The sequence below is a fragment of the Phocoena phocoena genome, chromosome 2 (genome assembly GCF_963924675.1).
Source record: "Phocoena phocoena chromosome 2, mPhoPho1.1, whole genome shotgun sequence".
NCBI lineage: Eukaryota > Metazoa > Chordata > Mammalia > Artiodactyla > Phocoenidae > Phocoena > Phocoena phocoena.
In genome coordinates, this window is record NC_089220.1 from 101,346,399 (window position 1) to 101,418,487 (window position 72,089).

Sequence of the window (72,089 nt, forward strand, 5' to 3'; positions counted from 1 at the left end):
ATGGGTGTCTACAGTAGTTGGGGCTATAAGCTTCCTTGTTCATGTCCAGGGGATGACAGAGAACTGGGTTCTTACAGCTTTCAGAGAGTTGAGGAATTCCTTTCTAAAGCCTCTGAAAGTTTCTTGTCAAATTTCATTGGCCCAGATTAAACCACATTGTTATTTCTGAACCAGGCATTGTTTCAAGGTGGAAAAATGGTTCTCATAGGTTAGACTAATCTGTTTTTACCCTTAAACCTTAAACCTGTATTTACCCTTACTCAGTGTTCCACTCAAAGCCTATAGTTGCCTAGAAAAAAAGGTGGATGTCCAAATAAAAATCTGGTCCTATTAGAAAGGGGGCTTAAGAGATTCCAAGCAGGCAACTAATGCTGCTCACTACAATGTCAACTAGAAACCTATTTAAAACTATAAGGAAGTTCATTAGAATGGGCAGATAAAAGATATACATGCAGAAATTTGCTTATAATTAATGGTCAGTCAGAAAACAGAATTAAAACAGGGATCTCATCCTAACTCCAAAAATAAAGACAACTAAATATCAAATGCCTAGAAATAAATTTAAGAATTTGCAAGACACAGTGGAGAAAACAAGAAACCTTACTTGAGAACATAAAAAAGGCTTGAATAAATGGAGAGATGAGAATTATATTTTTGAAGGGAAAATTCAATATTATAAGTTTATCCATAAAGTTAATGCTTTTTCATTAATTAGACTTGGGAGGATATGAAAATTTAAAAATGATTTTAAAGTTCACCTACATAATAAATATTTGAAAACAGTAATTAGCAAGTATAGCAAGACTAGAGTAATTAAAACAGCTGAAAACAGCAAGTATAGCAAGACTAGCGTAATTAAAATTACAGAGGAGGAGCTTCAAGATGGCAGAAGAGTAAAACGCAGACATCACCTTCCTCTCCACAAATACATCAGAAATACATCTACATGTGGAACAGCTCCTACAGAACACCTACTGAACGCTGACAGAAGACCTCAAACCTCCCAAAAGGCAAGAAACTCCCCACATACCTGGGTAGGGCAAAAGAAAAAAAAAACAGAGACAAAAGAATAGGGATGGGACCTGCACCAGTGGGAGGGAGCTGTGAAGGAGGAAAGGTTTCCACACACTAGGAAGCCCCTTCGCAGGCAGACACTGCAGGTGATGGAGAGGGGGAAGCTTTGGAGCCAAGGAGGAGAGCACAGCAACAGGGGTGCGGGGGGCAAAGCGGAGAGACTCCCGCACAGAGGATCAGCACCGACCAGCACTCACCAGCCCAAGGGGCTTCTCTGCTCACCCGCCAGGGTGGGCAGGCGGGGGCTGGGAGCTGAGGCTCGGGCTTTGGTCAGATCCCAGGGAGAGGACTGGCGGTGTGAACACAGCCTGAAGGGGCTAGTGCACCACAGCCAGCCAGGAGGGAGTCCGGGAAAAAGTCTGGAGCTGCCGAAGAGGCAAGAGACTTTTCCTTGCCTCTTTGTTTCCTGGTGCGCGAGGAGAGATTAATAGCACTGCTTAAAGGAGCTCCAGAGACGGGCGCGAGCCGCGGCTATCAGTGCGGACCCCAGAGACGGGCGTGGGACGCTAAGGCTGCTGCTGCAGCTGCCAAGAAGCCTGTGTGCAAGCACAGGTCACTATCCACACCTCCCCTCCCGGGAGCCTGTGCAGCCTACCACTGCCAGGGTCCCATGGTCCAGAGACAACCTCCCCAGGAGAACGCACGGCGCGCCTCAGGCTGTTGCATGTCATGTCGGCCTCTGCCGCCACAGGCTCGCTCCACACTCCGTACCCTCCCTGCCCCCAGCCTGAATGAGCCAGAGCCCCTGAATCAGCTGCTCCTTTCACCCCATCCTGTCTGAGCAAAGAAGAGACGCCCTCAGGTGACCTACACACAGAGGTGCAGCAACAAATCCAATGTGGAACCCCAGGAGCTGTGTGAACAAAGAAAAGAAAGGGAAATTTTTCCCAGCAGCCTCAGGAGCAGTGGATTAAATCTCCACAATCAACTTTATGTACCCTGCATCTGTGGAATACCTGAATAGACAACAAATCATCCCAAATTGAGGCGGTGGGCTTTGGGAGCAAAGATATATATATATATATTGTTTTTCCCTTTTTCTCTTTGTGTCAGTGTGTACATGCATACTTCTGTGTGTGATTTTGTCTGTATAGGTTTGCTTTTACCATCTGTCCTAGAGTTCTGTCTGTGGTATTTTTTTTTTTTTTTTACTTAAAAAATTTTTTTCTTAATAATTAGTTTTTATTTTAATAACTTTATTTTATTTTATCTTTTCTCTCTGTCTCTCTGTCTCTCTGTCTCTCTCTCTCTCTCCCCCTCCCTCCCTCTCTCCCTCTCTCTCTCTTTTCTCCCTTTTATTCTGAGCCATGTGGATGAAAGGCGCTTGGTGCTCCAGCCAGGCATCAGGGCTGTGTCTCTGAGGTGGCAAAGCCAAATTCAGGACACTGCTCCACAAGAGACCTCCCAGCTCCACATAATATCAAATGGCGAAAATCTCCCAGAGATCTCCATCTCAACGCCAAGACCCAGCTTCACTCAACGACCAGCAAGCTGGACACCCTATGCCAAACAACAAGCAAGACAGGAACACAACCCCATCGATTAGCAGAGAGGCTGCCTAAAATCATAATAAGGCCACAGACACCCCAAAACACACCACCAGACATGGACCTGCCCAGCAGAAACACAAGATCCAGCTTCACCCACCAGAACACAGGCACTAGTCCCCTCCATCAGGAAGCCTACACAACCCACTGAACTAACCTTAGCCACTGGGGACAGACACCAAAAACAACGGGAACTACAAACCTGCAGGCTGCGAAATGGAGACCCCAAACACAGTAAGTTAAGCAAAATGAGAAGACAGAAAACACAAAGCAGATGAAGGAGCAAGGCAAACCCCACCAGACCTAACAAATGAAGAGGAAATAGGCAGTCTACCTGAAAAAGAATTCAGAATAATGATAGTAAAGATGATCCAAAATCTTGGAAATAGAATAGAGAAAATGCAAAAAACATTTAACAAGGACCTAGAAGAACTAAAGATGAAACAAACAACGATGAACAACACAATAAATGAAATTAAAAATACTCTAGATGGGATCAATAGCAGAATAACTTAGGCAGAAGAACAGATAAGTGACCTGGAAGATAAAATATTGGAAACAACTAGGGCAGAGCAGAATAAAAAAAAAAGAGTGAAAAGAATAGAGGACAGTCTCAGAGACCTCTGCAACAACATTAAATGCACCAACATTCGAATTATAGGGGTTCCAGAAGAAGAAGAGAAAAAGAAAGGGTCTGAGAAAATATTTGAAGAGATTATAGTTGAAAACTTCCCTAACATGGGAAAGGAAATAGTCAATCAAGTTCAGGAAGCGCAGCAAGTCCCAAACAGGATAAATCCAAGAAGAAACACACCAAGACATATATTAATCAAACTATCAAAAATTAAACACAGAGAAAACATATTAAAAGCATCAAGGGAAAAACAACAAATAACACACAAGGGAATCCCCATAAGGTTAACAGCTGATCTTTCAGCAGAAACTCTGCAAGCCAGAAGGGCCTGGCAGGACATATTTAAAATGATGAAGGAGAAAAACCTACAACCAAGATTACTCTATCCAGCAAGGATATCATTCAGATTTGATGGAGAAATTAAAACCTTTACAGACAAGCAAAAGCTAAGAGAATTAAGCACTGCCAAACCAGCTTTACAACAAATGTGAAAGGAACTTCTCTAGGCAGGAAACATAAGAGAAGGAAAAGACCTACAATAACAAACCCCAAACAATTAAGAAAATGGTAATAGGAACATACATATCGATAATTAGCTTAAATGTAAATGGATTAAATGCTCCAACCAAAAGACATAGACTGGCTGAATGGATACAAAAACAAGACCCGTACATATGCTGTCTACAAGAGACCCACCTGCGACCTAGGGACACATGGAGACTGAAAGTGAGAGGATGGAAAAAGATATTCCAAGCAAATGGAAATCAAAAGATAGCTGGAGTAGCAATTCTCATATCAGACAAAATAGACTTTAAAATAAAGATTATTACAAGAGACAAAGAAGGACTCTACATAATGATCAAGGGATCGATCCAAGAAGAAGATATAACAATTGTAAATATTTATGCACCCAAAATAGGAGCACCTCAATACATAAGGCAAATACTAACAGCCATAACAGGGGAAATCGACAGTAACACAACCATAGCAGGGGATTTTAACACCCCACTTTCACCAATGGGCAGATCATCCAAAGTGAAAATAAATAAGGCAACACAAGCTTTAAATGATACATTAAACAAGATGGACTTAATTGATATTTATAGGACATTCCCCGAAAACAATGAAATACACATTCCTCTCAAGTGCTCATGGAACATTCTCCAGAAGAGATTATATCTTGTGTCACAAATCAAGCCTTCGTAAATTCAAGAAAATTGAAATCGTATCAAGTATCTTTTCTGACCACAACGCTATGAGACTAGCTATCAATTACAGGAAAAAATCTGTAAAAAATACAAACACATGGAGGTTAAGCAATACACTACTTAATAACCAAGAGATCACTGAAGAAATCAAAATACCCAGAAACAAATGACAATGAAAACACAATGACCCAAAACCTATGGGATGCAGCAAAAGCAGTTCTAAGAGGGAAGTTTATTGCAATACAATCCTACCTTAAGAAACAACAAACATCTCAATACACAACCTAATAAAAATCTCAAATACACAACCTAACCTTACACCTAAAGCAATTAGAGAAAGAAGAACAAAAAAGCCCCAAAGTTAGCAGAAGGAAAGAAATCATAAAGATCAGATCAGAAATAAATGAAAACAAAATGAAGGAAATGATAGCAAAGATCAATAAAACTAAAAGCTGGTTCTTTGAGAAGATAAACAAAATTGATAAACCATTAGCCAGACTCATCAAGAAAAAAGGGAGAAGACTCAAATCAATAGAATTAGAATTGAAAAAGGAGAAGTAACAACTGACACTGCAGAAATACAAAAGATCATGAGAGATTACTGCAAGCAACTCTATGCCAATAAAAGGGACAACCTGGATAAATGGACAAATTCTTAGAAATGCACAACCTGCCAAGACTGAATCAGGAAGAAACAGAAAATATGAACAGACCAGTCACAAGCACTGAAATTGAAACTGTGATTAAAAATCTTCCAACAAACAAAGCCCAGGACCAGATGGCTTCACAGGTGAATTCTATCAAACATTGAGAGAAGAGCTAACACCTATCCTTCTCAAACTCTTCCAAAATATAGCAGAGTGAGGAACACTCCCAAACTCATTCTACAAGGCCACTATCACCCTGATACCAAAACCAGGAAAAGATGTCACAAAGAAAGAACACTAAAGGCCAATATCACTGATGAACATAGATGCAAAAATCCTCAGCAAAATACTAGCAAACAGAATCCAACAGCACATTAAAAGGATCATACACCATGATCAAGTGGGGTTTATCCCAGGAATGCAAGGATTCTTCAATATATGCAAATCAATCAATGTGATACACCATATTAACAAATTGAAGGAGAAAAACCATGTGATCATCTCAATAGATGCAGAGAAAGCTTTCGACAAAATTCAACACCATTTATGATAAAAACCCTCCAGAAAGTAGGAATAGAGGGAACTTAACATAATAAAGGCCATATACGACAAACCCACAGACAACATCATCCTCAATGGTGAAAAACTGAAACCATTTCCACTAAGATCAGGAACAAAACAAGATTGCCCACTCTCATCACTATTATTCAACATACTTCTGGAAGTTTTAGCCACAGCAATCAAAGAAGAAAAAGAAATAAAAGGAATCCAAATCGAAAAAGAAGAAGTAAAGCTGTCACTGTTTGCAGATGACATGATGCTATACATAGAGAATCCTAAAGATGTTACCAGAAAACTACTAGAGCTAATCAATGAATTCGGTAAAGTAGCAGGATACAAAATTAATGCACATAAATCTCTAGCATTCCTATACACTAATGATGAAAAATCTGAAAATGAAATTAAGAAAACACTCTCATTTACCATTGCAACAAAAAGAATAAGATATCTAGGATTAAACCTACCTAAGGAGACAAAAGACCTGTATGCAGAAAATTATAAGACACTGATGAAAGAAATTAAAGATGATACAAATAGTTGGAGAGATATACCATGTTCCTGGATTGGAAGAATCAATATTGTGAAAATGACTATACTACCCAAAGCAATCTACTGATTCAATGCAATCCCTATCAAACTACCAATGGCATTTTTCACAGAACTAGAACTAAAAATTTCACAATTTGTACGGAAACACAAAGGACCCCGAATAGCCAAAGCAATTTTGAGAAAGAGAAACAGAGCTGGAGGAATCGGGCTCCCTGACTTCAGACTATACTACAAAGCTACAGTAATCAAGGCAGTATGGCACTGGCACAAAAACAGAATTATAGATCAATGGAACAGGACTGAAAACCCAGAGATAAACCCACGCACATATGGTCACCTTATCTTTGATAAAGGAGTCAGGAATATACAGTGGGGAAAAGACAGCCTCTTCAATAAGTGGTGCTGGGAAAACTGGACAGGTACATGTAAAAGTATGAGATTAGATCACTCCCTAACACCATACACAAAAATAAACTCAAAATGGGTTAAAGACCTAAATGTAAGTCCAGACACTATAAAACTCTTAGAGGAAAACATAGGCAGAACACTCTATGACATCAATGACAGTAAGATCCTTTTTGACCCACGTCCTAGAGAAATGGAAATAAAAGCAAAAATAAACAAATGGGACCTAATGAAACTTCAAAGCTTTTGCACAGCAAAGGAAACCATAAACAAGACCAAAAGACAACCCTCAGAATGGGAGAAAATATTTGCAAATGAAGCAACTGACAAAGTATTAATCTCCAAAATTTACAAGCAACTCATGCAGTTCAGCATCAAAAAAACACAACCTAATCCAATAATGGGCAGAAGACCTAAATAGACATTTCTCCAAAGAAGATAGACAGATTGCCAACAAACACATGAAAGAATGCCCAACATCATTAATCATTAGGGAAATGCAAATCAAAAGTACAATGAGATATCATCTCACACCAGTCAGAATGGCCATCATCAAAAAATCTACAAACAATAAATGCTGGAGAGGGTTTGGAGAAAAGGGGACCCTCTTGCACTGTTGGTGGGAATGTAAATTGATACAGCCACTATGGAGAACAGTATGGAGGTTCCTTAAAAAAACTAAAAGTAGAACTACCATACGACCCAGCAATCCCACTAATGGGCATATACCCTGAGAAAACCATAATTTGAAAAGAGTCATGTACCAAAACGTTCATTGCAGCTCTATTTACAATAGCCAGGACATGGAAGCAACCTAAGTGTCCATCGACAGATGAATGGATAAAGATGACGTGGCACATATATACAATGGAATATTACTCAGCCATAAAAAGAAACGAAATTGAGTTATTTGTAGTGAGGTGGATGGACCTAGAGTCTGTCATACAGAGTGAAGTAAGTCAGAAAGAGAAAAACAAATACTAACACATACATATGGAATGTAAAAGAAAGGAAAGAAGAAACAGGTCATGAAGATCCTAGGGGCAAGATGGGAATAAAGACACAGACCTACTAGAGAATGGACCTGAGGATATGGGGAGGGGGAAGGGTAAGCTGTGACAAAGTGAGAGAGTGGCATGGACATATGTACACTACCACACATAAAACAGATAGCTAGTGGGAAGCAGCCGCAAAGCACAGGGAAATCAGCTCGGTGCTTTGTGACCACCTAGAGGGGTGGGATAGGGAGAGTGGGAAGGAGGGAGACGCAAGAGAAAGAGATATGGGAACATATGTATATGTATAACTGATTCACTTTGTTATAAAGCAGAAACTAACACACCATTATAAAAGCAATTATACTCCAATAAAGATGTTAAAAAAATTACAATTCTACTTTCAGGAATTTTTTATTGTAGCGTAGATGGAATTTCAAACCAAATAGTGTTGCAAAACTTGTCAAAATATTTTGGAAATGTATTAGAATTCTACCTTATACTGTACCTCATAATATATTCTTAAAAAATTAAAAACTTAATTGTGAAAATTAAAATCATGAAAATATTGGAATAAAACATAAGACAAAGTTTAATATTTTTGTAATTTGGGGATAGAGTAGGCCTTTTTAGCATAAATAACTAATTTAGTAGCCATACAGAAAAATATTTATAGACTTAAGTACACAAATTTTATAAACTTCTCTATTGCACTCACACATCATCATTATAAATTAAAGATAAAAGATTAAGTGGAAAATGATTTGCCACATATAACAAAGATTTATATTCTTATAAAGAGTGACAAAAATTAATAAATAAAAAATGAAATGGATGAAAAAGGGGTGGAGAACATCAATTTAAAATTTATAAAAGAATAAACACACATAAATTTAAAACGTATAAAAGAATAAACACAAATAGCTAACACATGAAAGATGCCCAACCTCACTGTTAACCAAAGAAATGCCTACTAAAACAATGTAATTTTTTAACTGCTATAGTCGGAAAAGAATTAGAAAGAATTTACATTAACCAATACTAAAGAGAATGGGAGAAATAGGTACTTTTCCCCCGCTGGCCGCATGCAGAATCCCCCACACACGGCATGCAGAATCGGATCGAACCTGTGCCCCCTGTGGTGGAAGCAAAGAGTCTTAACCACTGGACCACCAGGGAAGTCCCGGAGAAATAGGTACTTTTATAACCCAGAATATATGCATATTCTTTGACCAGTAATTCAACTTCTAGGCCATTGTGCTAAGAGATAGATAGATAATTATATACACTAAGATGTTCATTTAATGGGGGGAAAATAGCGACAACCAATTGTCTATTGAAAGGAAGTTGTTTAAATTATGGTGCATTTGTACAATTGAATATTACAGTCATTAATAAGATGAGTTATACATTGGCATAGAAAGAAGACAGAAATTCTGAAGAGAAAACACATTAATCTAGTATGTATAATATAACCCACTTTTAGAAAAAAAATATTTATATAGATCTACTGAAAAAAATTCTGGAGGGATATATTTCAATCTGTTAACAGTGATTATCTATGAGGGCTGGGATTATGACAGATTTTTGTTTTAATTTAAATACTTTTGATTTTTTTTTCAGTTTAGTATGATTTTTTGCTCAAGGTAAAGTGGTTATTTTTTACCCCAACTAGAAAAGAAAAAAAGCAGATGAGACATGAAATGGTTGCTATGAATTGAATGTTCGTGTCCTCATACACTGAGGCCCTAATTTCCAAATGCGGTGGTGTTTGGAGCGGGGGGACTTTGAGGGAAACTGGTTTTGAATGAAGTTATGGAGGTAGAGTCTCCATGGTGGGACTGGTACTCTTAAAAGAGGATAAAAAGACTAGAACTCTCAGCCATGTGAGGATGCAACAAGAAGGTGGCTGTCTATACCCAGGAAAGGAGCTCTCACCCGCTCCCAACCTTACTGGTATCCTACTCAGACTTTCAGCCTCCAGAACTGTGAGAAATAAAAGCTTGTTGCTTCAGCCACCCAGTTTACGGGTCTTGATATAGTAGCCCAAATTGACTAAGACTGTGGAATTTGAGGTGAAACAATTCTGAAGGAACGTTTTTCAGGATAGTCAAGACTTAAGCTTGTTTTTAGGCCCCAGGAAAGAAGCCAATGGGGGATAGAGATTGAGAGAGTGAGGAGAATGTTAATCAGCCAAGATCTCAGAGGGGCTGGGACAGTACACCAGCATCAGGGTTAACTTTAGAAAGAAAGAAGGGAAAGGACAATATAAATAAAATTAGGGCAACTTTTTGAGGAGAAGAGGTACAAAAGTATTATAGCTAATGAACCCATTTGTTTTCCCAGTGGATTGGGAGAAAAGGTCATCAGCTAAGTAGGAGGACCGGGACAGGGAACTGGAGGGGCATGGAAGAGGTGTATTACAGCTGCAGAGAATGAAATAGTGCATGGTATCTGGAGTATCAGGTATATGTGTGAGATTCCTGAGCTCCATCCCGGAGCTACCAAATCATACCCTCTGAAGTTGGGTGTCCAAATGCACCCTGAAGTCTGGAACCTTTGAAATAAAAGGTTAACTAAGGATATGGGACCACTGCTGATGCTAGATTGCAACTATCTCTAGGGTCAATCGACACATTTATATAATTTTTCCAGCATTATTCACAGTGTGGGAAGAGAGCATTTGAGAAAAATCGATCACTGGATTTACTCAGAGTTGGGCTTTGGCAATGTGGGTGTAGAAGAAAGTCAAGGGGTCAGTGGAACCAGAGACGCTGGTAAGTGCATCATTAACCCGGGTGACAGTGAGGTAAGGGCTGGGTGGAGAGGGAGGAGTTGAGAAACTGTAATCAATGAAGAGGATGTAAAGCAGATTTGTGAAAGAGAGTGGGTGAAAGGCGGGAACTGGAAGTTTTAGTCAGTGGGATGTGTCTTGGTATGAAAGATTTTGAGAGAGGAGATGGTGACACAGTTCCAACAGTGGCCATGAAAGGGGCTTCTGAACTAGAGTGGGGATACATTTGGCCAAAGTAGAAGAGGTTGGGCAGTAAAGGTCAGAGTGTGAGATGATTATCCTTACGAACAACAGATTTGTTGAATCCCATGATGGAGGCAAAGATGGTTTCTCTTCTCAAGGCAAAAGCAGAGAAGAGAATGTCAGGGTCACGGAGGGACAGAGTCAGGGAGCAATAAAAGAGCTGGGTACAATATTGTAAATCAACTATACTCCAATAAAAATTTAAAAAAATAAAAGATGAGGAAACTGAGGCAACAAATAAATAAATAAAAGAGCTGGGTAGGCTAGCTCCATAGATTCAGCATGGCACTGTGTCTAGGTAAGCACAATTTTAGGACTGTTGGTGGCAGGATGAGCCAATATGTTGGCAGCACGGTAACCTCTAGGATATCCATGCAGTGATAGCTGGATTTCTCGTTCAGTACTTTGCGCATGCTTCTATTTTACCATATGATGTGTTCATTTGGAGGTAATTGTCATGCAGACTATATAACTCCTTAGAAGCAGAGATTTGTATTCCTTATTTTTGAATCCCTACTGCTTAATGCTGTGCCTGACATATGGTAAATAATGAAAGGTTCTTCTGAATGAATGAAAGAGACTAAGCAGCCCCATATTTCTAACAGGAACTTTGGCATGAGGGTGCTTTGCAAAGGGGGGTGTGAGTGAGTTAGGTCTGATGACGAATTCATGGTGATGCAGGTAAAAAGTGTAACTGTCCTCTGAAGGTAGACTGAAAGAAATGATAAATATTTCATCTCCTCCACTTAAGCCTGAAATGTTCAGTACCACAAGCTTAACCTGTGCTTTCTTCAAACTCTCCCCTCAGGTAACCTTATCTTTTTTAAAAATTTAACTTAATTTTAGGTAACCTCATCTTTATTTATGGCTTCAGTTATCACCTCGATGAGCACAAGAACCTTGCCTCTAAATACAGACCTATATCACTTCCTACTTGACATCTTCTCTCAGAAGCACCAGAGAGCCCCTGAGGTCTCAACCTGCACAAGCAGAATTCATGACCTTCCCTTGCAGTCCTGGTCCTCTTCCAGCATTTCCTCTCTGGAGGCTTAGCACCTCCTTCCCCAACAAGCCAGGAATACAGCCATCAAACTTGAGTTTCTTTTCCTCATCCTTCATATCCAATCCATCAAGTCCTTCCAATTTAAGATATAAAGAACTCTCAAGTCCCTCCATTTCTCTCCATTGTGAAAGCCACCACCTAGTCCTGGAATTCTGGAATATCCCCCAATGTCTACATATACCCACCTTAGGCCCCCACCAATCCCCTTTCCACCTCACAGCTAGGATGAGGGTTCTCCTCACTCCCTACCTCAACATATGTTTATTCAAACATTATGTGCCATGGACATGAGTTTTAAAACTCAAATCTGATGGTGTCCTGCTCCTGCTTAAACCACTTCAGTGACTTATTATTGCTCTTACCCTAAACTTGATTTACAAGGGTCACTATGGTCCGATCCCTGCCCACAGCTTCAGGTTCATTCCGCACTGTGCTCCTTTGCTGCCTCTCTTTCATTCTTGGATACACATCATACTGTTCCCATCCCCAGCCCACAAGACATTCCCCACTACACTTGTTTCTGACCTCAGCTCAGACATGATGTCCTTGGAAAAGCTATCAGAGATCTCTGGCAAGATGAAATCCCCCTCTTACATCTGCTTACAGAAATATGTCCTCTGTCTTCAGAGCATACATTTCTGTTGTAATTTCACATTTCTGTGTTTATGATTAGTTCACTCACGTCTCTCTCCCTCATGAGACTCTAAGCTCTATAAGGGGCAAGAACCCCATGTGCTTTTGTTAAGTACAGTGTTTGGCACATAATGAGTATGCCATAAATATTTGTTAGGTGAGGGAATGGAGAGACCACAGAACACCCTTGTGTGGTATTAGTTGTAATCACAATGAAGTCCTGTCTCTCTGGTCCATCCACTGGGACCTGGGAATAGCATGGTCATAAATAACTCTTGGAGTATAATTGCTTTACAATGGTGTGTTAGTTTCTGCTTTATAACAAAGTGAGTCAGCTATATGCATACATATATCCCCCTCCCTCTTATGTCTCCCTCCCACCCTCCCTATCCCACCCCTCTAGGTGGTCACAAAGCACCAAGCTGATCTCCCTATGCTATGCAGCTGCTTCCCACTAGCTATCTATTTTACATTTGGTAGTGCATATCTGTTAATGCTACTCTCTCACCTCGTCCCAGCTTCCCCTTCCCCTTCCCTGTGTCCTCAAGTTGATTCCTCTACATCTGCGTCTTTATTCCTGTCCTGCCCCTAGGTTCTTCAGAACAATTTTTTTTTTTAGATTCCATATATATGTGTTAGCATAGGGTATTTGTTTTTCTCTTTCTGACTTACTTCACTCTGTATGATAGATTCTAGGTCCATCCACCTCACTACAAATAACTCAATTTTGTTTCTTTTTATGGCTGAGTAATATTCCATTGTATATATGTGCCACATCTTCTTTACCCGTTCATCTGTTGATGGACACTTAGGCTGCTTCCATGTCCTGGCTATTGTAAATAGAGCTGCAATGAACATCGTGGTACATGCATGCCTCTTTTTGAATTATGGTTTTCTCAGGGTATATGCCCAGTAGTGGGATGGTATCCATAAGTTAACCAGGAGTTACAGTCAAAATGCTCATTCCTGTTTTGGCTCTGCAATGGCATGCCCTCAGGCAAGTTAGAACCTCTTTAGGCCTTAACACTTGATTTCACCTACAGACTAGGTATGTCTTCTGTCCTTGAAATCTCTATAGCTGTTTTTTCCAGGCCCCTCTTCCAGCCTGCCTCCTCAACTGGGAATGACTGTGGGCCTCCTGCAAAGATAGGGGAGGGTCTGAAAAAGAGCAGGCTTTTCTGTGGGAGGACTGGGAGGAAGCACACAGCAAGGGTACTAATTCCATGGGACTGCCTTGGTATTCAGAAACAACTGCTGGATTCTACCTCCTCTCACAAACTAGTTTTGAAAAACAAGGCTTGAATACTTGACATGATGAGAAGCTAGTCCTGAACACAGTTTATTGCCTGTAAGGATATTAATTCATCAAACTTAAAAGATATAATCTAGGAGCCTTGTTTAGGCATGTTTACTCCCTTTCTTGTTTAATTGGGGTGACATATACTCAGATTGATCTCCTTCTGGCTTAGTGATCTCCAAGCAGTATAGTCTTTCAAGCTACTATTGTTTATTTGTATGTATTTTGCCTAAATATTTCATGGAAAATGAAGGAGAGTAACTTGGTTTTCAAACTAGAATGCTTCTTAAGAAGTTGGCTTCTCCATCTTTCTGATTCTCGATCCCAAGCTATCCTCAGCAGATGAACCCCAGCTACAGTGACAGAGGAGTAGATCCCATCCTGTCCTACAGACTTGCCATGTGAGACTTGGAATGGTGTCTCTGTACGTTAATTTCTCCATCTCTAGAACGAATGCAGTGGTTCTTAACACCCTCAGGGAGGTGTAATTAAATCACTGAAATGTTACTGGAAGAAAAAAGAGTGATTAATCTTGTTGAACAACACATCTTATTTTTCTTCTTGTTCTCCAATTTGCATGAAAGCTCCTTCAGAAAAGAATGTTTACATTAGATGTGTATATACCTGATCTGACAATTCCAAACTACACCTCAACCAACCAATTCTGAATAGGAAAAAAACATCAGAAGCTTGCAATTGTGCAACATGTAAATCTCTCCTGGACTGGAGCCCATTACTGTGGTTTGGCAACGCAACCAAAATATATCTTTTCTCATCTCTTGAAAAAAAACCCAACAGAGAAAAAAAAATACCTTGAAAATAAAGGTAATGATTAATCCATCAGGTACAAAAAAGACTGTTTTCAGGATTTCAGGTTCTAATATGCCATTTCAAATAAACAGCAGCAAACAGGGAATGACAGTTTCACCAGAAGAGGATTAAGCCACAGGCTCTAATTGGGACTGGATTTGTACAGCCATATTATCTAATCAGGCATCTCCAGGAATCTGTGAGCAGTTGTTAAAACTTCCATGTGCCAGTGAAATAGGGACCAGAAGAAGCAGGTATTGGTGAAAAGGGTGGTCCTTGCAGAGGCCCCAAGATGCAGCCTGAGATGGAACAAAAGAAAAAAAGCTTGAAGCAGAGACTGGTCTTGAAGAGCAGCTTAGCTAAAGAAATGCTCTCCGAGTTCTTGGGCACATTTATAATGATTGTGAGTATTCTCTGATTTGTTATAAAAAAATAACAATAAGTTATTTTTGTCCATAAACTTTGTACATTAAAAGTTCTTTGGTAATGTACAGCATGGTGACTACAGTTAATAATACCATATTACATATATGAAAATTGCTAAGAGAGTGTATCTTAAAAGTTCTCATCACAAGATAAAAAAATGTGTAACTGGGCTTCCCTGGTGGTGCAGTTGTTGAGGGTCCGCCTGCCGATGCAGGGGACACGGGTTTGTGCCCTGGTCTGGGAAGATCCCACATGCCGCGGAGCGGCTGGGCCCGTTAGCCATGGCCGCTGAGCCTGCGCATCCGGAGCCTGTGCTTTGCAACGGGAGAGGCCACAACAGTAAGAGGTCCGCGTACCGCAAAAAAAAAAAAAAAAAAAAAAGTGTAACTATGTGTGGTGATAGATGTTAACTAGACTTATTGTGGTGCTCATTATATAAACAAATATTGAATTAGTATGTCGTACACCTGAAACAAATTGTTATATGCTAATCATACCTAATTTTTTTTAAAGTTCTTTGCATTGGGTAAATACATAATACTTTAGGAGACTAAGCCAACACTGAGAAACAAATGTGAATTCAAAAATGGAACTAGTGTAAAATAAGAGAGAGCAATATGTTTTCTGGTCTCTGAAAACCTCTTTGTATCTGATTTGTTCAAGTATTTTCAAGGTGTTGAAAATACATTCCCTCTTGACCATCCTCACCTCTCATCTATGGTGACTTGTTAGGCAGGGGTAGTGTGGGGGAGAAGGGCATTGGAAGGAACAGAGAGAGAAAATAAAAGTCCAAGATTCTTCTGATTCTCGTCACTCTTTACTGGAAAATCGCCCTCAGGGAGACAGAAACCCTGGGGTCATGTTACTTGATAATCCGGTCCCAAAGGGGAGAGTGGTTACTGCCCCGGGCCTAACTTCATCTCAAGGTGACCTGTGGTATAGGGAAGTGAGGCAAATTCAGTTACAATTCTAAGTGCTCTGCAAATAATACAGAAGAGGAAGTGAACTAAACATCTATGTATTTTGTAACCAAAAAAGTTAAAACCCTCTTTATTTCTTAACAAGAACCTATTTCATGATCCCATCCTGTCTGAGTTAAGTAAAGGAAAGTGGCTTTTAGCCATTCACTATTCTACTCATGCAAATAGTATTGTGTCTTCCCCTACTATTCAAGGTGGGAGCTAAAGAAATAATATCTTAATACTGTATGCTGAAAAGTTAAACTTTGTATCGTCTGGCTAAAGCCAATAATTTCCTGAAAGGTTTGATTTCTATTTAGAGTGTTCTAAAACAAACCCTGATGAAATCTTTCATGGTGAGTATAATCTTCAATTTTGTTGAGGCTTGTGGGGATGTGTAAACAAGAAACTTCTGCAAAAACACAATTTTTAATATACATGTAAATTAAAAATCTAATTTTTAATAAATCTACATGGTTCTTCTCAAAGGTTATTCAAAGTAATTGTTTCTGCTTTATTAGAAAATGTGCATTTTGCCTTTCTCTAGTAAAAAGCTTTGCATGTTGATAAGGCATGGAGCAAAGGGAGCACTGAAAAGATGACAGAGTATATATGCAGGACTCACTGGCCTTTCATATGTAAAATTAGTTTTCCCCCAGACACTGGGAGTCTGATGCCATTTGCCTCCCTCTTCTCGAAAACTGCTCTTAAGGGAAGCATCTCAAGCTCACTCACACTGTGGTATAAATGACTAATAAGGGCTACTCGTAGCACTAAGGAAAGAGCAGGTCCATGAAAAATTCTCTGTATACTACAACTAAAAACAATAATAATTAAGTCATAAGCTAAAAAACTAGCTCTAATTTGGCCTTTTAGACATTGGGATAGGTAAGCCTTTATGCCTTTGCTAGTGCCAGGGAAATATTTGTTTGATATATTTTTAGCTACTTTATGGTTATTATCACTATTGTGAATAGTACCTTTTAAAAATTATATTTTCTAATTGGTTATTACTAGGGTTTAAGAACAATATTGATTTTTGTATATTGATTTTACATTCAGCAAACTTGGTAATTCCCTTATTAATTCAAACAAGTTTATAGATTATCTTGGCTATTCTGTATAGATCAAGGCCGTCAAATTTGAGGGCCACTAGCCATATGTGGCTACTTAAAATTAATCTTAAATAAAATTAAAAATTTAGTTCCTCAGTCTACCTAGTTCCACTTCACGTGCTCAAGAGCCATATATGACTACTGACTACCATATTGGACGACACAGATGTAGAACTTTTCTCTCACTGAAAAATGCATTATTGGACTGTGCTGACACAGATAATACTTTTTTCTGAGAATATGAGAGTTTTTATTTTCTTTCTTTTTAGTCCTTAAATTGTTAATTTCTTCTTACTATCTTATTATAGTGGTTAAAACCTCTTGTTCAATGTTATTAGAAGCTATAATTGCAGCATTCTTGTTCTATTCCCAACTTTCAAAAATCTGCTTCTGGTATTTTACCATGAAACGTGATAGTTTCTGTAAGTTTTTGGTAGACATTTTTTTTAAACAGAGAATGATACTCCCAATTTATTTATTTATTTATGGCTGTGTTGGGTCTTCGTTTCTGTACGAGGGCTTTCTCTACTTGTGGCAAGTGGGGGCTACTCTTCACCGCGGTGCGCGGGCCTCTCACTATCGCAGCCTCTCTTGTTGCAGAGCACAGGCTCCAGACGCGCAGGCTCAGTAATTGTGGTTCACAGGTCCAGTTGCTAGGCAGCTTGTGGGATCTTCCCAGACCAGGGCTCGAACCTGTGTCTCCTGCATTGGCAGGCAGATTCTCAACCACTGTGCCACCAGGGAAGCCCTGGTAGACATTCTTGATTTGAGAAAGGAAACTCCTGTGTGTTCCTCATTTACTAAAACTCTCATTAGGAAAGATTGTTGAATTTTTAAAAAAAAATACCTTTCTACATCTATTAAAATAAGCACAAGGGCTTCTTATCTGTTGATAAAGAAAATTACATTGATAAATATTTCTGGGTTAAATCATCATTACATTCCTGAGATTAATTCCCACCTACTCATGCAGCATTCAGTTTGCAATGTCTTATTAAGGATCTGAACTATAATTTCATTTATTATGTTGCCCTTGTCTAGTTTTACTACCAAAGTTATATTAGCTTCATGAAATGTTTTGGAATTTTTCCCTCTTTTTATGTTTTCTGGAACATTTTGTATAAAATGAGGATTATGTTTCTTAAAGATTACTTAGCATGTGAACTGAAAAAGGGAGAAGGAGAGAGAAAAAGAGAGAGAGATGTGTGAGAGAAGGCTTCTCTAAAGCTATGTCTCATTTAGATTTTCTATTCTTAATTCCATTTTGGCAATTTATTTTTTTCCTAGGGAACTGTACACTTCATTTCTGTTTTCAAATGTAGTTTTTCAAAATTGTTAATACTTTCAAAATTAACATAGTGAAAGCAGTAATTTTGAGATGATTTTTCATAGTATTTGCTTACAGCTTTTAAAAATCTCTTCTGTACCTGTGGTGATGCCCTTTCTTTAATTTTTAATGTGGTTTCTTTGTTTTCCACTTAGTAGTTTCTGCTTTGACCTTTCTTACATTCTCCCATTGAGTTGATCAGATTTGTTTCTCCCTTTTCTCCTCTGCTTACACTTTCTATTCTTTAAGTACTTATCCTTACATTTAAAAATGTTATTATTGCATTCACAAACTTTAAAGTGAATTAATCTCTTTGCTTCTGAACAACACAAAAACTTTTTAAAAGCCTCATTGTAATCAACCACTCCATCTTATGCCATTGTTATCTAATATTCTATTCTCATTATTCTTAATATTAGTGTTTTTAAGAGTGAATACTTATTTAAATTTACTATCATTTACCAGTTTACCTGCTAATCATTACTGCATCCATTCATTACTTTCTTTCAGGTGCAATTTTCTTTGTGCAATAAAATAAACTTTCTTAAGGAAATTTTTCAGGAAGGGTGTGTTAGGGATAAACTTTCTCAGTCTTTGTTTGCCTATGTCTTTATTTCATTCTCAAGGTTCAGTGATAAATTAGTTGATAAACTTTAGGTTGATGATTGGTTTTGTTTATCATTTTGCAGGTACCATCCCAATGTCTTTATTATTGCTATTGACAAGTCTGTTACTGGTCTAATTTTTGTCCTTAATAACCTGCATTTCTCTGCCTACTATTACAAGTTTCTTCTTTTTCCTGAAACTTCACTATAATATGACTAGGAATGAATCTTTGTAGTGCTCAGGATTCACTGTTCATCTTCAATGTAAAGATTTGCAATTTTCACCAATTCTAGAAAATTCTCAGCTTATCACCTTTCCTCTTCTCCAGACTATTTTCTCCTTTTAGAATTCCTATTATATTTGTATATATGCTTGACCCTCTCACTTTTTCCTATATGTCTCTTAACCATTCTTTCATAAATCTATCTCAACCTCTCTATGATGAATTTTCTGTAGTGTTCTTAAATCTGTCTTCTGATTCACTAATTTCCTATTCAGTTATATCTAGTCTTCTGTTTAATACCTTCATTAAGTCTTCAGTTTCATTAATATGTTTTCATTTCTAGAAGTTCCATTTGGTTCTTTTACTTAATTACTTTTCTTTTCCCTCCTTGTGTGTTTATTTTTAATCTGTTTAACTTACTAAAGCCTAACATATTTACAGTATTTTATGATATTTTATTTCCATCATCTCAAGTTCTGGAGTTGCTAATCATCTTGCTTATTTTATCCACTGTCTCATTCACAAAGGATCATTTCCTTTAGTGTTTTGTAAATTTGTATTGTAAGCTCTTCAGGAAGGTTTATTATTCAGTGTGGGAAATCTGTACGGCCTGAACCTGTGAAGTTGCTCTTCCAGAACAGGTTTGCATTTGCTTTTGCTAGGGTGTCCAGGTATATCACCAACCAGAAATGATTACTGTGAGGTGGAAAACTGACAAAAAAGAAGACTGATGAATGTGGGTATGGTGGTGAAGAGCACTCACTCTAGAGAACAGCTCTCTGCTCCCTTTCTCCCACATGGGATGTGTGACCATGAATGACTAGGAAACCCCATGCTTTCTCTAAATGAGGCTGATCCTCTTCAAGTCCTGAGACCCTGAGTCAGTATCAGCTGAAGAAGGATTTTCCTGTGGGATTCCCCTTATCATCAGTGAACATGAAGGGCCAGACTAACTTGGGAAATTTCAGAGTTCCAAAGAACCTGGGGAGAAACGTCTGTTCTGAGTCACTGATCTAAGGGCTGCAGACTCATGAAGCCAAATCTGATTCTGCCAAACAAAACTGTGCTTGTGATCCCTCAGTTTTAATTTTGACCCAGAAAACTTGCTATTTTCATTACTTTCAAAGGGGAAGTATTTTTGTTTTTTACTTTCCAGAAGTGGAGCTGCTTAGTTTTTCTTTAATGACAAAGTTTTCTACAACATGTTCTCATTACTTGACAAGAAAAGAGAACATGGGATGAGAGCAGAAGCTGGCTCCTCCTTACTCATCAGCCTTGTGATGGAGATATGGCATAAAGTGAGGTCTTTGAGGAAGGGAAGCCTCACAGAAGTGAGACAACCCATACAATACATCAAGATGCTGAAAGAGCCCAGCAGTGACTCCATGCATCTAGTGGGCACCTTATTTCACATCTGAGGTAGGATTGCTACGTTCACTGACCCTGGAAAGCAAAGCAAATGCTTTAAAAGAAAATATGCCAGCAAAATATGCACCGCCCCCCCTCAGCCATCTTGATAGATTGGCTGATATGATCTAAGGTACAGGTTTGGGATGGTCAGCGAAGACCAAAAAGGACCCAAGGGCTTAGTCCCTCTCGTCCTAGAATTGGCTCAGACTCATGGCTTAGACTCTGTGTAAAACTTTCTTAGCAGGAAACCTCCCCTCAAAACCTATGCCTTGGGCTTCCCTGGTGGCACAGTGGTTGAGAGTCCACCTGCCGATGCAGGCGACACAGGTTCGTGCCCCGGTCCGGGAAGATCCCACATGCCGCGGAGCGGCTAGACCCGTGAGCCATGGCTGCTGAGCCTGCGCATCCGGAGCCTGTGCTCCGCAATGGGAGAGGCCACACAATGAGAGGCCCGCATACCAAAAAAACAAAAAACAAAAAAACCTATGTGTCTATCAACAGGTAATTGGTTAAAGAAATTGGGGTGCATTGCTGCAATGGACTCTTATGCAGCCATTAAAGATAATGGGGTCAACCTTTAAATGCTAATATAGAAAGACTCGCTAAGCTTTTAAAGTGAAAAAGCAGGCAGAAAATGGTATGTATAAAAACTCCCATTTGTATAAACACACACACATATACACACATTTAACAGAATACACCAGAAAGTATTGATATTAGTCACCTATTGAGGATAAAATATGAAATCTGGGGTGGGAAGGACACAGATTCTTGTTTTTTTAATATTTACTTATTTATTTATTTTGGCTGTGCTGTGTCTTAGTTGCAGCACGTGGGATCTTTGTTGCAGCATGCAGGATCTTTAGTTGTGGCATGTGGGATTTTTAGTTGTGGCATGTGTACTCTTAGTTGCGGCATGCATGTGGGATCTAGTTCCCAGACCAGGGATCAAACCCAGGCACCCTGCATTGGGAGCATGGAGTCTTACCCACTAGACCACCAGGGAAGCCCCACGAATTCTTATATTTTATCATATACCCTTTGTAACTGAAAATTTTTTAATGTTCATGTATATTTTCTTCACCTCTCTGCTCCCACAAAAGAGCTCACTCAGCAGAATTTATCCCTTCCAAGTGATTTAAGGAGACGCTCAAACTGTGTTCTGAAGAACACTAGTTCTGTGAAATGCAAACAAGAACTACATGAAAGAAAATATGCCGTCCTTCCCAGATATGCTTTGGAAACACTGGGTTAAACCAAAACAAGTAGTTTTCTTTTCTTTTCTTTTTTTTTGCGGTACGCGGGCCTCTCACTGTTGTGGCCTCTCCCATTGCAGAGCACAGGCTCCGGACGCACAGCCTCAGTGGCCATGGCTCATGGGTCCAGCCGCTCCGTGGCATGTGGGATCTTCCCAGACCGGGGCACGAACCCGTGTCCCCTGCATCGGCAGGCGGACTCTCAACCACTGCGCCACCAGGGAAGCCCTAAGTAGTTATTCTTAACTGTAGGAGTTATCAGAGCCTTTAATCTTCACTGTAAATTTCTAAGAGGGGACTAGAATATACCGTTGTCCCCAGACTTACTTGACCACAAACCACTTTTTTTGAGGAGCACCTCACAGAACTGATAAACTGTGGAACACACTTTGGGAACTGCAAGCCCTGGAATGAACCTAAGAAACAAATCAGTGCCCAAAACTCCTCCATCTTCAGTGATCTTCCAGATTGAGGGTGACCTGAGGTATACTTGACTTTGTTGGGCCACTCTGAATAAAGAGAGAATTGTCCTCAGCAACCCCCCATCCACACCCAGCACACTCAGCCCCATGGTTATCCTGATATGAACACACACACCTTAATCAATAATTAGTTTCTTATTCTGGCCCTGGGATCATGATCAAGCTCTTGTCCAGGCTAACATTATTTGGGATGAGCTGAGGGAGGAGTGAATGCCTGGTGTAGATCAGAAAAGGAGAGCACTATTCTTTTCAGCCTAGTGGAAATAGTGGAGTTTAGTCATCTCTCATTTCTGAGGTCTGTGTTGGTTCTTGGTACTCTTTTCTATTTGGAGACCTATAAAATTGGCCATTTGCCCATTCACCTGTTTCTCAAATCTCAGATTTCTCTCTTTTGATGAACCTGCCTTAATATCATCTCTTTTGAAGTACAGCTGGTTCTTGAGAGGTCACTGATTACATTCTGATATTATCTCAGGCTACATGCCACCCAGTACTTTATTTTTAACTGGAATGTCCAGATTTCAGTCTTGGTTCTTTGTGACCATTTTTGTTATGACTGAGAAAGTTTTATTTTCCAGTTGGAAAACTAACTGACTGGAAAGCCGTGCCTGAAGAGGCATTCTGTCCTAATAAACAAACCAAGCAGCCCCACCAAGGTAGCAGAAGTTGTCTCAGGAGAAACACAGGACTGGGAATCAGAGAACCTGGCTCCCGACTCAGATTCTGCCACTTATTAGCTATAGGATTTTTTGCTAAGTCATCCAGTCTTTCACTTTTCAAATGAGGATTAAGTGTTGGGAGGAATAACGGAAGTAATAGAAGTGAGCATGTTTGGCCCACAGTATACATGCTGTAAATGTTTGCTCATTCATCCACCCAGCGGCCAAAATTATGTGCAATCAAACCTGGGCTTTATCACATACTGCCAGTGTGTATGTGAGGAATTCTCTTGACCTCTGAACCTCCCTAAGCTTTGTTTCCTGATATGTAAAGTGGAGACAGTTAAGAGGACCTAACTCATAGGGTCTTTGTGAGGATTAACGGGCTAATGTATGCTATTATACTCAATAAGTAGTATTTGTTATTGTTGTTCTTGTTGTTACTACTATCATTACATGTTCCAATGGACACAGTTACATAAACTAAATAGGTATATACAGACAGATGGAGTAGGAGGTGGGACTTCTGGTAACATATACCTACAGCATGGGCCAGAGGGACAAGGTTTGCAGAGACCAGTGTACTGACAGGTTGGGATTTGTTCTTCCTCTCCAATTACAAAAGACACAACGCTTACAGGAAGAGGAGAGCCTGTGGCAGGCCCCAAAATGACTTTCTTCTCAAGAATAGGACTGTGTTTTCAGTCTCCCTGTTACTACCTCCCTAGATAAAGCTTTGCCCATAGTTATTCCTTCACTTGAAGGTAGCCAACAATCCTTCCTCCAGGAAGTTGGAGGCTGTCCTGCATCTCAGCCCAGGTAGGTTATCCCCATGGTATCTGTGGGGCCAGGAAGTCACTGGCCCCAAAATCTCAATGGGTTTCTCTTTCTAGGACTTAAGATTGTACTCAATAGCCCCAAAGCTTATTGAGACCAGTCAGGTAAGATATCTGAGTGACATGGGCATGGTGGAGTTAGGGAGGAAGTGGACAATGTATGCCATGTCCTGGGGGGGCAGCTGCCACCCAGACCGCCTCCACTGTGGCTAAGTGGGAATGGGGTAAGGCTTTATCAGATATTCCAGTTTTTCAAGAATGGTCAGTAATCCAGAGTTCTACGTGTAATTTTTCTATTTTTTTTAGCAAATTTATGTATTTTTTTTGGCTGTGTTGGGTCTTTGCTGCTGCGCGCGGGCTTTCTCTAGTCGTGGCAAGCAGGGGCTACTCTTCGCTGCAGTGCGCGGGCTTCTCATTGCAGCGGCTTCTCTTGTTGTGGAGCATGGGCTCTAGACACACGGGCTTCAGTAGTTGTGACTCATGGGCTCTAGAGCACAGGCTCAGTAGTTGTGGCGCACGGGCTTAGTTGCTCCACGGCATGTGGGATCTTCCCGGACTAGGGCTCGAACCTGTGTCTCCTGCATTGGCAGGCAGATTCTTAACCACTGCGCCACCAGGGAAGCACAATTTTTCTATTTTTAAATACTGGTAACAATTCTAAAATTATAAAAAATCACCATGTGGGCCAAACAAAACACATCTTTGAGTCAATCCTACTCATAGGCTGTCTTTAGCCATGGACCACCAGTTTGTGACTCTGCCCTGAAGGTGTCCTTAACCACATTCTACAAAGACAAAATATTCTCACCACAAAAGCGCAAATGGAGAGATTGTGAGGGCTACTGTCCAAGATCGTCTGTTTACAGGGGCCCTGGCTATTAGAAATCTAAGTCCTACATGCAAGATTGTGGTCCTTTCCTTTTCCCATCCTACCCCCTGGTAAAACTGGTTGAGGCAATAGGGTGAAAACAGTTTTATTTCTGGCAATATCAGAAGATAAATCTTGATCTTATATTATCGTAGTCAAGTTCCTCATGAGGCCAATCTGTTATACACTCGTGATATATTAATACATCTTGGACTTAATAGTATTGTCAGGTGGCTCAATAATTTTGGGTATTAATCAAGTAATTCAAGAATTTCGGGAGACTTAAATGTCAAAATTTCCATCACCTAGTTAGTAAGGCTGAATTATGAAACCACATCCCCATGCACACTTTCCCTAGGCATAAATACTTAAACCATCCACGAATAACAGGATTATAACACAGGGAATCACTTCATACTGTTCTTGTGATTCTTACCAGTTCCCAGCTCCTACCTCTCCTACTGGTCTGTGAACTTTGAAGGCCCTGTGTCTGTTTTTTTGCATCCCTATGACACCAGGCACTGTGCATGGCACTTAGAATTTTTCATTGTACATGAACAGGGAGAAATGGATGAAGAAAAGTGAATGCCAATTCCCAGTGAGAGGTATTTGTAGATTTGGAGATCTTCATTTCCCACAATTTGATTTTTTGAAAGGCTTCTGAAGTACAAATCTGGACAAATGACTTATTTGGCTCAGGTACACTTGAGGGCTGTTTACGTAAGTGAAGGAACATGAACTTTGGACGGAAATGTTAATTTTAGGTTCAAAACGATCTTCTCACTAGCTATAGTCCTCAGGCAAATTACTTAATTTCTTTGACCTAAGTTTTCTTTAGATGAAAACAGCAGAGTTTTCCTCCCCCTTAGGTTACTATTGGGACTAAATGAGATTATTTATAACATATCTGTATCTATATATATATGTGGGTGGGTGGGTGTGTGTATACATATACATTCACCCACCTACACATAATACAACTCAGTTTATTTAAAATATAAATGTTGCCACAGATATGCCCTTTTAATGCTGACTTCTGTTTTATGAATATTTACATCATTTAATGACAAATTATCTACTGAAGAATACTTTTCATTCAAAATATATTCCTTACCCATTTCCAAGAAGACCTGCAGCAACATAAGGTAAATAGTCATACATGGTTCATGTCTTGGGTCACGTTGTTGCTGCCCAAATGGCACACAGCAAACATGACCCAAACTGACATTACTGGATTAAAGGAGGATATTGGCTTCCTAGATACATTTTTAAAAGAACAATAGTAAATAAACACTAGCCAGGTGTGCTTTGGAGATACTGGAGCAGTTTAGAATGGCCACCTGGGTTAGTTCTTTGGCTCTTTTTCAGTAAAATGTACTAACGGGGCACTTGGGGTGGAGAGGAAGAGGTGGAATTGGTTGACTTCTTGAGTCTTGGTGTTGTGAATAGGTTGAATGCTAAATAAGTGCCCTAAATTTTGGCCAGCTCCACAAGAAATCCACATGGCTCATGGGTGTGGTTTGTAAGTGTAGAAAAGGCCCACCCCACCTTCTCTCAGCCCACTGACTCCCTGGAGTAGCAGGTTTTGTCAGCATTAGGGGGAGGAGTGTGATTTCTGCTGATGACTACAAGACTGGGAGACACTATAAGGAAAGAAAACGAGCAAAAGAGAACAAGAGAGGAAAAGGTTTAACTCTGCCTTCAGGTCTAGTTTTCCCCGGTGAGCACTTGGTCATCTAGTGGAAGTTGTCTCTGCAAAGGGAGCTAGAAATCAAGCAAACAGAAATCCATAAAAAAAGTTTTGCATAAACTAAAAAGTTGCACTTAATCACCAACATGTCTCTTTGATCTCTGAGAAAGGAAGGGAAATGGGACTGAAAATTTTTCTCTAGGTCATGGGAAGCTTTAGAGAAAAAGTACAAGTGTTGGGTACTTTTCTGAACTAGAGTGATCACATGTGTTGTCAGCAGAAAATCCACTTGTCCTGGCACAAAGAGCAGGTTCTACAAGGAGGCTTCCAACTGAGCTTCAACCTCAGTCTTTTTTCCTCAGACTGTATCTGGTCTGCAGGGAGGCCTTTTATACTGGGTGGATGGTAACAGATGGTTGCTGCCTGGGCTCTCCAAGTCCTTCAACATTCCCAGACAGCCTTTACTCTCAGTACGCAGATAGAAAAAATGGTGCCCCATCTCACTTCCTGTGGAAAACCCAGTGTCCTCCCTGAAAACTTCCATGAATTCTTGGGGGCATTGGTTGGTTCTGATGACCTTTTGCTCTGTCCAATACATCATGGTTAGGAGCACAGTCCTCTGACTAAGACCTGGGATCAAATCCTGGTTCTGTCTCCTTTATTTTTACTATGTAACATTGGGAAAATTGCTTGGCCTTTCCCAGCCTCAATTTCCTCATCCATAAAATGGAGATAATAATACTTCCCCTTCAGGGTGGTCATAAGTTAATGGGATAATGATGAAGTAATACAGGTAAAGCACTTAGCATGGAAGTTGGCACAAAGCACACACCAAATAGATGGTAGCTGGTATTTGTATTCCTTTACTCACATTACCCTAAACAGATGAGTAAAGATAGTTAACGTTTCAAACAGCCTTTATTCCAAAGTCTATGACAACGTTTCCCAAGGAGCTCCTTCCGACTTTAAAATTTTTTCAGGAGCTTTATAGGATAGAAACTGTTCTTTTAGTATCCATTAATTCTGAAAATACTGAAACAGAAAGGTAGATACAAGGCATGTTAATTTTTTCCTTCTTTGGATAATGTTGATGTGCACAGGGAATCACAGACCTCTTGCGATAATTAGAAGGTTCCCAGGTGATCCCTGGCTCCAGGGTGCATGCATTTGCCAACATTTTGCTAAGTAATCCCTAACCTTCGCTAACTGCTTTTCTGAAAGGGCTCAGTTTTTACATACTCACTGAACAAATATTTTGAGTGCCTGTTTTGCACTCTGTTCTGTGCTCAGAACATCTTGGCTTTCACTTTAAAGGAGGTAGTATATGCAAAGGGGATTTGAGAAGGCTCAAATGAAATAAAATCTGTGGACTCATTATCCTCTCTCCTCATCTCCAGCATTTCATTGTGTCCATTAATCAGCCTGTCATAGGGTTCATGGCTCAGTTGGGAACTTCCCAGCAGTCCCAAGTGGTGTGTCTTAGAAATTATACCTCCCACTTTTTACATCTTACCCTCAAATTAACTTCTTCTCTTGAAAAGGCATTTTATGCAGGATTTTTTCCTGCTTGTTTAGATATTTTAATTTTTTTCATAAGTATTGTTTGAGCACGGAATACAAAGAAGCATGAGTGCCCTGGTGAACGTTACAGCCTTGGTGGGGTGCCACGAGGCAAGGTGAAATGAAATGACATTGTAAAGACATGGCACAATAAGCAGAAGAGAACTCTGAGGGCTTCAGTTGCCAGAGAAAGCCCTAGGGGAAAGGTAGCATTTTAGCTCAGGGTTAAGAATAGATCGGTTTTGATTGGGAAACATGCAGAAAAGATATTCTGCTGGAAGGTATAGCATGAGCAGGTGTGCAGAGGTGGAAATGAGTGTCATGAGCTCAAAGGACTCAAAGTGACTGGCTGATGCAGAGACCTATGCTGAAGAACCCTGGGCAGAAAGTAGCTGGGGATTGTGAGGCAAAGCCCTGAGTACCAGGTTAAGGGGCAATTCGGTATGCTGGCAATTCCTGAGCAACGGGAGTGGGAGAGTATGTATGTTGTGCTTCATCTGGCATGGTCACTGAGTGGGGAGACACTGGAAGTGGGGACCCTGGTCAGGGGCCACAGAAGAAGACTCCAAAGATTTGGGAATGATTGACTATGGGTAGCCAAGAAGGAGAAGAGGAAGGAATACCAAAAGATTCCAGAATGTATGGCCTGGGTGACTGGGAATGACTGGGGGTAACTCACTCACCAATCAATCTTTTATAGGAGTTCTGCCTTTCAAATGTCTTTCTTCCTTTTCCACTAAAATTCTTTCTCCCACTCCTGCCATGCAAGGAACCTGATAACAACGGTATTTACCCCCTCCTCTTTTCTAGTGTTGCTTTACTACCAAAAGCACTAAAATCTTGCCATCTATGCAACGACCTATCTTTCAAGAGTAATCACAAATACGCAAAACACCTTGAAGTTCTCGTCAGTTTCTCACTTCCCCTCTCCCCCCAAAATTTTGATCTCATGTTTGGAATGAAATAGTAGCTATTTTTAATATCTGTCATAGATGTGTTTTCGCCCCATTTTTATTGCCAGGCAGTGCATTAGTGGTTAAGTTCATGAGTCCCTTTGTTTCAATTTATTCACCCTGAATTGGGGCTTTCCTTTTGAGTTTATACCAAAGGCAATAATATCCTGCATCTATTATTGTCCTTTGTTGTTTAAATAGTGCCTTCATTAAGGTTACCCCATTTGAACCTTCACTGAACAATCCTATGAAACAAGTCTGGCAGGTATTATTTTTTAATAAATGAGCAAGCTTAGGCTGAGAAGTAACATGTTCATTTACACAGACACCAAGTGTCATAACTGGAAATAACATGTAGGATCTGCTTATTTAATTACGTCCAGTATACTAGATGCTGTTGAAAGGCAAATAAGTTGATTACACATTCGTAAGCATCTTACAAAATTGGGAAAACCAGGCATTAATATGTGAACAGTTGAATTACATCCTGTGGTTAAGTGCTCCGCTAGATAGCAATACAAGCAAGGAGCAGAAGGTACATGATTAACTACCATGTCATAATGTGATGCACAAATAAGGAAGGACTGCCTACAAAACAGAAGACATTTACAAAGGATATATCTGATAAGGGGTTAATATCTCAAATATGCAAAGAACTCATATAACTCAACATCAAAGAAACAAATGTGTATAGGACCTGAACATTTTTCCAAAGAAGACATACAGATGGTCAGCAGGCACATGAAAAGATGCTCAACAACACTAATCATCAAAGAAATGCAAATCAAAACCACAATGAGGTGTCACCACACACCTGTTAGAATGGCTATCATCAAAAAGACAACAAATAACAAGTGTTGGCAGGGATGTGGAGAAAAGGGAACTTTCATGCACTGTTGGTGGGAATGTAAATTGGTGCAGCCACTATAGAAAACAGGATGGAGGTTTCCCCCCAAATTAAAAATAAAACTACCACATGATCCAGCAATTCCATTCCTGGGTATTTATCCGAAGAAAATAAAAACACTAATTTGAAAAGTTATATGTATCCCTATGTTCACTGCAGCATTATTTACAATAGCCAAGATATGGAAGCAACCTAAGAGTCCATCAATAGAGCAATGGATAAAGAAGATGTGGTATGTATATACAATGGAATACTACTCAACCATAAAAAGAATGAAATCTTGCCATTTGTGACAATATGGATGGACCTCGAGGGTATTATGCTAGGTAAAATAAGTCAGAGAATCTAAAATCAAAATACATAAACAAATATAACAAACAGAAACAGACTCACAGATATAGAGAACAAACAGGTGGTTGCCAAACGGGAGGGCGGTGGAGGGATGAGTGAAATAGGTGAGGGAAATTAAGAGGTACAAACTTCCAGTTACAAAATGAGTCACAGGGATGAAAAGTACAGCATGGGGAACACAGTAATACTGTAATAAGTTTGTATGGTGACAGATGGTAACTAGACTTGTGGTGATCCTTTTGTAATGTATGAAAATAGTGAATCGTGTTTTAGGTCAATCATACTTTAATAAATAAATAAATATTTTTAAAGTTACTGGGGAGAAATAAGCCAAAATGTTTATAATGTCTGTTCATAGGTAAAGGCATTGTGATTGGGTTTTTTCTTTATATTTTTATATATTCCTCATATTCTCTATAAGGAGCCTACACAGGATTTTTGGTCTTAAATAATAAACATTTCTAAAAGCTTAAAAAAAATAAGGAAGGATTGTGTCCATTCCTGGGCTCCGTGCTTAAAAGGGGTGCTAACAACCTAGAGCTTATCCACGTGACACTCACTGGGAATCTGAGGAGCCCTAGGGATCAAAGGTGAAGTGAAAAACATCCAGCATAAAAGAACTCAGGGAGGACCTTTTGCTCCCTCTACTTAATGGAGTGCCTGGTATATAAAACAGGCTTCTTCTCTGAGGTCCCAAGAGTAAGCCAGGAGCTAACGAACAGAAGTTACGGGAAAAAAGGACTCCAACTTCTTATAAGGAAGGACTCCCCAACCACTGGAACACCAAAAATATTTAGAACAAGCTACTTGATGTAGTAATGAGCTCCCTATTCCTAAAGGTAACCAACATGGGCCAAGTTAATGCCTATTAAAGATGTTGTGATTTGTGTGCTATTGAGTTCAGAACCAAAGCAGTGTTATGGCTGAGAGGTAGCATGATGCAGGGTTTAAGAACGCAGGCTCTGAAGGCTGTACAGTGCTCACCCTTGGAACTCAGCCAAGCCACACAGAGACCATTTGTAGATGTGCTGACCAACCCACCAGCTGAGGCATCAGCTGACAGCTGACATCAACCACTAGACATGTGACTGTGTGAGCCTTCAGATAATTCCAGTCTTTCAAGTTTTGAACCACCACATTTGACACCAAATGGAGCAGACGTAAGATGCTCTACCAAACCTTGCCCAAATGATAGATTCACAAGCAAAATAAATGTTACCATTTTAAACCACTAAGTTTGGGAGTAGTTAGTTTCGTAGCACTGAATAACCGGAACACAATGTTTATGTGATCTTCTGAATTGCCATTAATCTTCAAGGCCACCTACAGGTACTGAGTCAAGTAGAAGGAGATATTATCTGCAGAAAGGGGCTCAGGTGTCTTGGGCTAATGAGAGAAGAGAAGGCTTGATGAAACTATTGGGAGAATATGAATGAGAAATGAACGAAGACTTCTGGGGGCACAGTGAAGACTAGATCCATGGCTTTGTAATACCCTCCCTCCCCTACATGGTTTTGTGATTTTTTTTACCTACCTGGAGAAGGTAGGTGCTGGATTCTGACAAGAAGGTAGAAGAGACCTTGACGGTCTGTTGATGGCATGCATATGGATGGTGGACTTGGGAAACACAACACCCAAGGAAACAGAACAAAACAGGATAGACTAGCATATTGTTGCCTGTTGGCATGTAAAGGAATCTTAGAGATTGTTTTCTAGATAAGGAAATCAAGATCAGGCATCTGGAGAACAACTAAGTATTAATTGTTCAGTACAGACAGTACAAGTGAATTTCAGAGAAAAGAGGTTAGGTTTAGTGAGAAGAATATGAAAGGGTGATGGGTCCAAAAAAAGATTTCTAGATAGGGAGACCTGAAAAATTGAGACAGGTTGGCTCTTTCTGTGTCTAAGAAGGGGGAAAGTATGGCAGTTCTTCAAGGTTAGAGCACGGAATCATGCTGGAAATTCTATCAGTAATACCATAAACAACAGTTCTCTCATTTTTTTAAGGAAAAAAAATTACAGTGGGAAACCAGAGTGGGTGACCAATTCCCTAGCAATCAGACCATGATAACATTAGAATATCCCAGATATTCTATCCAGATCTGCTTCCCTGGTGCTGTGAACGCAGCTGGGATGAAGCAGGCAAGGAAAGATACTAGCAGGCAATTACCTGTCTTCCTCATTGATTTTCCGGCTGTATGAATGTATTTAAAAATTAAGAAGCAGTGATGTCAAGTTGGGTTGAAATCTTCTGAGTAACAATTTCTGACTAGGGTAACTTACCTTGTTCATTTCTCCATCTGCTCCTTTCCTGCAGTGCACATCAGTTATCGTCTCTAGAAAAGAACAAAAAAGCAATTTCAACATCTAGGGTAGAAGAGGAGGGTATTAATCACAATGAAGTTTGACAGGACAGAAGCCTCTCCAGGTCCACTCAGGCCATTTAAAGCTTTTACGCCCCCTGTAGACTATCACAAGTGAACATCAGACCATAAAAGAGGGAAGAAGCTTATGTGGAAAGTAGTAGTAGCTCAGGACTGGCCAGTGTCTGCATGTGTCTCTTCTTACCCCAGGTTGTCTAAATCAGGTCATCTCAGCTGTCAGGAATGTTTTATTCCTTTTTTCAGAAGATGCTACCAAAATGCCAGTTAGCTTGGAAGTTGTGCCAGGTGCATTTAATTGGCTATAAATTAAAAAGAAAGACTGTGGTTTTTGTTTTTTTTTTTACATCTTTATTAGAGTATAATTGCTTTACAATGGTGTGTTAGTTTCTGCTTTATAACAAAGTGAATCAGTTATACATATGTTCCCATATCTCTTCTTCCCGCTGGCATTTCCCTCCCTCCCACCCTCCCTATCCCACCCCTCCACGCGGTCACAAAGCACCGAGCTGATCTCCCTGTGCTATGCAGCTGCTTCCCACTAGCTATCTACCTTACGGTTAGTAGTGTATATATGTCCATGCCACTCTCTCGCTTTGTCACAGCTTACCCTTCCCCCTTCCCATATCCTCAAGTCCATTCTCTAGTAGGTCTGTGTCTTTATTATTCCTGTCTTACCCCTAGGTTCTTCATGATATTTTTTTCCTTAAATTCCATATATATGTGTTAGCATACGGTATTCTGACAGTTATAACAGATAGGGATCCTAGAAAAAAATAATGTCAAGCCTAGGTGAAATTGCTAGGCTGTGAAATGAACCCAAGGGATTTTTTTCTTTTTGGAAAGGGAAAAGGGAACATGTTCCTGCTGCAACTTTATTTAGCTCTCAGTACAGGGTCTGGAGTCTGTGATTAACGTCAAAGACAGCCCTGTGCATGTGATATGCAGCCCCTGTGCTCCCCTTGCGATGTCAAGTCCTACTTCTTCCTACTGTCTATCAGGTAGAGCTAAATCAATATATCTTAGAATCAGGGACTGGAGTGGATGTTAAAAGATCATCTAGGTAATTTCTCTGCCTTCAAGGAGGAGTAAACCCAAATCATTCTATATGTATTAAATATCCATTGTTTGTAAATTGTATTTCTCTGAAGGACTCCACAAATGGGCCCCAAGGGAGCTATTTAGAATTAATTCATCACTATCAGGAAATGGCTTATGTGCAACTTCTCATATTTCAGGTTCAGACTTCCTTTCTCATTCTTTTGTAAAGGGACACAGGAGCTGGTTATTATCTTCCTGATAAGAAGTCTTCACATTCTTAATCTCTTGTTCCTTAAATACGTTTGTTTCTGAAACCTTTCTTCATATGCCCTTAAATAATATCCATTACTTGATGCTGAACCCTCCGTCCAGTTGGTTGCTCTTCTTTAGTTATAAAACCCAAAACAGAACCTGTATTCTACAAAAGTTGTGGCTACTTGACATCTAAGAGCAATGATCTAATGATCCTGCAGCCCAGAACTTATTCCTCCACGACCACACTGGCTCTTTCAACCACAGAGTGACAAAGGCTGATGGTGATTCGTTGTCCTGTTGTTTTCCTACCAAACTTGTATGTGACTGTTTCATCTTTCCCAATAACCCTCCCTCACCAAATGTTCCTTTCTTCCCCCCTTACTTCTTCCTGCCCTTCCTTCCTTCCTTCCTTTTGAGGTATAATTGACATACACCATTATATTAGTTTCAGTTTTACAACATAATGATTTGATATTTATATATATTATGAAATGATTACTTGGTTTATAAATTCATACAACATTTTAACACTGTGCAGACTTAACAAGACTCATCCATAAGCCAGATGTAGCCTTGGGACCATCATTTTGCTACCTGTGCACAGCTGGAAGATTATCATTTCATTTGCATGAGGCCTGTGGCAGTCCAAGCCATGAGTGTGCTTGAAAAATGCTTCTTGTTACTCTGACTTTCCATTGTCTTTGATAGTGGCCATCTTCACTTACTTGTTGAGTTCCCTTTCATTCCAGGTCCTTGGATGTGGCTGTGTTGCCCAAGCTGTCCTCAGTCGAGGACGTCATGGAGGAATCATCACTATCAATACTGGACTTTCATTGGCAATAGTAATGGCCATTTATGTTGCTGGAGGTGTCTCTGGTAAGTAATAGAAATAATAATAATAACAGCTACTATTAACTCAACCATTCCAATGTACTAGCACAGTTCTGGGTACTCTACAGACCTTAATTTTTCTAGATCTCAACAGTCCTGCAAGAATATGTATTTGATTCTATTTTTATAGATGACAAAATTTAAATGGCCAGCAAATGCTAAGTGACTGGCACAAAGGCAACATTTAGCAAAAGACAGAGATGAGGGTTGGAACTCAGAACTGACTGATTCCTAAATCTGGCTACGGAATAGTATTCTTCATCTATCAATAGAGTCTTTTACTAGCTCTTCCCCACGCTTGGAAACCACTTCCCAGATATGCTGTGAATAGCCCAGTGAATATCACTCCAACAGAGGCAATTCCCTGGAACCTTTATCCACAGCAATCAGGGACAGCCTAGGTCATTTGCAAAATAGCTAGTGTGTTCATGGAGCTGCAGGGCTAGTCAGAAGGTCTTGGCCCAATTCTGTTCTGAGTGGTAGGTTAATTAGAAGCCATTCCCAAGGTTCTGAGGAGCAAAATGAAATAATATTTAATACAGCCTGGGACCTTAGGAAGGAACTGTGGAAATGATCCACTTCCCAAAGGCTTGCAGAATCCTCAGCAGCCTTGTTTGGGGGCTCAGAGAACTAAGGCAAGACTGTTGGTGATAACGGAAGAAGGGACCCCCTGCATGCTGGGCACTGTACTGGGTGCTGTACATACTTTATATCCTCTCACTTCTATAGCAGCACTCTGAGGCCAGTATTATTGTCCATTCTACAGAGAAAACTGGAGCTCCAAGGGATTGAGTAAATTGCCAGAAGCCCCACAGCTGGCAAAGAGACAGATCAAAGATTTGACCCAGGTCTATACGACAGCAAAGCACAGGTCCCCATTATTATACAACATTCCCAGCTGTCTACTATGGGAAGGACAGCACAGGCAGGGCCTATGGGCAGTACGGTCCAGCTGGATCCCAGCACTGTACTACCTACCTAAGACACAAGAATAACCAGGGGAACACCCTGAATGTGCCAAGGCTTAATTACAGTTGCAGGCCTTGACACCAGACACACAACACACTCCTGGCTTCAAATAAGCATGCAGGATGCTCCACTGCCTCCCCTCATGCTCCCATCTACATTCACACAGGCGTTGTTTCCACAAACCATGCAATATAAATGTAGGCATGTTTTCAGCAATTTTTTTAAAGTAGAGATGTGGTTTTGCAGTATTTCACCTGCATAACACCCTGAATTAAACTTCATCAAATATTTACTTAGGATAAATTGGTCCCAGACCCTACCAATGTAGCTAACACCCTTTACCACCAGCACTGTCAATGTCTGTTTGCATCCACTGATATATTTGGAGTCACGATAGGAGGAGAAGGGACAGGGACCAGCAGGAAGGGGAAGAGGGAGTAAAGTATGGTGTGGAGTCTTCCCATCTGGCCTTCAGACTGGGATTAAGCCCCTGCGCTCAGAGTAAGGGCCAGAACTGATGGGACTGTTTTCACTAGAGGCTGCTTCTGGGTGAGGCTTGGGAGCTGTCCACATTGTTTATGAGAGACTGTGAGATCTCAAAATGCAAGGAGAGGTCTTCCCTGGTGGCGCAGTGGTTGAGAGTCCGCCTGCCGATGCAGGGGACACGGGTTCGTGCCCCAATCCGGGAAGATCCCACATGCTGCGGAGCGGCTGGGCCCGTGAGCCATGGCCCCTGAGCCTGCGTGTCCGGAGCCTGTGCTCCGCAACGGGAGAGGCCACAGCAGTGAGAGGCTCGCGTACCGCAAAAATAAATAAATAAAAATTTTTTTTTAAAAATGCAAGGAGAGCACTTTCTGAGCCTGGCTGATATAAGGTAGCACTGCGTTGGAAAAGGAGCTTATCTCCCCATCTCTGTTTGGAAATGATATTCAAGCTCCCTGAGAACTGGGGGGGAACATGCACAGACAACACACTGGCCCACTGATGACATCAGTGCAGATTCAGTATTGGCTTCAGCAGCCCAGGAACAGGAGAGGAAGACTACATAGGGGAGGTGACTTTCTCACAGTGGCCGCAGCTAACATGCTGGTTTGTGGGCATATGTGAGGCCCTCTTTGGGAATTCCAAAAATAACCAATGTATATTACGCATAAACATAAATGGGATCCCACTTTGTGGTCCAGACTGGTAAGGTCAGCTGACATCTGGTTGTGGAACATAAAGCATTACTGCATGGCAGTTACCACACCCTGCTCCCTTGTGAACTTGCCAGTAGTCTGGCAATCCAATCTGGCCAATCAGAACTCATAATGCCCTAATTATGCACCATCCCCCACAAAGCGTTTACACTGCCAGCTTGTACCTAGACTATGGCGGTTGTTTTTGATGTAGTTTTTTTTATAAGCAATAAAAATTCACTGAAAAATCAAAATAGCTTTGCTTAATGACAAATAAAATGTTAAAATGATCTCCATCACAGAGTTGTCTGTGGGTGGGGGGCAGGAGACTCGTCTAGGACAGAACCTTGAAAGAGCTCACCTTGCTCACGTAAGACTTTCATCTCAGGCCTCGGGGAATCCAGCTATCCCCCTGGGCTCTTTATGTGAATAATCTGATCATCACAACCACCTTGGCAGGGCCAAGATGTGAGTGTGGCCTTCTCTGACTCTAGCACTCATGTTCTTCCCACTACACTGCTCTGCTTTGTCCTTCGGGTAAGCCAAGTGATCACGCATCTCTGCAAGGAGAAACTCTCCTCGTTGCTTTGCAAAGCACCCTCCCAGGCACACCCTCTCTGACTCCCAAACAACTTTCCCTCTGTAGATCTCTGTAGTCTGAGCTATCTGAATAAAGACCTCTGACTATTTCTTCAACTTTCATATCTTCTTTTTCTTCAATTTTTTAAATTGAAGTAGAGTTGATTTACAATGTTGTGCCGGTCTCTAATGCACAGCAAAGCGACTCAGTTATACACATAGAGACATTCTTTTTTATATTCTTTTTCATTATGGTTTATCTCAGGAGATTGGATATAGTTCCCCATGCTATACATTAGGACTTGCTGTTCATCCATTCTGAATGTAATAGTTGGCATCTACCAGCCCCAAACTCCCAGTCCATCCCTCTCCCTCCCCACTTCCCCCTTGGCAACCACCAGTCTATTCTCTATGTCTATGAGTCTGTTTCTGCTTTATAGATAGGTTCATTTGTGCCATATTTTACATTCCACATACATCAACTTTCATATCTTGAAAACCTACTAAGTGCCTTGCAGCATGTCAAGGTCAAGGTGAACAATAGTTCCTGCCTCAGGGTGCTTTTGAGGGGCTAAAAGCATAAACCTACCTACAGCAAGTCTTATTTTGGAAGAGGAGCTTGCTAAACAGTAACTGTCCCATTGGTGGACTCATCTGAGGGGAGACATTTTTGATTGGAGGTGATTTCTTACATCCCCTTGTCCTTTCACAATGGGTTCCTCCAGGCTGGCTGGGTGGTGGCTACCCTCCAACCAGCTCTGGGAGAAGAGGAACAGGGCTGGCTCCAGGAACTTTCCACTGCCCTGGGTGCTCCCCTCTTCTAACCCCTGTTTCCAGCTTCCCTAGGAAGCTGTACTCCTGCCAGTCTCCAGAATTATGACTCTCTTAGATTTAAAAGTAAAACAAAACAGGTGATATGTGTGTAAGGCTTCAGGAAGTCACCTGTGCTTTGATATATTGGCATTTTCTTGTTCATATTAGCCCCAGAGTGGCAGAGGCAGGTGAAGAAAGGACCCTCACGGTGTAGTCAGCAGTCAGAACCCCTCCCCACTGCAAGCCCACTTTGGCTTAGAGACTCAGGAAAAGCATAGCTTTCTTCACGCACTGGGGAGAGGAGGGAAGGCTTCCCAAAACAAGCTCACCAATAGGTTCTGTGGGGGGTCAAATGGCAAAGTGTCGTCACCATCATCATCATCATCACTCCTTTGTTTACAACTATTTCCACAACCCAGAGGTCCACATTTCAGTGTAGTCACATTGACAGTTACTCTAATTCCCCCCTCCACACTAAATGTCATTGGCACTCTTCATATGAGTGTCCTTCATCCCTCTTCATATGAGTGTCCTTCATCCCTAGGAATCAAGCCCATATGCTCAAAGATGATCTTTGAAAATTTTTTCCCTGCTTTCTAAGGCAGAGAAACCTTTATAAACTTGGTGAAGAAGATCTAGAAAAGAACATAGGCCCAAGAGTTCAAATAAACCTGAATTTGAATCCTAGACCTACCACTTATTAGCCATGTGACCTTAAAATGTTACTTTACTTCTGTGCCTCAGTTTTCTCAGCAGTTAACTGGACTAGTACCCACCTCACCGGGTTCTTAGGAGGATCAAGTGCATGTAATACGCCTATGACAGCACCTGGCAAGTGTTCAATATGCATTGTTGTTACTGTTGTTACTAGCAAAGCCAGCTGGGGATATCAGTAACCTACCCCAGAACAAGCCCTCTACCTGACCTTGCAACTGGGTTAGAATCAAAGAGGCTGATTTCTCTAGTCAGACTTTAGGCTGGAGTGGAGGAAGAAGTGTTGCTCCATTTGTGTGTGTGAGATATACATCGTTTATGCAGAGAAACTACAGAAAATCCACTCAGACACTGTGACTACCTCAAAATAAACTGAGCCCCTTACCTCAATGAGAGGCACAGCCCACAAAGGAAGGGCCATTTCCCCTTAAAGAGATATCTCTTTTCAGTTTGTTTCTATATCCTCTGGACATGGACTTAGAAATGACTAGATATAGATTTAAATCTTACAAGTATAAGTATATTGACTTACAAATATACTGAAGTTAACTGTTTATATCAATCTCTTTGGGGTTATTGCTTTATAGTTAGGCAAAACCCAGTAGATAGATGATATAGATAGAGAGAGAGATGAGAGAGAGAGAGAGAGAAAATGAGCCACTTGAGTACAAGTTTCTTTACATATTTGACTTTCTTTTGAGAAAGCTAAACTTCCTAAACAGTGTCTAATGATGCCATGAGATTATTAGTCCTCTCTTCCTCTCCACTCAAACACACACACACACACACACACACACACACACACACACACACCTCTGTCTCCTCACATACAGTTCCTCACCTAGAAGACTGAATTCTGCCTGCAGTCCCTAGATAAGGTTTCCTTCACAATAATTCTCCCTGGCCTGCCCTCTGACTTTCCTAATCACCTTATCTTCCTTGCAGGTGGCCACATCAACCCAGCTGTGACTTTTGCAATGTGTCTTTTTGGACGGACGAAGTGGTTCAAATTCCCCTTTTATGTGGGGGCCCAGCTCTTGGGAGCCTTTTTAGGGGCTGCAACCCTCTTTGGCATTTATTATGGTGAGTAGGACAGGTAAGAACAGGAAACGTTCTCCACTTGACACGCAGTTCTAAGAGTCCTAAGTTCTAAATAATGGGGCCAACATTATCATTAGGGCACGTTCAGGAAGTCTCTTAATGAAAATGGTCACAACTTAAATGGAGGACAGAACTTAAAGGAAGTATATTTTTAGACCCAACCAGCACTACACTGTGAACAATGCCAAAGTAAGCAATAGGCCACTGGCTTCTCCATGGCTTTCTCTGATTTGGCTGGGAAGGGAGCCGTTGACTTGTGGCAAGGAGAATGATGAGTAAGTACTTAAAGAAGGAATCTGGAACAAAGTCTTTGAAGGAAGAAGCATAGCAGAGAAATGGGCTGGGTGGGGAACCTCTTCTCCCTTCCATCCAGTAGCCAGGGCTTCCATTCTGCAACAGTCCTGGGGGAACCACAGTACTGACGATCAAAGACCCAGACTTTAGTTCCATGTGAACTATGTACGTAGCTGTGTGACTTCAGTAAGTCATCTGACTTTATTGGTCTCAGTTTCCTCCTCTGGAAAATAAAGGAATTGAACTAGTAGGTGACTTCTTAGGCCCTTCAAACTAAAAAATCTTGGGGTTCCATAAAATCAAGTGTTAAAGTAGTTCCTTCTCTCTAACCCAAGGTAAGTCGTAATACTTTATGACTCTCAAACTGAAGCCCTTAGGAACTAGAATTTATGAGCCAAGCCTGAGAGGTACATTGTGGAAAGGGACCTCTTCCCACAGAGTATCCTAAGAATTAGAGTGTAAGAAGACTAAAGAATTACTCAAGACCAGACCAGAAACCTAGAGCACCAGCTGCTGTGGCCAGAGAGGCCTGGGGGTGGTACTGGCTATGTCGGGGACTGCTGTGTTCCTTGTTCTAAGGGCATCTTCACTGTACCTTGATGCCCTCAAATTCTGGACTGCTATTAGGGGTTACTGAGAACCCTCTGGGAATCATGAGCTCTGCATAGAGCAAGTCCAAGCTTCACTTTCAATTTTAGTCAATCTTGAAAATTCCAAGAATTCCCCTCAAAGAAAAATGGTTCCCAAGAACCACTGGATAAAGATTTGGCTCAAACGTGGAGTGAACCATCAAGGGCAGCCGGGGCTTTCTCTCTCTGACCCGCTATCCTGGGAGTTCTCTGGGTATCTCTAAAGCTACCATACTGTGAAGTGAAAAGAGGCAAATGATATGGATCTTCGTAGCTGAACCTGAGGGTTCGCCTGTACTTGTTCAGCACAAGACCTGGCATAGGCCTACGTCCCTCCCTGCCCAGAGGACACTAACATGCCAGAGCTCTGTCTTCCATAGATGCATTTCTGTCTTTTGCTGGTGGAAAACTGCTCGTCGTGGGAGAAAACGCAACAGCACACATTTTCGCAACATACCCAGCTCCGTATCTGTCTCTGGTGAATGCATTTGCAGACCAAGTAAGTGTACATTCAACAAAGACCTAACTTTTGTGAAAAGACATAATCTAATAAGGGGGATGCAGAGGAACATTATAGGCCTATCAGAAAAGAAAGGCTATGTTTCCAAAGTCAGAGGTCCCTACGCATAACCCAAGCTTTGTTGACAAATTTCTGCCCTTGCCAAAGTTGATACCACTACGGGTTTCCTGCCTCCTCTTTAATACATACACTTCTTCCACATCAGTCAAGTTTCAGAGAAAAGTGCATGACTGGACATTTCAACCCCTGTAGGGGTAAATGGGGTTTGTTCCACCTAACTGTCTCTTTTGTGCACATGATCTAAACGTAGAGGCCTCAAGAAAAGACACTGTGATCTCAGTTCAAGGACTGTGAAGTGTAGTAGTTGAGCTTAGAGTATCCCAGGTCTTCTGTGTCTCCCCACGTGCATAGGTTTATCCAGACTCTCTAGGCAGCTAGAAGTGTCTCTGCCTTAATGACATTTAAACAAGCTGCATCCAAGCATCTGTCGTGTAGCCAATAGCACAACTATTCTGGTCTAAAATCACTTGTCTGGTTCTCATCCTGATTCTTCTGCTTATGAGCTGTGTGCCCTTGGGCAAGTTTCTTAACCTCCTTCTATCTACATTTCCTCATCTGTAAACTGTGAATAAATAGGATTTATCTCACCGATTGGTGTGAAGTTCTAATGAGAAAAAGCATATGAAGTACCTGGCACATAATAAGTGTCTGGTAAACAGAAGCTATGATTTAGCTGTTAAAGTAAAATAATAGTTTGGAAATTTTAGAAACTAGAGAGTGGGGAAAACACCCACTGTACCACACCACTTCAGAATACCTGCTCTCATTGTTTGTATAATCTCTTACAACTTGTTTTTATGTTGTTTTCAAGTATAAAATATAATGCACATATTTTTCTTAATATCATAAGCATTTAAAAATGTTACCAGATAGCTCTTATATTTGTTTTTTTGTTTTGTTTTGTTTTGCGGTACGCGGGCCTGTCACTGTTGTGGCCTCTCCCGCTGCGGAGCACAGGCTCCGGACGCACAGGCTCAGCGGCCATGGCTCACGGGCCCAGCCGCTGTGTGGCATGTGGGATCCTCCCGGACCGGGGCACGAACCCGTGTCCCCTGCATCGGCAGGCGGACTCTCAACCACTGCACCACCAGGGAAACCCTTGTATTTGTTTTTTGATGGCTGTATAATAGACTATAGAATGGGCACTTCATAATATAGTTAGCCCTTTCCCTATTGATGTGGACTCCACTTTTTCAATACTATAAATGTTTGACTATTTATTTGCATATTTGCTTTATGATGTTTCCATATTTTAGATTATTTCCATGATGTGGTTCTCAAAATATCCAACTGGGTCAAATTCAGTACATAATCTTACGGATTATTTTTAATGCATGTTGCTAAATTACTGATAAATTGCCTTTCAAAAGTGTAGTATGTGCTTAGTTTAATTAGGAAAGCCTGAGAGAAGTGGTATCCGTTCCCTAACACTTGGTATTGTTCGTACTTTTTTTTCATTGTGAATCAGTTTTTCCCTCTTATTTCTTTAATCTATTTTTCTTTCATGAATTTTCTTTTCATTTCCTTTGCCCATTCATCTACTGATGTCTCACATTGTTTTTCTCACCAATTTGAATGAGCCCCTTTGTTCATTTTTCAAGCCTGTAGCTTGTTCTCCACTTAGCTGGTAGTAGCTCAGCAGGATAGTGTAGTAAAGATAACAGTCTCTAAAGCTGCTCTCTCTGGATCCACACCTGCCTGTCACTGACTGTGTCACCTTGGGCAGGTAACTAATCTGTAAAGGAGAATGATATCAGCACCCATGTCTAAGATTGCTGCGATAAGGGTCTGGCACAGAGTGCTCACCCAGCATATGTTACTTATTACTAGGTTTGTTTTTAATGAGAGTGGGTGAATTTTGAGGTGGGCAAGGGGGAAGAATATAAACTAAATCCCTTGTATATTTTCTCCCTCCCCAGGTAGTGGCCACCATGTTTCTCCTCATTGTCATCTTTGCCATTTTTGACTCAAGAAACTTGGGAGTCCCCAAAGCCCTACAGCCCATTGTCATTGGCTTCCTGATTGTTGTCATTTCTTCCTCTCTGGGAATGAACAGTGGCTGTGCCATGAACCCAGCTCGAGACCTGAGTCCCAGACTTTTCACTGCCTTGGCAGGTTGGGGGTTTGAGGTCTTCACGTAAGTAACAACGGTCAGGGAGGAGGAGGAAGATTCACACTGTGCCTCAATGGGGAGGGCTGTGCTTTGACCTGGAGATCCAAGAGAGTGCAGATGGGAGGGTGAGGTTAAGTGCATCCTCATCATAAGTGTGGAACGTATCACTGGTGATTTATGATACGGGGGGTGTGTGTGTGTGTGTGTGTGTGTGTGTGTAAGAAAGAGAGAGAGAGAGAGAAGGGGGAGGGAGACAAAGAGATAGACACAGAGACATAATAAGAGACAGAGAGGGACAAAGAGACAGAGAAAGATAGAGAGGCTCTAGATAGATTCAAAGAGATAGGTTTGTCCTATATAATAATAATTTCTCAACTGGTATATGGCTTTATGTGACTATTTTGTATGTAGAACTTGTCTACGTATTCACTTTGTGACAAAGGGGTAGAATTTCTATCTTCTGATACTACTATAGGGCTCTTTCTAGGAGACCATGCTAGCTTCGCTTCATTCATTCATTCATTCAACAGATCTACCTTAATCACCACCTATGCTGTGGTCACTGTGCTAGGCAAGGAAATTTCAAAATCAGATAAGACACTGGCCTTGAGGAATGTAACAAGTGCTCTGGTAACCCCTGAAACAAAGTGCTAAGGGAACACAGATGAGGGAGTGACTACCTCTACCCGGGGAAGCTGGGGGAGGCACCACAGAAGAAGTGAGTGCTGAGCTTATTCTTTTTTTCTTTTTTTTTGGCCATGCCATGTGGCTTGCGGGGTCTTAGTTCCCCAATCAGAGATCGAACCCTTGCTCTCGGCAGTGAGAGCACGGAGTCCTAATCACTGGTCCTTGAATTCTTGAAGCATAAGAAATTCCTAGTGGAACAGGCATCAAAGAGAGCCTATGCACAGGAAGTGGCAGGACCCCGTGCCTTACACCTCAGAATGTGCTGCAGAAACATGCCAACTGCTGGTACCAAGCTCCCAGGACAAACGCTGCCCGTTAATTCCTTCCCACCGCCCCCCCCAAAGTCATGGTGGCCAGTCCCCAACCACTCATCACATCTCTCTCTGGGAAAGGCACCCACCTTTGTTCCCCAGGAAACAGGGCTCTAACATGGAGAAAGAGAAGCAGGGAAAACATGTGTGAGCAAATTTTAATGTCTGCTGTGGGAACAAAACACTTGAGTGTCCCTAATGCTGACCTATATGTAGCTGTACACAAGTGATGAATTCATTTAAGAGTTTGGGTTGCCTTCACCATCGTGAAACACAAGCTACTGAAATCACTGACACTATTCTGATAACCACCACAGACAGCATTAGAGCTGCTATCGCGTAAGCACCATGAGGACAGAGACCTTGACCATGTTTTCACTGCTGTGTCCGCTGTGACTAGGATGTGGTCTGGCACATAGAAAGCCTCAATAAAAGCTATTGAATAAAAGTATGGATAAATGCTATGTGACACACATGTCCTAGGAGATGAGGGATAAAAAAGAATCAAGAAACATGCCCTATCTTTAAGAAACGAACAGTGCAGTGAATTTATAGAGCAGGGGTTCTCAGCCAGAGGTGATATTGCCCTCAGGGACATTTGGCAATGCCTGGAGACACTTTGGGTTGTCACAGCTGGGGAGGGTGGGGGCAGATGTTGTCACCAGCATCTAGTGGGTAGAGGCCAGTAGAGGGATACTGCTAAGCATCTTACAGTATCCAGGACAGATTGCCACAACTAAGAATTATTCAGCCAAATATGTTAAGAGTGCCACAGTTGAGGAGCTCTCTTCCAGAATGATCATACTAGAACGTGAAAAGGTTGAACAAAATGCCAACTAGGAAGATCATTTGTATTCTTCCAATGTACTGTCAAAAGCATACGTTAAAGAGCTCCTTATTTCCAAAGCCCAGAATTGGCCCATGAGTTTCCTTTAATCCCAATTTCCTGAGGTTCACTCCAGGAGACCACTGCCCCTACCATCAAGACACCTCTGTGAGCTTCACACAGACCCTGAGAACAAAGGTGCCCCACAGTGATGTGACCTCTATTTGAGCCCTGCTTGGTGATTCACCCAAAGTTCTAAGAGTGATGGTGGTTCTAAAGAGGTAGAGATCTTGCCTCTTTTCTTTGCTCTGTTGAGTATATGGCAGGAGACCATGTCTGTGGGAGAATGCTGAAATCACCTAATGCCAAACTCTGAGCACCATGTCCCTTGTTAGCATCAGGGTCTTTCCCCCTCATTCATGCATTCATTCATCCATGCAGCTACCTGATTTCTTATTCAAGGCCCTGTGCTAAAGATGCCCCTCACCGTTGTTGCCCTTCACTGCTTTATTTACATTCTATTTCAGAGTAGTGAGCATAGGCTCTTACACAGGTTGGAGCTGTCAAGTGCCATTAAAGAGATTTGACTAATTAACTCCAAGAGTTGAAAGAAGGTTTGTAGCTCCAAATTTCAGAATTATGGGGGTGGAAGTAGGGGCATTTTGTAGTATTTGGACATGCTTAAACAGCGGACAGAGAGGATATTTCAGGCAGAGAGGATTCTGTATCCCAAGACAGAATGTTAAAATAATACATGATCTAGTTTAGTTGGAAGGGTGCATGAAGAAGCTTGGAAGGGCAATTGTTTCAGACCATTAGAGGACCTAGATTCCCAGAATGAGACTTTGGGGTTTTTGCTCCTCCCTCTTCTGTAGGTTATAGGAAGCAACAAAAGATTTAGGGCAGAAGTTTGACATGTTTAGAACTTCAATTTAGCAAAACTGATCCGACATTATTATATAGAACAGATTAAAAATGAGCAGAGGGGGCAGAAACCAGTTAGGAAATAGCTAGACTGACTGATAATCCTCAACCAAAAAGTCCCCAAGGGAACCGTTGAGGGATAACAGGACTCCAAAGTGTCCCTAAAGTGTCCCATCCTTTCAGGGTTCTACATCCAAGCTAAGCATCTCAGGGGACTTTCTAGTTTGGATCCACACCCAAGGTCTCAGATAAAACCGAGACTGCCTTGGATCCTCACTTGCCCCTGTATGGCACGGAGTGACGATGACAGAGGGAGTGGGGCTCCAGCAGGTCTGACAAGGGCAAGACAGACCCCGGCTGACTCTTGCTTTTCCCTTAAGTATTAGGATGTAAGCGAGTGGTCTTCACTAATTCACTTTAAAGTGTTGATAACTTAGTGGATGAAGGATCTCAGGGGTATTGTTGATTTTTAAAATAGTTTAACCAAAGGAATGAATCCCTCATGATGGTACCGTAAGCAATTAACACAGACATATTTCTGGCATCCCCCAAATCATAGTGTGCAAATAACCTTGTTTACCTGTGAGGCCAGGCAGGGAACCATATCAGAGCTCCTCCATTAAAGCCTTGTGAACCTGGTGCAACACATCCAGCTCAAGAGGGTCCAGCCAGTGAAAGGAGGACATGTGAGCTGGCAGATATCTTGGACCCTAACCTGTTAAATGACAGTAAGAGATGTGCCACAAACCAGTGATGGAAGAAAGGAAGTGATGGACCAAATAAGGTGGCTTAAACTTGCTTCATGTGCTTACCTGAAGAGAAGGCTCTGAGTTCTTTAAAGCTCAGGTGCCTCTCATAGAAAATTCCACCTGGATTTGGAGGCATGGGAAAGGGCGCTGTGAGAACTGAATGCAGTGACCTCGTTCCAGTGCAGTAAGAGTGACATCTGCTGGCCACTGTGCTTAATGACGGTGCTCTTCCCCGGAGCCTGCGTTTATGCTCTAAGACTTATTATCTTATTGTGAGCCTGCACTGATGATCTAAGATTCAGGATCTAAGAGAGTGCTTGGAAGATGCAGGTGGAAGGGACCACTGTTCAGATGGAAGAATGAAGCTCAGAGATGAGGAGACTTTTGCCCAAAGACCATCTGGACCCTCCTGAGATTAGAACTAAATCTCATGAATTCTAGGACAAGCCCCCTGTTTTGTGCTTATTTCCTTTATTACCCTTTCTAATAAAAAACTGATACAAACAAAAGGTCCCATGGAAATATGTATAGTTGTTAGGAATAAAACTAAAAATAGCAGCCATGAATCCTTCCCCCAAATAGAACACTGTGAAATTCCCATGTGTAGTTGTGTTCCTCTTGTTTCCTCTGCCTCCTCTGCATTACTCTGAATTTTTTTTTGTTCATAATTATCCTGCTTTTAAAAAGTTTTATCTTGGGCTTCCCTGGTGGCGCAGTGGTTCAGAGTCCGCCTGCTGATGCAGGGGCCACGGGTTCGTGCCCCGGTCCGGGAAGATCCCACATCCCGCAGAGCGGCTGGGCCCGTGAGCCATGGCCGCTGAGCCTGCGCGTCCAGAGCCTGTGCTCCGCAACGGGAGAGGCCACAACAGTGAGAGACCCGCGTACCGCAAAAAAAAAAAAAAAAAAAAAAGTTTTATCTCAAACGTACATATCCTTAAACAACATATTGTATAGTTTTACTTGCTTCTGACCACTCATGGTCCTTTCTACGGAATTATTTAAGTGGATTTTCTATCTCCAAAAGAGATGGTGACAATTCGCAAAGGCACCTGCTTTCTCTCAGAACTATACCTCCAATACAATGTGCTGACATTGAGGATTTCTGGAGGGGAGAGGGAAACATGGCAGAAAGTCCTTATCAGAGAGTAAGTTTAAGTAAGCTGTGACCTCAAAATATAAGTACTGAATTCAATTATATTTAGTAGGTAATTCATATCTCTACCTTCGATTTTTTTTAATTCACTTATTGGCAAATGTTTCCTGTTTATTTTGTAAGTGCCCTCATATACCAATCATGTCCAGGAATCTCTCCACATCTCCCAACCATTTGCAATCCCCAGGGCTCATTATTTCAGGATGAGGGGAAGGCAACTCCTGAATAATCAACCTGAACTTTCCCTAAATGCCCTCAATTGTAGCCATGGGTTCGGGGACTATACTTTCTGAAAGGAAAATAAATGGGACATTTCTCTCACAAGTACTAATAGGACAATGGAATAGATCATCTGAAATCAGGTATACTGCAAAATCTAGGATGATGGTTGCCAAGCTACAGTGAGTGCCCTTATACTTAGCTCTTGCTGATTTAAAAGGGAGTCATGAGCATGAGAAATGACTAGCTGGTTAGTGAATAACTAGCAGTAATACCAGGAAGAAGGCCAAGTGGTATATCACTAATTTCTTTGTTTGATTTCAGAGCTGGAAATAACTTCTGGTGGATTCCTGTAGTGGGCCCTTTTGTTGGTGCTATGGCTGGAGGCCTCATCTATGTTCTTGTCATTGAAATCCACCACCCGGATCCTAACCCAGACTGCGAGGAAGAACAGCCAGAGGACAAACCAGAGAAACATGAACTTAACGTGCTAATGTAACAGCATGCTCAGCTCCGGGTTTACAATTGGCTACCTACTGGGCTTTACACTTCACAAAGCACTTTCACACATATTATCTAATTTAATCCTTATAGTCACTGTCTGGGGTAAATATCATGCTGCTCATCTTTCAGATAAGAAAACAAAATCTCAGGGAAGTTGAGTTGCCTAAGGTCACATGGAAACTTGAACATCACTGAATGCATCCTATACCTTTCAGAAGATTAGTGACTGGATGAAAACCTTGGCCAGCCCCTCCTGACCGGCCAGAAGTGAGACTGGAAGCTGCCAGAACATGTACACCTTCTGGGCATCATTCTTTTGGATCCTAAGTTACGAAGACCGCCACTGTCTGGTTTTATTCCCACTGTTACTGAAGCACTAACAAAGGAAAGAGGTAGCCATTAGATCATACTTTTCATCTGCTGAAGAACATTATCAGAGGCCTCCCTTCCTAGGCCACGCTTAGTCTTGCTAAGTCTTGATCTTCCTTCCCTGCCAATTCTAACACTGTACATTCCAGGAATTTCCTCTTGGTCAGGCTCCTCCCTGTCACTTTGGTCAAAGAAGTCTGTGAGTTACAAGCACCAGAGAAACTGCTCTACATCAAGTGATGCACCTTCAGTCAAACTGTTATAAACCTCAGAATTCCCAGAGTTATCCAGTTTCTCAACTGCTTTGTGATGATAACAAAACAAAAAGCACATGTGAATGTCTCCAGGGGCCTATAATAGACTGTAATAGATTGATATATGGATTTTTTTATTTCTCTGAAACTACTTGTCATTTCCTATTTGAAATAAATTTGGGGTGAGGTTTTATTTTGGAGTTTTAATAAGTATTAAGATCGCTAAGTACACTTAGTTCAGAGGTTGTCTGTCCTGTCTACAAATTGAGATCTCTGGGGAGCTTTTTAAAAAATGCTAATGCTCAGTTGGTCATTGGTAAACATCTCAGGTGATTCTAATGTGCAGCCAGTGTTGAGAACACTGACTTGGTTAAAGTACATGGGTATCCTTGAGAACCATGTCTAGTGGTGACCGGGTAATTCCTGGTAGGATTCTCAGTTTTGGGATCCTCAGGGATTAGAGAGCAGTGGTTCTCAGTAGGGGACAGTTTGCTCCTTCACAGTCCTACCTACTACCTCTGCAAGGGGACGTTTGGCTATGTCTGGGGACGTTTTTGGTTGTCACAACTGGGGTAGGAGCATTTCTAGCACCTAGTGGGTAGAAGTCAGAGATGCTGCTAACCATCCTACCATGCACAGGACAGCCCTCCCCTGCAGTAAAGAAGTATCCATCCCCAAATGTCTATAGTGCAGAGGTTAAGAGACCCTGGATTCAAGAAGAGAGGAGTAAGAGAAGACACTGAAATCCTGTGCCCTGATCCAAGTTCTTTCAAAAGCAGAGATGCCAGATGAGCCAGGGGCAGACCCGGGGGATGGATTATACTTCTTAGAGAAAGAAGTAATCCCAAATTCGAGTTTTCAGGTTGGATTGTGGAATCTGTGATCCACGCAGGTGCTCTTAAACACTACCTGGTGATTAATGACTAGAATTATGAAGAGGAAATGTACACTTATGGAAATCAACCCCAGGAAGGTTTTTCTAAATGGAAGAAAAAAGTCCTCTGGTTCAAGGTGCTTACACTCAAATCCTCCCCCTTCCCCAGTTTACAAGTGGGTTTGCCTGGGTCAGGTTCTTATCCAAGAGAATTTCTATAGGGTTGAATGACATGTGTCAGAAGTCAGTTAGAGCCAAATACATACCTTAAAAAAATAGATTCTTTAGGAGGTAGAATTGCAACATCTTCCCACCTCTCTTCCTTGTCAATCACAAAACGTAATAGAAGCATTTATTTTAACGTCAAAGACGGAATTTCTCTATGATTCCCCAACCAGTTGAGATCTCAGAGCATGCCAAAGGTTGTAGGACTTTTCTAACCTTTAAGAGCCAAAGTTAACACTCAGCTGTTGAACAGAATATGTGGGGTAAAAATGTTACACTTAAAAATCCAATCTTTAAGATATAAATTATTATTTCCTTTAAATTGCTTACACACACACACACACACTTGCCTTATTTAAAGGTATGTCAGTGTTCAAAAATGTCATCATGGAAAAAGAATTACAACTTCCACTTATAGAGAATGGTTTACAAGTTTTGTTTAGCCACAGAACCTATTGTTCAAATAAAATTTTATATGGTATCCACAAGTAAACCAGAGCTGCTATAAATAGAAAGATGGCAGGGAAGAGGATGTGAGTTTCATCCTGCCTGTGATATCATCTCACACACCACCCCCAATGCAGCCACTGAAGGGTCTCTAAAGAGAAGCTCTGTGTGTGTGGTGGGGGACACCAATTGAAAACCATTGATAAAGAATTTGGGACAAGTTGTTGCTAAAAATTTTTATAAAAGTTTCAAGTGTAGAACCTACAAAAAGCGATGTTAGTTCAATCTCAGGTAATTTGTCACAGACTTCTTGGTAAGTGTATTTAGATAAGTTAAACAGAATTACTCAACCTACCAAATACCACCCACAAAGAAATTTTTTATATCAAGTTATCAATTCTCAAACTGAGAATTTAAGTTCTCTGAGACAACATGTTTACTTATCACAGTATATGGAGAGAAACAGTGGTAGACCTGGTCAGGTTTACTGACTCTCTAAGTCTCTATAAAAATAAATAGGTACATAGCTGATGATAGATAAATATAGATAGATAAATGATATTTAGATAGATAGACATAGACAGACAGACAGGTAGACAGACTGGTCCACCAAGCCCCAACTTCTTTTTTGTTGCTGGAAATGGAGTAGCTCTATCAAGAAACGTAGTCTCAAGATTAATAAAGGAAGGCCCTCATAAAACTGAACATGAATAAGTGAACTGAGTTAGCTGAGAGAATCCACAGAACTGTGTGAGGATGGACATGTTGTCCAAGCATAGTTTGACTCTATCTCCTCTCCAGGGTTACATTATGTCTTTTGTAGACTTTAGGCATGTTTGCCCTCATGGGCCCCTTTCCTCACAGAAAATTTTATTGCTTAAATTATGTTTTATGACTGCACTGGTGGCAAGCTAGACTATATTATTATGTTTTATATCATGTTAGAAGACACTAAAACATTTTCCTGGTCTGCTAAAAACATCTTGGGCTCTAGCGCGCCCCCTGGTGTCCCAGAGCTCAGTCATACTGCAGCCTCTTCCTCCTTGTGGTCCTCAACACCCTGCCTGTGGGGTCTCAGGAAACACGGCCAAGGGAAGAGGAAGGATGGAAACAGAGGAGAGCCTTGGACGTCCTAGAAGTTGTGAGGATACTCTGGAGGCCAGGTCTGAGGCCTGAGACCATGGGGACCATCCACATCTTGGCCCTTCTGTCTCCTTCTCAAGCACTGAGCAGGAAAGGGCCTTCTTGACCTTCTGAGAAGGAACCAGGGAGGTCCTGGGGCGCCATAAGCTCCAGAGACCCTGTAATATGTGGGTCTCCCTGGTCTTGCCTTTATTGTATTCCTTGTCTATCCTCAGCTGCAGCCATACAAGCCTCTGTCCTGATCCTTGAACCCACCACACAAGCTCCTGCCACAGGACCTTTGCACTTGATGTTTCTCTTGCCTGAAATTCCCTATACCACCTGTTCAGGTCTTCTCAAATGTCACCACGTTTTTCAGGTCTGACAACTGTTTCACTCCCTATCCTCTTCCCTTGTTAATCTTTTTCCACAGCACTTACTACCATCTCTAAAACACACATATTCCTGGACTTCCCTGGTGGAGCAGTTGTTAAGAATCCACTTGCCAATGCAGGGGACATGGGTTCGATCCCTGGTCTGGGAAGATCTCACATGCTGCAGAGCAACTAAGCTGGTGAGCCACAACTACTAAGCCTGCACTCTAGAGCCCACGAGCCACAACTACTGAGCCCACGTACCACAACTGCTGAAGCCTGCGCACCTACAAGCCCACGCTCTGGAAAAAGAGAAGCCACTGCAATGAGAAGCCCGCACACCACAACTAAGAGTAGCCCCTGCTCGCCACAACTAAAGAAAGCCTGCACACAGCAAAGAAGACCCAACGCAGCCAAAAAATAAATAAAAATTAATTTTTAAAAAATATATTTTAGGGGGGGACCTTGAAGATGGCGGAAGAGTAAGACGCGGAGATCGCCTTCCTCCCCACGTATACACCAGAAATACATCTACACGTGGAAAAACTCCTACAGAACACCTACTGAAGGCTGGCAGAAGACCTCAGACCTCCCAAAAGGCAAGAAACTCCCCACGTACATGGGTAGGGCAAAAGAAAAAAAGAAAAAACAGAGACAAAAGAATAAGGACGGCACCTGCACCAGTGGGAGGGAGCTGTGAAGGAGGAAAAGTTTCCACACACTAGGAAGCCCCTCCGCGGGCGGAGACTGCGGGAGGCGGAGGGGGGAGCTTCGGGACCGCGGAGTAGTGCACAGCGACGGGTGCGGAGGGCAAAGAGGGGAGATTCCTGCACAGACGATCGGTGCCGACCGGCACTCACCAACCCGAGTGGCTTGTCTGCTCACCCGCCGGGGCGGGCGGGGCTGCGAGCTGAGGCTCAGGTTTCGGTTTTGGACGGAGCACTGGGAGAGGACTGGGGTTGGCGGCTTGAACATAGCCTGAAGGGGTTACTGCACCACGACTAGCCGGGAGGGAGCTCGGGGAAAAGCCTACACCTGCCGAAGAGGTAAGAGACTTTTTCTTCCCTCTTTGTTTCCTGGTGCGCGAGGAGAGGGGTTTAAGAGCGCTGCTTAAAGGAACTCCAGAGACGGGCGCGAGCCGCGGCTAAAAGCGCGAACCCCAGAGACGGGCGCGAGCCGCGGCTAAAAGCGCGAACCCCAGAGACGGGCGCGAGCCGCGGCTAAAAGCGCGAACCCCAGAGACGGGCGCGAGCCGCGGCTAAAAGCGCGAACCCCAGAGACGGGCGCGAGCCGCGGCTAAAACCGCGGACCCCAGAGACGGGCGGGAGACGCTAAGGCTGCTGCTGCCGCCACCAAGGGACCTGTGTGCGAGCACAGGTCACTCTCCACACCCCTCTTCCGCGGAGCCTGTGCAGCCCGCCACTGCCAGGTTCCCAGGATCCAGGGACAACTTCCCCGGGAGGACGCATGGCGGGCCTCAGGCTGGTGCAACGTCACGCCGCCTCTGCCGCCGCAGGCCCGCCCCGCACGCAGTGCCCCTCCTCCCCCCATCCCCCAACCCCCGGCCTGAGTGAGCCGGAGCCCCCGAATCAGCAGCTCCTTTAACCCCGTCCTGTCTGAGCAAAAAACAGACGCCCTCCAGCGACCTACACGCAGAGGCAGGGCCAAATCCAAACCTGAGCTCCTGTGAGCTGTGAGAACAAAGAAGAGAAAGGGAAATCTCTCCCAGCAGCCACAGAAACAGCGGATTAAAGCTCCACAATCAACTTGATATACCCTGCATCTGTGGAATACCTGAATAGACAAGGAATGATCCCAAATTAAAGAGGTGGAATTTAGGAGCGAGATCTACGATTTTTTTCCCTTTTCCTCTTTTTGTGAATGTGTACGTGTATGCTTCTGTGTGAGATCTTGTCTGTATACTCTTGCTTCCACCATTTGTCCTAGGGCTCTATCCGTCCATGGTTTTTAAAAAAAAATTTTTTTCTTAATAATTAATTTTAATTGTAATAACTTTATTATACTTTACCTTCTTTCTTTCTTTCCTTCCTTCCTTCCCTCCTTTAGACAACGAATCACCCCAAATTGAGGAGGTGGTCTCTGAGAGCAAGATTTATGATTTTTCCCTCTTTACCTCTTTTTGTGAACGTGTATGTGTATGCTTCTGTGTAAGATTTTCTCTGTATAGCTTTGCTTCCAACATTTGTCCTAAGGTTCTATCCGTCCCTTTTTTTTTTCTAAATATTTTTAATTCAATAACTATATTATACTTTATTTTATTTTTACTGTATCTTCTTTCTTTCTGTCTTTTTTCCTTCTTTCCCTCCTTCCTTCCTTCCTCCCTCCCTCCCTCCCTCCTTTCTTTCCTTCTTTGCTTCTTTCTTCCTTCCTTCCTTTCCTCCTTTCCTTCTTTCTTTCCTCATACTTCTACTAATTCTCTCTACTTTTTCTCCCTTTTATTCTGAGTCATGTGGATGAAAGGCTCTTGGTGCTCCAGCCCAGGAGTCAGGGCTCTGCCTCTGAGGTAGGAGAGCCAACTTCAGGACACTGGTCAACAAGAGACCTCCCAGCTCCACATGATATTAAACGGTGGAAATCTCCCAGAGACCTCCATCTTAACACCAGCACCCAGCTTCACTCAACGACCAGCAAGACACAGTGCTGGACAACCTATGCCAAACAACTAGCAAAACAGGAACACAACCCCACCCATTAGCAGAGAGGCTGCCTAAAATCATAATAAGGCCACAGACACCCCAAAACACACCACCAGACGTGAACCTGCCCACAAGAGAGACAAGATCCAGCCTCATCCACCACAACACAGGCACTAGTCCCCTCCACCAGGAAGCCTACACAACCCACTGAAACAACCTTAGCCACTGGAGACAGACATCAAGAACAATGGGAACTACGAACATGCAGCCTGCAAAAAGGAGACCCCAAAGACAGAAAGATAAGCAAAATGAGAAGACTGAAAAACACACAGCAGATGAAGGAGCAAGATAAAAACCCACCAGACCTAACAAATGAAGAGGAAATAGGCAATCTACCTGAAAAAGAATTCAGAATAATGATAGTAAGGATGATCCGAAATCTTAGAAGTAGAATGGACAAAATGCAAGAAACAGTTAACAAGGACCTACAAGAACTAAAGATGAAACAAGCAACGATGAACAACGCAATAAATGAAATTAAAAGTACTCTAGATAGGATCAATAGCAGAATAACTGAGGCAGAAGAACGGATAAGTGACCTGGAAGATAAAATAGTGGAAATAACTACTGCAGAGCAGAATAAAGAAAAAAGAATGAAAAGAACTGAGGACAGTCTCAGAGACCTCTGGGACAACATTAAATGCACCAACATTCGAATTATAGGGGTTCCAGAAGAAGAAGAAAAAAAGAAAGGGACTGAGAAAATATTTGAAGAGATTATAGTTGAAAACTTCCCTATGGGAAAGGAAATACTTAATCAAGTCCAGGAAGCACAGAGAGTCCCATACAGGATAAATACAAGGAGAAATACGCCAAGACACATATTAATCAAACTGTCAAAAATTAAATACAAAGAAAGCATATTAAAAGCAGCAAGGGAAAAACAACAAATAACACACAAGGGAATCCCCATAAGGTTAACAGCTGATCTCTCAGCAGAAACCCTACAAGCCAGAAGGGAGTGGCAGGACATACTGAAAGTGATGGAAGGAGAAAAACCTGCAACCAAGACTACTCTACCCAGCAAGGATCTCATTCAGATTTGATGGAGAAATGAAAACCTTTACAGACAAGCAAAAGCTGAGAGAGTTCAGCACCACCAAACCAGCTTTACAACAAATGCTAAAGGAACTTCTCTAGACAAGAAACACAAGAGAAGGAAACGACCTATAATATCGAAGCCAAAACAATATAGAAAATGGGAATAGGAACATACATATCGATAATTACCTTAAATGTAAATGGACTAAATGCTCCCACCAAAAGACACAGATTGGCTGAATGGATACAAAAACAAGACCCTTATATATGCTGTCTACAAGACACCCACCTCAGACCTAGAGACACATACAGACTGAAAGTAAGGGGATGGAAAAAGATATTCCATGCAAATGGAAACCAAAAGAAAGCTGGAGTAGCAATTCTCATATCAGACAAAATAGACTTTAAAATAAGGACTATTAAAAGGGACAAAGAAGGACACTACATAATGATCAAGGGATCGATCCAAGAAGAAGATATAACAATTGTAAATATTTATGCACCCAACGTAGGAGCACCTCAATACATAAGGCAAATACTAACAGCCATAAAAGGGGAGATCGACAGTAACACATTCATAGTAGGGGACTTTAACACCCCACACTTTCACCCATGGACAGATCATCCAAAATGAAAATAAATAAGGAAACACAAGCTTTAAATGATACATTAAACAAGATGGACTTAATTGATATTTATAGGACACTCCATCCAAAAACAACAGAATACACATTTTTCTCAAGTGCTCATGGAACATTCTCCAGGATAGATCATATCTTGGGTCACAAATCAAGCCTTGGTAAATTTAAGAAAACTGAAATTGTACCAAGTATCTTTTCTGACCACAACGCCATGAGACTAGATATCAATTACAGGAAAAGATCTGTAAAAAATACAAACACATGGAGGCTAAACAATACACTACTTAATAATGAAGTGATCACTGAAGAAATCAAAGAGGAAATTAAAAAATACCTAGAAACAAATGACAATGCAGACACAACGACCCAAAACCTATGGGATGCAGCAAAAGCAGTTCTAAGGGGGAAGTTTATAGCAATACAAGCCCACCTTAAGAAGCAGGAAACATCTCAAATAAACAACCTAACCTTGCACCTCAAGCAATTAGAGAAAGAAGAACAAAATAACCCCAAAGCTAGCAGAAGGAAAGAAATCATAAAAATCAGATCAGAAATAAATGAAAAAGAAATGAAAGAAACGATAACAAAGATCAATAAAACTAAAAGCTGGTTCTTTGAGAAGATAAACAAAATAGATAAACCACTAGCCAGACTCATCAAGAAAAAAACGGAGAAGACTCAAATCAATAGAATTAGAAATGAGAAAGGAGAAGTAACAACTGACACTGCAGAAATAAAACAAATCACGAGAGATTACTACAAGCAACTCTACGCCAATAAAATGGACAATCTGGAAGAAATGGACAAATTCTTAGAAATGCACAACCTGCCAAGACTGAATCAGGAAGAAATAGAAAATATGAACAGACCAGTCACAAGCACTGAAATTGAAACTGTGAGTAAAAATCTTCCAACAAACAAAAGCCCAGGACCAGATGGCTTCACAGGAGAATTCTATCAAACGTTTAGAGAAGAGCTAACACCTATCCTTCTTGAACTCTTCCAAAATATAGCAGAGGGAGGAACACTCCCAAATTCCTTCTACGAGGCCACCATCACCTTGATACCAAAACCAGACAAGGATGTCACAAAGAAAGAAAACTACAGGCCAATATCACTGATGAACATACATGCAAAAATCCTCAACAAAATACTAGCAAACAGAATCCAACAGCACATTAAAAGGATCATACACCATGATCAAGTGGGGTTTATTCCAGGAATGCAAGGATTCTTCAATATACGCAAATCTATCAATGTGATAAACCATATTAACAAATTGAAGGAGAAAAACCATATGATCATCTCAATAGATGCAGAGAAAGCTTTCGACAAAATTCAACACCCATTTATGATAAAAACCCTGCAGAAAGTAGGCATAGAGGGAACTTTCCTCAACATAATAAAGGCCATATATGACAAGCCCACAGCAAACATCATCCTCAATGGTGAAAAACTGAAAGCATTTCCACTAAGATCAGGAACAAGACAAGGTTGCCCACTCTCACCACTCTTATTCAACATAGTTTTGGAAGTTTTAGCCACAGCAATCAGAGAAGAAAAGGAAATAAAAGGAATCCAAATCGGAAAAGAAGAAGTAAAGCTGTCACTGTTTGCAGATGACATGGTACTATACATAGAGAATCCTAAAGATGCTACCAGAAAACTACTAGAGCTAATCAATGAATTTGGTAAAGTAGCAGGATACAAAATTAATGCACAGAAATCTCTGGCATTCTTATATACTAATGATGAAAAATCTGAAAGTGAAATCAAGAAAACACTCCCATTTACCATTGCAACAAAAAGAATAAAATATCTAGGAATAAACCTACCTAAGGAGATGAAAGACCTGTATGCAGAAAATTATAAGACACTGATGAAAGAAATTAAAGATGATACAAATAGATGGAGAGATATACCATGTTCTTGGATGGGAAGAATCAACATTGTGAAAATGACTCTACTACCCAAAGCAATCTACAGATTCAATGCAATCCCTATCAAACTACCACTGGCATTTTTCACAGAACTAGAACAAAAAATTTCGCAATTTGTATGGAAACACAAAAGACCCTGAATAGCCAAAGCAATCTTGATAACGAAAAAAGGAGCTGGAGGAATCAGGCTCCCTGACTTCAGACTATACTACAAAGCAACAGTAATCAAGACAGTATGGTACTGGCACAAAAACAGAAAGATAGATCAGTGGAACAGGATAGAAAGCCCAGAGATAAACCCACGCACATATGGTCACCTTATCTTTGATAAAGGAGGCAGGAATGTACAGTGGAGAAAGGACAGCCTCTTCAATAAATGGTGCTGGGAAAACTGGACAGGTACATGTAAAAGTATGAGATTAGATCACTCCCTAACACCATACACAAAAATAAGCTTAAAATGGATTAAAGACCTAAATGTAAGGCCAGAAACTATTAAACTCTTAGAGAAAAACATAGGAAGAAATCTCTATGACATAAATCACAGCAAGATCCTTTCTGACCCACCTCCTAGAGTAATGGAAATAAAAACAAAAATAAACAAATGGGACCTAATGAAACTTCAAAGCTTTTGCACAGCAAAGGAAACCATAATCAAGACCAAAAGACAACCCTCAGAATGGGAGAAAACATTTGCAAATGAAGCAACTGACAAAGGATTAATCTCCAAAATTTACAAGCAGCTCATGCAGCTCAATAACAAAAAAACAAACAACCCCATCCAAAAATGGGCAGAAGACCTAAATAGACATTTCTCCAAAGAAGATATACAGAATGCCAACAAACACATGAAAGAATGCTCAACATCATTAATTATTAGAGAAATGCAAATCAAAACTACAATGAGATATCATCTCACACCAGTCAGAATGGCCATCATCAAAAAATCTAGAAACGGGCTTCCCTGGTGGCGCAGTGGTTGAGAGTCCGCCTGCCAATGCAGGGGACACGGGTTCGTGCCCTCGTCCGGGAAGATCCCACATGCCGCGGAGCGGCTGGGCCCGTGAGCCATGGCCACTGAGCCTGCGCGTCCGGAGCCTGTGCTCCGCAACGGGAGAGGCCACAACAGTGAGAGGCCCGCATACTGCAAAAAAAAAAAAAAAAAAAAAAATCTAGAAACAATAAATGCTGGAGAGGGGGTGGAGAAAAGGGGACACTCTTGCACTGCTGGTGGGAATGTGAATTGGTTCAGCCACTATGGAGAACAGTATGGAGGTTCCTTAAAAAACTACAAATAGAATTACCATATGACCCAGCAATCCCACTACTGGGCATATACCCTGAGAAAACCAAAATTCAAAGAGTCATGTACCAAAATGTTCATTGCAGCTCTATTTACAATAGCCCGGAGATGGAAACAACCTAAGCGCCCATCATCGGATGAATGGATAAAGAAGATGTGGCACATATACACAATGGAATATTACTCAGCCTTAAAAAGAAATGAAATTGAGCTATTTGTAATGAGATGGATAGACCTAGAGTCTGTCATACAGAGTGAAGTAAGTCAGAAAGAAAAAGACAAATACCATTTGCTAATGCATATATATGGCATTTAAGGGGAAAAAAGTGTCATGAAAAACCTAGGGATAAGACAGGAATAAAGACGCAGACCCACTGGAGAACGGACTTGAGGATATGGGGAGGGGGAAGGGTGAGTTTTGACAGGGCGAGAGAGAGTCATGGACATATACACACTAACAAACGTAGTAAGGTAGATAGCTAGGGGGAAGCAGCCGCAAGGCACAGGGATATTACCTCGGTGCTTTGTGACAGCCTGGAGGGGTGGGATGGGGAGAGTGGGAGGGAGGGAGACGCAAGAGGGAAGACATATGGGAACATACGTATATGTATAGCTGATTCACTTTGTTATAAAGCAGAAACTAACACACCATTGTAAAACAATTATACCCCAATAAAGATGTTTAAAAATATATATATATATTTTAAAAACATAAATAAATAAATAAGTAAAACACACATATTCCTTATTAAGCATGTTGGGTTTTGTCTGCTCCTCCCACTGGAATAGAAGCCCCATGCTTGCAGGACTTTTTGCTCTTTTATTCACCACTCCTGCTCCAGTGCCTGGAACATGGTAGCTGCTCAATAGGTGTTTGGAGAATGAATGAAAGAATGGATTGTAGAGTGAGACTCTTTGGGTTCAAATCCTGGTTTCTCAGGATTTTACTACTAGGACAGTAGCCAAGTTACTTAGCCTCAGTTTAGTCATCTATTAAGTGGGGCTAATCAATGCCAAGTTCTTAAAACAGTTCCAGGCTCAAGGTATGTATTCAATGAATATGAACTGTTGCTGCTGTAGCAGCAGCTATTGTTACTATTATTAATGGCATTCTAATGTGCTGTAGTTTGATGACATAGAGTGAGGAAAACAGAATCTGGTCACAAGCTCTTCTCTTACTCTCTGTAGTTTAACAATTCTCCGTTACATGTATCTTTCAGAAACTATCTTTCAAATACTTAACGATCCAGTTTTATTTTCCACTCTTTAACAGAAGTCAGTGGAATTGCCTTCATTTTTTTTTATTATGGAAGATTTTTTAAATATACCATAGTAGGAAAGAGTATCATGCTAGTACAATAGTATAACAGACTCCCCACCAGCTTCAACAGCTGCCAACACATAGTCAACATGCTTTCATCAATACCCCCTCTCTGTTTCTCACTACTCTCCCTAGGATTATTTTTTGAAGCAAATCCCAGACATGATATAATTGTATTCATGGATATTTAATATGCAGATCTAAAAGATAAGGATTCTTTTTAAAAACAAAAACAAAATACCATTATCACACATAAAATTATCAATAATTTCTTAATATCATCAAATATCTAGTCACAGTTCACATTTCTAGTGAGACTGTCCTTCAACCCCAGTTAATAATGTGGAATCTGTGAACACTGAAAACAGGATTTACTCTGATGTCTAATTGTTCAGGAGAACATGGGGCACAAGTTTACCTGTTTGTAGCACAAGTTTACCTCAGTTCTGTACCCTTGTATCAGAGTCTTCTGTAAGATTTTTGCAAAATATTTTCATTTTTATACCAAAAGGAAAATGTGTTTGTCTACTATTACTAAAAGTAGCCATCTGCCAGGAGTGAAATTATTTTTAGAAAGAGAGGAAGTCTTGAATTTACCTGAATTGCAGAAAAGGTCTTTAGTGACTTTTGTTACATCAAAAAATGCACACTCCGTAAAATGCTTATACTTTAAATGGTAAAACTGTGGAAAGAAATCCAAATATTTAACATCCATGCAGCCCGACGCAAGAGAGTCACGGTGACTGATTAAGGGAAGTGAAAACCTAAAAATTCCTAAGCTTCTCTATCTGGAGTAGTGGTGTTTATTTGATACTTCCTGTTTATTGTTTGTTTTTGTTTATACTTTTTGCCCAATGACTTCAGACCTTTAGAAATAAAAGCTAATAAAAAGCGGCACAATACTTCCCAACTTTTGCATGAAGGAAATTACCTCTACCAAAGGAGGTTCTGATGGCCCTCAGCTGGCAGATCTCATCTGCTGATATACAGAGAATTAGATTCTAATTTAATAGATGACATATTTATAGCCAAAAAGACATCTGTGGATCGAGGAGCAAAGAGGACCATGCACCACAGAAGACGATCCAGGAGCCTGCTCTTAGCCTGGGGCCAAGGGCAGGGAATAGATGTTTTGTTGCTGAATCACAGACCTCTGGAACAAGACCATGGAAGGAGTCTGTGCAATCACAGGCTGGTGGCTGAGTGGCTAGTTCTCAAGAGGTCAGGCTTTACAGACAACCAGACTGAATTCTGATCCACCGCTGAAGAGCTGTGTGACCCTCTAAACCTCAGCCTCTTTATCCATAAAATGGGAATGTGTTGCTTTCTAACACATAGAAAGCAAGTGCTAGCAAACACTAGCACTTGCTTTCTATGTGTTATTGGAAGTATTTAGAAAATGCCTGTGAAACATTTAACACAGAGCCTGGAATTTACTTTCCTCTTCGTAAGTGTCAGCTGATTCTATTACTATTTCACATTTACAAATTCAGCTATATATTTGCTTTCCTAACATAAAAAACTGCTGAAGAAAAATCTCCAGGAGAGTAAATTTGCTGACACTTAAATAATCCAAGTCATATGACTGACTTAGATTTGACACTTCTTCATATACTCAGGTGCAAAGAACTTGCACAGGGCCATGCTTAGTTCATGAATTACAAGAGTCTAGCTTCAATAAAGAAGCTAACCAAACTACTTAATTGCCTAATAGAGCTACCAAATTTATCCAAAAATCTATCAAAAATAAAAATGATTTACATATTTAATGAAATTCCCATCAAAGTTTCAGCATGCTTTTTTGGTAGAAATTTACAAGCTGGTTCTAAAATGTATGTGCAGGGGGGCACCTTCAAGATGGCAGAGGAGTAAGACATAGAGATCACCTTCCTCCCTACAAATATATCAGAAATACATCTATATGTGGAACAAATCCTACAGAACACCTACTGAACGCTGGCAGAAGACCTCAGACTTCCCAAAAGGCAAGAAACTCCCCATGTACCTGGGTAGGGCAAAAGGAAAAAGAAAAAACACAGACAAAAGAATAGGGACGGGACCTGCATCTCTGGGAGGGAGCTGTGAAGGAGGAAAAGTTTCCACACACTAGGAAGCCCCTTCACTGGCAGAGATGGGGGAGACCGGCAGGGAAGCTTCGGCGCAACAGAGGAGAGCGCAGCAACAGGGGTGCAGAGGGCAAAGCGGAGAATTGCTGCACAGAGGATCGGTGCCAACCAGCACTCACCAGCTCGAGAGGCTTGACTGCTCACCCGCCGGGGCGGGTGGAGGCTGGGAGCTGAGGCTCAGGCTTCGGAGGTCAGATCCCAGGGAGAAGACTGGGGTTGGCTGCATGAACACAGCCTGAAGGGGGCTAGTGCACCACAGCTAGCCGAGAGGGAGTCCGGGAAAAAGTCTGGAGCTGCCTAAGACGCAAGAGACGACTGTTTTGGGGTGCACGAGGAGAGGGGATTCAGAGCACCGCCTACACGAGCTCCAGAGACGGATGCGAGCTGCGGCTATCAGCACGGACCCCAGAGACAGGCATGAGATGCTAAGGCTGCTGCTGCAGCCAGCAAGAAGCCTGTGTGCAAGCACAGGTCACTATCCACACCTCCCCTCCAGGGAGCCCGTGCAGCCTACCACTGCCAGGGTCCCATGATCCAGGGACAACTTTCCCGGGAGGACAAAAGGCACGCCTCAGGCTGTTGCAACGTCATGCCAGCCTCTGTCGCAACAGGCTCACCCTGCATTCTGTACCCCTCCCTCCCCCCAGCGTGAGTGAGCCAGAGCCCCCTAATCACCTGCTCCTTTAACCCCGGCCTGTCTGAGCAAAGAACAGATGTGCTCAGGTGACCTACATGCACAGATTTGGTCAAATCCAAAGCTGAACCCCAGGAGCTGTGCGAATAAAGAAGAGAAAGGGAAATCTCTCCCAGCAGCCTCAGGAGCAGTGGATTAAATCTCCACAATCAACCTGATGTACCCTGCATCTATGGAATACCTGAATAGACAACGAATCATCCCAAATTGAGGCAGTGGACACTGGGAGCCACTGTGGACTTGGGGTTGACTTTCTGCACCTAATTTGTTTCTGGTTTTATGTTTATCTTAGTTTAGTATTGAGAGCTTATTATCACTGGTAGATTTGTTTATTGATTTGGTTGTTCGCTTCCTTTTTTAATTTATATATATATATTTTTTTTCTTTTTCTCTTTTTGTGAGTGTGTATGTGTATGCTTCTTTGTGTGATTTTGTCTGTATAGTTCTGTTTTTGCCATTCGTCCTAGGGTCCTGACTGTATTTTTTTTTTTTTTAATATAGCTTTTACTGCTTGTTATTTTGGTGGATTTGTTTTGGTTGCTCTCTTCTTTCTTTTTTTTATTACTTTTTTATTTTTAATATATTTTTCTATTTCAAAAACTTTCTTTTCCTTCCTTTCTGCCTTCCTTCCTTCCTTCCTTCCTTCTTTCTTTCTTTTTTTTTTTCCTCCCTTTTCTTCTGAGCCTTCTGGCTGACAGTGTCTTGGTGCTATGGCCAGGTGTCAGGCCTGAGCCTCTGAGGTGGGAGAGCTGAGTTCAGGACATTGGTCCACCAGCGACCTCTTGGCCCCATGTAACATCAAACAGCGAAAGCTCTCCCAGATATCTCCATCTCAACACTAAGACCCAGCTCCACTCAACAACCAGCAAGCTACAGTGCTGGACACCCTATGACAAACAACTAGCAAGACAGGAAGACAACCCCACCCATTAGCATAGAGGCTGCATAAAATCATAATGAGTTCACAGACACCCCAAAACACACCACCAGACGTGGTCCTGCCCACCAGAAAGACAAGATCCAGCCACATTCACCAGAACACAGGCAGCAGCCCCGTCCAACAGGAAGCCTACACAACCCACTGAACCAACTTTATCCACTGGGAGCAGACACCAAAAACAATGGGAACTACAAACTTGCAGGCTGCGAAATGGAGACCCCAAACACAGTAAGTTAAGCAAAATGAGAAGACAGAGAAATACACAGCAGATGAAGGAGCAATGTAAAAACCCACCAGACCAAACAAATGAACAGGAAATAGGCAGAAAAGAATTCAGAGTAATAATGATACTAAAGATGTTCCAATCTTGGAAATAGAATGGCGAAAATACAAGAAACATTTAACAAGGACCTGGAACAACTAAAGAGCAAACAAACAATGATGAACAACACAATAAATGAAATTTAAAATTCTCTAGAAGGAATCAATAGCAGAATAACTGAGGCAGAAGAACGGATAAGTGACCTGGAAGATAGAATAGTGGAAATAACTATCACAGAGCACAATACAGAAAAAAGAAAGAAAAGAATTGAGGACAAGCTCAGAGACCTCTGGGACAACATTAAATGCACCAACTTTCAAATTATAGGGGCCCCAGAAGAAGAAGAGAAATAAAAAAGGGACCAAGAAAATATCTGAAGACATTATGCTTGAAAACTTCCCTAATATGGGTAAGGACATAGTCAACCAAGTGCAGGAAGCACAGAGAGTCCCACACAGGATAAATCCAAGGAGAAACACATCAAGACACATATTAATCAAAGTATTAAAAATTTAATACAAAGAAAAAATGTTAAAAGCAGCAAGGGAAAAGCAACAATTAACATACAAGGGAATCCCCAAAAGGTTAACAGCTGATCTTTCAGCAGAAACTCTGCAAGCCAGAAGGGAGTGGCAGGACATATTTAAAGTGATGAAAGGGAGAAACCTACAACCAAGATTACTCTACCCAGCAAGGATTTCATTCAGATTCGACGGAGAAATTAAAACCTTTACAGAGAAGCAGAAGCTAAGAGAATTCAGCACCACCAAACCAGCTTTACAACAAATGCTAAAGGAACTTCTCTAGGCAGGAAACACAAGAGAAGGAAAAGGCTTAAAATAAGAAACCCAAAACAATTAAGAAAATGGTAATAGGAACATACATACTGATAACTATCTTAAATGTAAATGGATTAAATGCTCCAACCAAAAGACATAAACTGGCTGAATGGATACAAAAACAAGACCCGATCATATGCTGTCTACAAGAGAATCACTTCAGACCTAGGGACACATACAGACTGAAAGTGAGGGGATGGAAAAAGATATTTCATGTGAATTGAAATCAAAATATATCTGGATTAGCAATTCTCATATCAGACAAGATAGACTTTAAAATAAAGACTATTACAAGAGACAAAGAAGGACACTACATAATGATAAAGGGATCAATCCAAGAAAAAGATATAACAATTATAAATATTTATGCACCCAACATAGGAGCACCTCAAAACATAAGGCAAATGTTAACAGCCATAAAAGGGGAAATCGACAGCAATACAATCATAGTAGGGAACTTTAACACCCCACTTTCACCAATGGACAGATTTTCCATAATGAAAATAAATAAGGAAACACAAGCTTTAAATGATACATTAAACAAGATGCACTTAATTGATATTTATAGTACATTCCATCCAAAAAACAGCAGATTACACTTTATTCTCAAGTGCTCATAGAACATTCTCCAGGATAGATTATATCTTGGGTCACAAATCAAGCCTTGGTAAATTTAAGAAAATTGAAGTCGTATCAAGTATCTTTTCCGACAACAATGCTATGAGACTAGATATCAATTACAGGGAAAAAACATTCAAGAATACAAACACATAGAGGCTAAACAATACACTACTAATAACAAAGAAAACACTGAAGAAATCAAAGAGGAAATAAAAAAAATACCTAGAAACAAATGACAATGAAAACACAATGACCCAAAACCTATGGGATGCAGCAAAAGCAGTTCTAAGAGGGAAGTTTATAGCAAGACAAACCTTCCTCAAGAAACAAGAAACATCTCAAGTAAACAACCTAACCTTACACCTAAGGCAATTAGAGAAAGAAGTACAAAAAAACCGTAAAGTTAGCAGAAGGAAAGAAATCATAAAGATCAGAGCAGAAATAAATGAAAAAGAAATGAAGGAAACAATAGCAAATCAAAAAAACCAAAAGCTGGTTCTTTGAGAAGATAAACAAAATTGATAAACCATTAGCCAGACTCATCAAGAAAAAAAGGGAGAAGACTCAAATCAATAGAATTAGAAAAGGAGAAGTAACAACTGACACTGCAGAAATACAAAGGATAATGAGAGATTACTACAAGCAACTATATGCCAATAAAATGGACAGTCTGGAAGAAATGGACAAATTCTTAGAAAAGCACAACCTTCCAAGACTGAACCAAGAAGAAATAGAAAATATGAACAGACCAATCACAAGCACTGAAATTGAGACTGTGATTAAAAATCTTCCAACAAACAAAAGCCCAGGACCCGATGGCTTCACTGGCGAATTCTACGAAACATCTAGAGAAGAGCTAACACCTATCCTTCTCAAGCTCTTCCAAAATATAGCAGAGGGAGGAACACTCCCAAATTCATTCTATAAGGCCACCATCACCCTGATACCAAAACCAGCCAAAATGCCACGAAAAAAAAAACTACAGGCCAATATCATGCATGAACATACATGCAAAAATCCTCAACAAAATACTAGCAAACAGAATCCAACAGCACATTCAAAGGATAATACACCATGATCAAGTGGGGTTTATCCCAGGAATGCAAGGATTCTTCAATATACACAAACCAATCAATGTGATACATCATACTAACAAACTGAAGGGGAAAAACCATATGATCATCTCAATAGATGCAGAAAAAGCTTTTGATAAAATTCAACACCATTAATAATTTAAAAAACCCTCCAGAAAGTAGGCATAGAGGGAACTTATTTCAACATAATAAAGGCCATATATGACAAAGGCACAGCCAACATCATCCTCAATGGTGAAAAACAGAAACCATTTCCACTAAGATCAGGAACAAGACAAGGTGGCCCACTGTCACCACTATTATTCAACAGTTTTGGAAGTTTTCACCACAACAATCAGAGAAGAAAAAAACAAAAGGAGTGCAAATCAGAAAAGAAGTAAAACTATCACTGTTTGCAGATGACATGATACTATACTGGGAGAATCCTAAAGATGCTACCAGAAAACTACCAGAGCTAATCAATGAATTTGGTAAAGTAGCAGGATAAAAACTTAATGCACAGAAATCTCTTGCATTCCTATACACTAATGATGAAAATTCTGAAAGGGAAATTAAGGAAACAGTCCCATTTACCACTGCAACGAGAAGAATTAAATACCTAGGAATAAACCTACCTAAGGAGACAAAAGACCTGTATGCAGAAAACTTTAAGACACTGATAAAAAAAATTAAAGATGATACAAACAGATGGAGAGACATACCATGTTCTTGGACTGGAAGAATCAACATTGTGAAAATGACTATACTACCCAAAGCAGTCTACAGATTCAATGCAATCCCTATCAAACTACCAATGGCATTTTTCACAAAACTAGAACAAAAAATTTCACCATCTGTATGGAAACACAAAAGACCCCGAATAGCCAAAGCAATCTTGAGAAAGAAAAACAGAGCTGGAGGAATCAGGCTCCCTGACTTCAGATTATACTACAAAGCCACAATAATCAAGACAGTATGGTACTGGCACAAAAACAGAAATATAGATCAGTGGAACAGGATAGAAAGCCCAGAGATAAACCCACGCACTTATGGTCACCTTATCTTTGATAAAGGGGGCAAGAATATACAATGGAGAAAAGACAGCCACTTCAATAAGTGGTGCTGGGAAAACTGGACAGGTACATGTAAAAGAATGAAATTAGAATACTCCCTAACACCATACACAAAAATAGACTCCAAATGGATTAAAGACCTAAATGGAAGGCCAGACACTATAAAACTCTTAGAGGAAAACATAGGAAGAATACTCTACGACATAAATCACAGCAAGATCCTTTTTGACCCATCTCCTACAAAAAGGGAAATAAAAACAAAAATAAACAAATGGGACCTAATGAAACTTCAAAGCTTTTGCACAGCAAAGGAAACCATAAACAAGATGAAAAGACAACCCTCATAATGGGAGAAAATATTTGCAAATGAAGCAACTGACAAAGGATTAATCTCCAAAATACAAAAGCTGCTCAGGCAGCTCAATATCAAAAAAACCAAGAACCCAATCCAAAAATGGGCAAAAGACCTAAATAGACATTTCTCCAAAGAAGATATACAGATTGCCAACAAACACATGAAAGGATGCTCTACATCACTAATCATTAGAGAAACACAAATCAAAAGTACAATGAGGTATCACCTCACACCAGTCAGAACAGCCATCATCAAAAAGTCTACAAACAGGGCTTCCCTGGTGGCGCAGTGGTCGAGAGTCCGCCTGCCAATTCAGGGGACATGGGTTCGTGCCCCGGTCTGGGAAGATCCCACATGCCACCGAGGCTGCGCCTGTGAGCCACGGCTGCTGATCCTGCGCGTCAGGAGCCTGTGCTCCACAACGGGAGAGGCCACAATAGTGAGAGGCCCACGTACAGAAAAAAAAAAAAAAAAAAAACTTACAAACAATAAATGCTGGAGAGGGTGTGGAGAAAAGGGAACCCTCTTGCACTGTTGGTGGGAATGTAAACTGATACAGCCACTATGGAGAACAGTATGGAAGTTTATTAAAAAACTAAAAATACTACCATACTACCCAGCAATCCCACTACTGGGAGTATATCCTGAGAAAACCATAATTCAAAATGAGTCACGTACCACGATGTTCATTGCAGCTCTATTTATAATAGCCAGGACATGGAAGCAACCTAAGTGTCCATCAACAGATGAATGGATAAAGAAGATGTGGCACATTTATACAATGGAATATTACTCAGCCATAAAAAGAAACGAAATTGAGTTATTTGTAGTGAGGTGGATGGACATAGAGACTCATACGTAGTGAAGTAAGTCAAAAAGAGAAAAACAAATACCATATGCTAACACATATATATGGAATCTAAAAAAAAAAAAGGTTCTGAAGAACATAGGAGCAGGACAGGAATAAAGACGCAGACATAGGGTATAGACTTGAGGACATGGGGAGGCGGAAGGGTAAGCTGGGATGAAGTGAGAGAGTGGCATGGACCTATATACACTACCAAATGTAATATAGATAGCTAGTGGGAAGCAGTCACAAAGCACAGGGAGATCAGCTCGGTGTTTTGTGTCCACCTAGAGGGGTGGGATAGGGAGGGAGGGAGGGAGACGCAAGAGGGAGGAGATATGGGGATATATGTATATGTATAGCTGATTCACTTTGTCATACAGTAGAAACTAACACACCACTGTAAAGCAATTATACCCCAATAAAGATGTGTAAAAAAAATAAAATGTATGTGTAAATACAAAGGAGCCAGAAGAGCCAAAACAACCTTGAAAAAGAGGAACAAAGTTAGAGGACTTATACTATATAATATTAAGACTTTCTATAAAGCCATGGTAATCAAGACAGTATGCTATTGGCATAAGGAGGAACAAATAGATAAATGGAACAGAAGAGAGAATTCAGACTTTGACCCATGCTTATGCAGTAAACTGATTTTCAGTAAAGGAGCCCATGCAATCCTATAGAGAAAGGAAACTATTTTCAGCAAATGGTACTGAACAACTAGAAAAAAGGAAACCTTGACTCCTACTTCAGGATAACCCAATGCACAAAAAAATAATTCAAGATGGATCATAGACTTCAGAATAAAAGCTAAAACTATTAAGCTTTTCGAGAAAAACATGGGAGGATATATTGTCATCTTAACAGAAGTAGAAAAATCATTTGACAAAAATTCAAAACACTTTTATTATAAAAAACACTCAACAAATTAGTAGAAGGGAACTTATTTAATGGGATAAAGGGAATCTACATAAAAGCAACATCAAACTTAATGGTGAGAAACTGAAATCTTTCCCCCAAAGATCAGGAACAAGACAAGGTTGTCCACTCTGGTACATCTATTCAACATTTTATTGGAGGTCATAGCAATAAGCCAAGAAAAAGAAGTAAAAGACAGCTAGATTGGAAAACACAAAGTAAAACTACATCTATTTTGAGATGACATGATATTTCTTGTGGGAAATCCTAAAGATTTCACACACAAAAAAATCATTGGATTAATAAATGAGTTTAGGAAGTTTGCAGGGTAGATCAAAAAAACAAAAATAGATTTTATTTCTATACACTAGCAACAAACCATCTGAAAACAAAATTACAAAAACAATTCCATTAACAATAGTACCAAAAAGAATAACATTTACAAATAAATTTAATGAAAGATGCGCAAGTCTTGTATACTGAAAACTACAAAACATTATTTTGGGAGGGAGGTGTGCCTCCCTCAAAAGAGAGAACGTGTGAGAGAGCAGCATGAGAAAAACTAGGCCTGCCACCACTGGCTTTGAAGATGGAAAAGCATATCGTGGAGCCAAGGAACGAGGGTGGCCTCTAGAAGCTAGAAAAGACAAG

At 41.0% G+C, this 72,089-nt stretch overlaps 1 protein-coding gene across 2 annotated transcripts; it reads left to right on the forward strand.

Annotated features, from left to right (window-relative positions):
- The first annotated feature begins 14,412 nt into the window (after positions 1-14,412).
- On the forward strand, positions 14,413-49,810 carry AQP9 (aquaporin 9). Of its 2 annotated transcripts, XM_065870912.1 has the most exons (6): positions 14,413-14,863; positions 34,515-34,641; positions 39,855-39,992; positions 41,314-41,432; positions 43,433-43,650; positions 48,820-49,810. In XM_065870912.1, the coding sequence occupies exons 1-6, from the start codon at positions 14,753-14,755 to the stop codon at positions 48,992-48,994; spliced, it is 888 nt and encodes a 295-aa protein (XP_065726984.1). In that variant the 5' UTR covers positions 14,413-14,752; the 3' UTR covers positions 48,995-49,810. The 2 variants fall into 2 exon arrangements, with proteins under 2 accessions (XP_065726984.1, XP_065726985.1); XM_065870913.1 differs by lacking the exon at positions 43,433-43,650 and having other exon boundaries at positions 14,753-14,863; positions 48,820-48,831.
- The last annotated feature ends 22,279 nt before the right edge of the window (positions 49,811-72,089 follow it).

What these genes read in the sequence shown, in the direction of transcription:
- AQP9 (XM_065870912.1), top strand. Translation starts at nt 14,753, where the DNA reads ATGCAGCCTGAGATGGAACAAAAGAAAAAAAGCTTGAAGCAGAGACTG. An exon ending in TGTTGCTGGAGGTGTCTCTG is followed by an intron (nt 34,642 to 39,854) that starts GTAAGTAATAGA and finishes TCTTCCTTGCAG; the next exon opens with GTGGCCACATCAACCCAGCT. An exon ending in TGGGGGTTTGAGGTCTTCAC is followed by an intron (nt 43,651 to 48,819) that starts GTAAGTAACAAC and finishes GTTTGATTTCAG; the next exon opens with AGCTGGAAATAACTTCTGGT.